General features: G+C 38.6%; 4 protein-coding genes and 1 long non-coding RNA gene across 5 annotated transcripts; all 5 read left to right on the plus strand.

The window, feature by feature from the left end:
• Positions 1 to 3701: 3701 nt before the first annotated feature.
• LOC110903363 lies at positions 3702 to 4502 on the plus strand. The gene is made up of 4 exons (XR_002571870.2): positions 3702 to 3790; positions 3938 to 4015; positions 4187 to 4264; positions 4423 to 4502. It is a non-coding gene; the product is annotated as an uncharacterized LOC110903363 (long non-coding RNA).
• Positions 4503 to 12877: 8375 nt separating this feature from the next.
• On the plus strand, positions 12878 to 13176 carry LOC110880539 (putative tRNA (cytidine(32)/guanosine(34)-2'-O)-methyltransferase). The gene is made up of 2 exons (XM_022129049.2): positions 12878 to 12939; positions 13015 to 13176. The coding sequence occupies exons 1-2, from the start codon at positions 12913 to 12915 to the stop codon at positions 13132 to 13134; spliced, it is 147 nt and encodes a 48-aa protein (XP_021984741.1). The 5' UTR covers positions 12878 to 12912; the 3' UTR covers positions 13135 to 13176.
• Positions 13177 to 13196: 20 nt separating this feature from the next.
• LOC110880540 (glyceraldehyde-3-phosphate dehydrogenase GAPCP1, chloroplastic) lies at positions 13197 to 48215 on the plus strand. Its single transcript, XM_022129050.2, has 7 exons — positions 13197 to 13295; positions 47054 to 47111; positions 47217 to 47317; positions 47507 to 47649; positions 47738 to 47821; positions 47904 to 47993; positions 48093 to 48215. The coding sequence occupies exons 1-7, from the start codon at positions 13197 to 13199 to the stop codon at positions 48145 to 48147; spliced, it is 630 nt and encodes a 209-aa protein (XP_021984742.1). The 3' UTR covers positions 48148 to 48215.
• Positions 48216 to 49718: 1503 nt separating this feature from the next.
• LOC110887059 lies at positions 49719 to 51031 on the plus strand. Its single transcript, XM_022134965.1, has 3 exons — positions 49719 to 50205; positions 50318 to 50552; positions 50662 to 51031. Exons 1-3 carry the CDS (start codon positions 49719 to 49721, stop codon positions 51029 to 51031), a joined length of 1092 nt encoding a protein of 363 aa, XP_021990657.1.
• A 1588-nt stretch (positions 51032 to 52619) lies between these two features.
• LOC110880541 (dehydration-responsive element-binding protein 1D) lies at positions 52620 to 53123 on the plus strand. The gene has a single exon (XM_022129051.1). It carries the CDS (start codon positions 52638 to 52640, stop codon positions 53121 to 53123), a length of 486 nt encoding a protein of 161 aa, XP_021984743.1. The 5' UTR covers positions 52620 to 52637.
• Positions 53124 to 72089: the final 18966 nt, after the last annotated feature.

Raw genomic sequence — 72089 nt, forward strand, 5'->3', positions numbered from 1 at the left:
CATGGAGGTTTAGGGAATTACCACCCTATCAATCACATGATACGAGAAAGTGTACGTGAATTCATATTGGTGTGCTAACGTGCAATCACATGCAATATCGTATGTAGGTGTTCACTAGTTATGTAGTACAATGAGTATAAGAGAGACGAACCTTGCAATCTGGACCTGAGTGTCATGGTCGTATTCTCGTTTTCAGAACTGTCCGGTTATAGTCTGGTTTTACAAAAACAGTTTCCCTTTTTAAAACCAAGTTCACTATAACCAATGGCTCTGATACCAATCTGTCACACCCCCAAAATCCACATGCGGAGTACCACCGCTTGGAGGCGTGACTGACCAAGATCTTAACCATCAATCACATTGAACTCATAAATATAGGTGAATAATACTTTCATTTATAAACAACACGTGTTACAATATCACAATATTTCACAATTTACAGCGGAAGCTTATTTAACTCAATGAGTGTTTATAAAACCACATGTAAGTTCTTAGTTCTTGTGTTGCGTTTCCATGAGTCTCGACCCATGACCACTCCAACTTCCCAGATAGCAAGTTCCTTGGATATGCACCTATAAGCCTGCAAGGCATGTAATAGAGAGTCAACAACTAGTTGAGCGAGTTCACAGTTAATAGTTCAGTAATAGTGTAGTGTGAGTAGTAGTATGTTCGTTCGTCATATCATATATCATATTTTTCCATCGCGGCCTCCCAGGCAGGTATGCGAAGATGTTAGGGGATGTTCCTCCCAAGTATTCTAGACTAGGTTTATTAGTATCACGGCCTACCAGGCAGGTGTGCGAAGATTAGTAAATTCCAGTTCGCGGCCTTCCTAAGGCAGGTGTGCGAAGACAGTCATAATATCGCGGCCAACCCTTGGCAGGTGTGCGAAGATCGTTCAATAAGTGTTACTAGTCTAGCAGTAGGTTCTATCATCTAAGTATGTACAGTAAATCATTAAATCCCCATTCCCACCCTGGGAACCCCATGCCTTGGCTTGTGTGAACTCACTTTAGATTTGCTCGGTAGATTACATCACATTACCCGTTCCACATTTGTCAACCAAACCCTACCGTAGTTACCAAAGACGGTCAGTTTACAGGCACACAAATCACATATTTCCGTGTTCACATTACACATGTAGCACACATACATATCATATGAGTTATATCAGTCGTTCAAGAAATCCAATAGTATCTTATGCCATACAAAAACATAATCACCACATTGCACACCATACACCTCATCTAAAATCGCATACCATAAGTTTAGTACGTTCACAGGTTCTTAGCACGAGTTCACATTCAATAATATACAAACTAACATGCTAGTACAGACACACGCATCACGTAATAGTTCGAAGGTCAAATACACAAATGTGCAGCCCAGACCTTCGGGCCCAATACTATTAACGGCCCAAGGTCTTGTGCGATCCATCATGACTGGCCCAGCAGACCTCACCGGCCCAACTGAATTGTGCGATCTGATCTCACTTGTGCGACCACGTCCGACTTGTGCGATTCATGAAGCCCTTTTAGACTTGTGCGACTCATGTGTGTTGTGGGTTGTGCGATCCAGCCATGCAGGCCCAATATGAGTCACCCCAATGGTTCACCCCAGTTTAGTGTTGTGCAACAAAAGTGGGCTTGTGTAACTTACTTAACTTTGTGCGATAATAAGCACCACATGTGTAAGTGTGTGACTTATTCTAGAACATGGATTCAAGTTTTGGTAATTATGCCAATCAGTTACAAAAGTCAAACAACTTTCCACGTATCCATGAAACCTCAAATCACCATTAAGTCATTAACATAGTTGCAAGCAATCATTCACCCGGATTCAAAGCATCACCGTCAACATTAAAACAAATCTGACATTTATCATAATCATGTGACTTTATTACTGTAACAATCATTCAAATCAAATCGATCCCAAATTTGCCATATACGAAACTGTTTCCTTAGATGATCATCCCCATCGAATTATTAACAAACCTTTAGCACAAGATCAACATTCAATTGGATCAACAACACAATCCTCCTATGTTCAAATCTATTACTAAACTCGGTTCACTAATTCATAGTTTCAGCAATTCTATCCAATTCTGTTATATACAAGAACCTTAACATTAAACAATCCTCAGACGAACGAGGAGGAGAGCTTCGGATGAAAACTTCTGCCGTCGAACTGTGGGGGAGATGGAGGCGTCGTCGTCCGGTGGTAGAAGAGATTAGGGTTTGCAAGATGATGAGAGAAACTGATTGTGTGCAAATTCCACGTGCATGCCCGTACAAAAGGCTAAGTGGGACTCGGTTTGGGCTTCGAGAATAGTTTGGGCCGAATAGAATATGTGGGCCGAGTTTTACAATACATCGAGACTAGATCATGCATTCCAAACTATTTTCTAAATGATCCTCTCATTTTAATAAAGCATTCACTCGATTAAGCATACTAAGGCGTAACAATATAAGTGTAACAATACAAGTCTGAGATCATGGAAACGGATAGCACTAGTCTCGAAAGTTCGAGTTGTCACATTATATATCCATATATAACACACATTCACTTAAAACAATATCAAACATTTCATTAATATCCAACGTTCATATAATCACGTAATGTTCAAACAAGTACATAAAAGCATAGCAAGGAGGTTCTAAAACACGAGTTGTCACATTATTCCCAACTTGAAAGAAATTTCGTCCCGAAATTTGGTACGCACTCACTGAGGAAGCTAGATAAGTTATGTCGTTCACTGGTTTTCCTGGGGTGTCACACGAACTGAGTGAACAAATCCTGGTCATTGATCTACACACGTGTATGGCCAGGATCTAATCATCAAATCGTAAAATACACTAGTGTATTTCAACATCAAATCCTGGCCATTGATCTACACACGTGTATGGCCAGGATTAGTTCACTCAGTTCGCAAGCTACACTAGTGTTCACTCTTGAACCTAATCCTATATAAGAATACGACAAATACTATTGTAACATAGACGTTTTACAAACTCGTAACATAATCCGATATATCTAAATAATATGGCAAACGTTATTTAAACAATTACTAAAACTTATTAAACGGTTGTTCGGTACGTCTCGTATAACGTTATACGGCCCGTATACAAACGTTAATAACCCGAAAACCTCAGAAAATCTCACCATAAAACACCTCAGACCGTATAACATTATATTGCTCGTATACAAATGTATACGACTTGTATAATATTATATGACCTGTATACAGGTAAACTCTATACAGCCCGTATAAGCGTAAAATGTGAAAATAAGAAAATAGGTATGTGATAATAAAATAACCCTTTAATCTTTAATAATGCTTTCATACTTGTTAGAAAGAGTAATAAATAAATTATTATTATTATTATTAATAATAAAGCAAACCATTGGGGGACACATGTCACCCTATGGTTGATGCCAAATAAGCAGCCACATCATCATGCACTTGGCATAGCTCATAGGGGAGGATTGAATCTGGCTTCTCACATACACTATTCTATACTCTCTCTCATTCTCTCCAAACCGTTCAAAGTATTATTCGAAACCCTAATTTGCGATTCCTGCTCCTTACCCTTTCAATCGATCCTATGCACAAACCCTAATCTTGATATCTATTTTTCTAGCCGTTTCACTCCGAATCTCAACGAAGACATCAATCATTCATCATCGCAAACACTAATCACATCAAAATCTTCAAGCATGAGCATATTCTGGTGTAAGTTATTGATTATTGGTATGAAACATCTCATCAATTTCATCATTCGTCCACCAGGTGGTTGTTAAATTATCCCCTTTTGAATTTCACTCATATCCTTTTATTCATCATTTCTGAAGTGTTGATTTGTTGAGTTTTGCCCTTTCGTTGATCATCTAAATTATCTATCTTGACATTTGGTTTTTTTTATTTCCATTATTTCAGTTTTCGGCGTTTGTTCATCGTTCAATGGACTTTTGTGTTGCAAGGGTTGATTTGTGGTTTATGTCAGACTGATTTGAAGTTTGATTTGTTTTCTTGGCAGGTTGTGTTACATATTTTGGATTTGGATTAATTTTACTATTTTTTGATTATTTTAGAGTTGTTGGTTGTAGGAGTCTTAGGAATTAGGATTTTGTTTCGGTACCTATTTTCAAATCGACTGAATATGCCTATGAAATGCTCAAAATTTAGGTTGTTTGGCATCAAAGTTGAAGATGGATGGCTAAGCTTTTAAGCAATTGTGTGGCGGCGGTATGGAGTTGGTATAAGGTATGATTTCTCAAGGTTGTTCCCCTTTGTTGGTAGCCTATGTTGTTAATCTATATCAAAGTATATTTGTATAAAGTATGTTTCAATTCTCATGTTGAATAGTTTTTTAGGGTTTTTTTCTTCTATTTGTGAAAAAATAAATTATAACACGATTGCAGGGCTCACTAGGTCGAACAGAGGTTGTGATTCGGCATTTGCCAGCTGCCACACAGAATTTCTTAGGTGGCGCTCATGGAGAAGATCGATGATGTGTGTTGGTGTGTATATAATTTAGATATATAATTAAGCCCTTTTTACACCTTTAGCCAAGTTTTAAATTTATAAAACACGATATTCACTAACACTAAACACACATATGGGCAAGTGCACCCATCGTGGACGTAGTATAGTGTTGGTAAGATACCGAGGTCGTCCAAGGACACAAGAGCTTTTAGTACCGGTTTATCCTCAACGTCTAATCAAATAAAAAAGTTAGAAAAATGTTTTTAAACTAAGAAAATAAAAACTAACTAAATGCTGAAAAATAAAAGTAAAATAAAAACAGATAGACAAGATGAATCACTTGGATCCGACTCGTGTATTAGTATAACCTTTGATTATTTTCGCACTTTTGCACTTGTTTAAGAGATTATCTTAGTTATTGTAGTAGGCCCCTCTTTTGAAGGCGACGTTACCCTCAACCCAGTAGTTTGAGTCAGCAAGGATACAATCCTAAAGGGTTGGATTATTGGAAGATAATGAATTAAGTTACTAATGCAAATTGTGGTAGGCCCCGCTTTTGGCGGTGACGTTACCCTCGGCTAAGTAGTCTGAGTCAGCAGGGATACAGTCCTAAATAGCCGGGTTATAGTATTAATAGTAGTTAACTTATGAGGGGGTCAAAGAGTTTGGATCCCCTCCATCCAATACCTATGGGCATTGAAGGAGATCCTACTAAATTTGACCCAGGTCCCTTGCAGGACCTCTAAACGCTGAACAAGGGCAAGACCCTTACCAAACCGTTCCCTTAACCCCCGATCAGGTAGCCAACATACCTCCATATAGACCGTGGAGATATGAATGGTGAAAATCTTTTATTTTATATAGACAGTAAAATAATGCCAAGACACCACGGACAAACGATAAGGAAAGATCACCTTCAACATAAGCAACTAATTATTAAAGTCATTAATACAAAACCAAATAAAAAGTGCAAAAGATTAAAAATAAAAAGTGTTATACTAAACACTTGTCTTCACCAAGTGATGTAAGAGGCTTAGGCAAACATGGCCTAGATTGTCAAGAACTCTTACTATCAATCTTGGATCCCGAGACGACTCACACACTCTACGATGGACAATGGATGATGGTGGTGGATGATGGTGTTATGGTGGTGGTGGGTGGTGGATGAAGTGTGAGAGAGGTGGTGTGCCAAGGGATGAGTTGGAATGAAACCAAGCACTCCTATTTATAGGCTGAATAGAAGGCTGGGCACGGCCCCGTGTCCGCTGGACACGCCCCCGTGCCCGTCTGACACTCTCTCTCTTCATTAATTGTAATTCGCAATTACAATTAATGCGCCTGCTGTACTTTCGCCATGCCCCCGTGCTCACTGGACACGGCCCCGTGGTGGGCAATAGAAGCTTCTACAGGTTTGTCTTTTCTGCTGCTTCTTGGGCACGGCCCCGTGCTGGCTGAGCACGGGGCGTGTTCAGGCTTCTGTTTTCTCTTCTTTGCTTGGGAGGATGCCGTTGAGGGTTCGGGCAGTCTACTTTTATTCCTTTTCTTGTATTTATGTTAGAATTAGCTGTCTTTTTGCTTCTTTTGTGAATTTGAGCTCATTTCATCCTGAAAATACAAAAGGAAGACAAAAACACTCTTTTTCCAACATTAGTACTTAAAAAGGGTTAGTTTTATGCCTTATTTGATGTAATTTATATGTTGCATTTTACACACATCAAATACCCCCACACTTGAACTTTTGCTTGTCCTCAAGCAAAACTCTTTAAATGTGGCTTACACTCCCAAATGGAATGGGTAGAAGAGAAGGTTTTTGGCTTGTCATAGAGTGTCGGGAATCCAAGATCTTTTTGGGTTTTATTTTTATTTATTTACAATCCTATTCGTTATGATTTATTTAGAACGTTTCATAGGACAAATTACTTATTTGGGCATAACTTGCCTTTTTAAAATTTCATTTATATACAAGTTCACATACCTCACGGGAGAAATCACTCAACACTCGGCCGAAGGTGTATATTTTTGTGAATCACTCGAGAGCGGCATGGAACTTATGCCTTCCATAGGCTTACCAAGCAATCAATCCTCCTCCTTTTTAACTTTATACCTTTGTAAATATCAAGAGGACTTTTTGGGTGAAGGGTTAGGCTTGGGCTAAAGGTGGGTGGTTGGGTTAGTGGTTAGTAAAAGGGCGAAAAGCGTAAAAAGCGTCGGTTTTCGTAACACACTTTGTTTTTAGTGACTTTTTATTTTGAAGTATTTCTCCAAACAAGCTTTTGTTGTATAGCTTTGTTTGTTTTTAACTTCATCATCATTTTTTTCCCAGTCACATAAAAGAACGAGCTTGCGAAAAACCGAGCTTGTTACTAAAATAAAGGGTGAAAAATAAAAAGGTTTTTGGTGGGTAAAAAGGGTTTAGGGTAAAGAAACGAAAGGTTTAGGCTCAAAGGGGTTAACTAGGGGGATTTTGGGTAGGTGGTAAAAAAATGAAAAATAAAGGTGTAGAAAAAAAATGGTTAGTCCTAATGCCTCCATCATTTACTTACTTGGGTTTAAGTTGGTAAGGACCGGGAATGAATCGTCGTGGCAAGTTCTAGAGTTGTAAGAACGAAGCGGTTATTCACACAAGAAACGAAAAGTGAGCATTTAGTCTAAAGATGTAAATTTGTATGCTCAATAAAGGCTCAAAACTCACTTTTGTGGGAATGGGTTTTAATGTGATCAAGTATATATAATCAAATTTTGACTAGACTTGTTATGCCGTTTCATAATTTTCTTATGTTGGTTCTTGTTATCACGACGCTCTCGGTTGTAAATTTTATAAAAATATAACCTTATTAATCTTGGGATTCCTAACTTAAACTTCAGACAAGTAAAAAGAGAAAAAGAAAAAAAAATTTGAAAAAATTTGGGGTGTTTAGCGGTTCCAATAGAGTTTTGTGTAAGGCTTGTTGTTAGGACTTGCAAAATTTCAAAGTGTTAGCTTCCCCCCCCCCCCACACACTTAAATTACACATTGTCCTCAATGTGTCCCAAAAATAAATTTTTAGGTTGTGTAATGTGGTGTTAAAAAGCAAAGATTTATGTTACTGGCAGTCTGGACACGGCCCCGTGGGGACCGGACACGGCCCCGTGTTCAGGTGCCAGTAAAAGAAATTAAAGAAATGAGACAGAAGCCTGGACACGGGGCGTGTCTGGTGAACACGGCCCGTGTCCACTTACCTGAACTGGGCGTTTTCCTGCAGGTGGCTCAGCACGGGGCCGTGTTGGTTGAGCACGACCCGTGTTGAGCCTTCTGTAATGGGGATTTGTGTCGGGTTGCTTCGTTCTTTGTGCATGGGAGCATTTTTATCGTTCCCTTTTTCATCCATTACCACCACGAGTGTGTTTTATTTATTATAAACCTATCAAACCTTAGAAACCATCATTTCATTGCAAACATAGAGAGACATTTCATAAAAACTAAAGATGAAAATACATAGATATTAAACCATGGAGTTCTTGCCCTATGTCTTATTTTAATTAGCAAAATTTCCAAGAAGCTATTAATCTTGGTTAGATAAGGCTTTTCGAAACTCCTCCTTCCGGGTGTGGCCCTCCTCACATGTCGGCGAGCCACTCCTCCACCTCCCTTGGAAGGAGAAAGGAGGGCTCATTTGCATTAGTTTGAGGAGTTTTGATTTCCGCTGGAATCTCTTGTGGGTGTTCCATGGGAGGTTCTGCTGGAAAGTCTTCCCACCCGGTAGGGTTGTTAACCCCGAGTGCTAAGTTCCAATCCTGTTGTGGAAGGACTGGTTCCATCGGGGGTGCTACAAGAATATTTAACCTCTGGTGCAAGAGGTTAATTTCTTGGAAGCTGCTTTCGAGCCCCACCGTAAGATCGTTAATACGGTCAATTAGGACCTCCTCTACTGACGTCATTTCATCGAGAGCCTCCCTTAATGCTATCACATAGTGCACAAGTGTAGCTTCAACGGAGGGCCTCCTTCCTCTTCGACTGTTTGATGAATGAACGGATGATGTTTCGCTGTTTTCACTCGACATTCTACGAAAAAATAAACCGAAAATAGTTTATTTGATGAAACAGTATCTGGACACGGCCTCGTGCTCATTGAGCACGGCCCCGTGTTCATCTTTCTGCAGAATTTTGAAGCAAGGAATCTTGAAGTTTTAAGTTATTTTCTGAATTTATGTAGGCTTTTTGGGTATTAATAACTTTAAACAATGTTACATAACATGTTTTTACCAAGATTCCTTGAACAAAACTCATTGCTTCCTACCACAAAGGTTGAAGAATTCAAACTTTTAATGGTAGTTCTTGGAGAAAGATGAAAAAGAAGGAAATGGCTAGAAGAGGAAAGGACAAGATGGGTTGTTGGAACCTTCTTTTAGACTTACCTAGGATAGTTTGAGAGAAGATTCCTTCAAATCTTTGTCCCAAGTTGGTCCAAATGTGCAGAATTCTTGGCTGCATTTATAGAAAACGACAGCATCCTGGACACGGCCCCGTGCCCGTTGGACACGGCCCCGTGTGCAGGTGAAATTCTGACACAGTTTGTCCGTATTCTGACGTACTGATCAGAAGGGAATCTTTTGGTGAACACGGGGGCGTGTTGGCTGGACACGGCCCCGTGTCGAGGGCTCGTTTTATGAAGTTGTCTAGTTTTTAAGGAGTTTACCTGTATCGAGTGGCTCTTGATTAGTTGGAACAACCCCAAAGTGCCTAAGATACCTTAATTGTCCTATACCAAGGCGAGAACGCAAGAGGTTGTCGGTGAGGGTGATTCCTATTTTCATTCTAGGTGGACAAGTCCAACCCTTTCCCGGGCTCTCGTTAAAGAAGGTGTATGCCGAATCGCTCAGGTCTATGTATGCATCGAGAAGTCAATGGAGAGTCCTTCACGGCACAATCGGCACAGGGACGACTATCGTCCAAGTCTTTTCTAGGTATGAAGGTATTTTCGGGAGCAACGAGGTTGTCGGAATGCGGTTCCAACATTTCCTCATGGTCATCGTCTTGGGGCGGATCAATAAAATCCTTCCTAAGTTCTTTTGACCAATTTAGAATTAGTTCTTCTAGTTGAAATAACTCGTCAAGGAGCATTTCCCCTAGAATATCTGGCTGGGCGCATTCGAGGGAGAGATAGTGCTTATTTTTACTTTCGCCCCTCTTAAGGTTATAAGGAATTGGTGGGTCTATATAGTGGGGCCTATAATTTAGAAAATAACATTTTAATTCTTCATGTTCGCCTCCACATAATTGACACCACATACCATAAGAGTGCCGAAAGTAAAAAGAATTACTATCACTCATGTTTGTGTCAGAAATTACCAACCGCCGGGATCTCACAGTTCTGTTTTCAGTAAGAGAATCTTGGGCACGGGGGCGTGTTGAGTGAGCACGGCCCCGTGTTTAGCTTACTGTCTGACTTAAAACAGGATTGCCAGTTCCAATGATTGAGCACGGGGGCGTGTTCAGCGGGCACGGCCCGTGCTGAGCTCTGCAGAAGGTGAAAAACTAAGAAAATCCTAAAAAAATTAAAAAGAAAAATAAAAATATGATTCGGCCGATGATTCCTAACTTTCTTAAAATCCTTGTGTCCCCGGCAGCGGCGCCAAAAACTTGATGTGTGTTGGTGTGTATATAATTTAGATATATAATTAAGCCCTTTTTACACCTTTAGCCAAGTTTTAAATTTATAAAACACGATATTCACTAACACTAAACACACATATGGGCAAGTGCGCCCATCGTGGACGTAGTATAGTGTTGGTAAGATACCGAGGTCGTCCAAGGACACAAGAGCTTTTAGTACCGGTTTATCCTCAACGTCTAATCAAATCAAAAAGTTAGAAAAATGTTTTTAAACTAAGAAAATAAAAACTAACTAAATGCTGAAAAATAAAAGTAAAATAAAAACAGATAGACAAGATGAATCACTTGGATCCGACTCGTGTATTAGTATAACCTTTGATTATTTTCGCACTTTTGCACTTGTTTAAGAGATTATCTTAGTTATTGTAGTAGGCCCCTCTTTTGAAGGCGACGTTACCCTCAACCCAGTAGTTTGAGTCAGCAAGTATACAATCCTAAAGGGTTGGATTATTGGAAGATAATGAATTAAGTTACTAATGCAAATTGTGGTAGGCCCCGCTTTTGGCGGTGACGTTACCCTCGGCTAAGTAGTCTGAGTCAGCAGGGATACAGTCCTAAATAGCCGGGTTATAGTATTAATAGTAGTTAACTTATGAGGGGGTCAAAGAGTTTGGATCCCCTCCATCCAATACCTATGGGCATTGAAGGAGATCCTACTAAATTTGACCCAGGTCCCTTGCAGGACCTCTAAACGCTGAACAAGGGCAAGACCCTTACCAAACCGTTCCCTTAACCCCCGATCAGGTAGCCAACATACCTCCATATAGACCGTGGAGATATGAATGGTGAAAATCTTTTATTTTATATAGACAGTAAAATAATGCCAAGACACCACGGACAAACGATAAAGAAAGATCACCTTCAACATAAGCAACTAATTATTAAAGTCATTAATACAAAACCAAATAAAAAGTGCAAAAGATTAAAAATAAAAAGTATTATACTAAACACTTGTCTTCACCAAGTGATGTAAGAGGCTTAGGCAAACATGGCCTTGATTGTCAAGAACTCTTACTATCAATCTTGGATCCCGAGACGACTCACACACTCTACGATGGACAATGGATGATGGTGGTGGATGATGGTGTTATGGTGGTGGTGGGTGGTGGATGAAGTGTGAGAGAGGTGGTGTGCTAAGGGATGAGTTGGAATGAAACCAAGCACTCTTATTTATAGGCTGAATAGAAGGCTGGGCACGGCCCCGTGTCCGCTGGACACGCCCCCGTGCCCGTCTGACACTCTCTCTCTTCATTAATTGTAATTCGCAATTACAATTAATGCGCCTGCTGTACTTTCGCCATGCCCCCGTGCTCACTGGACACGGCCCCGTGGTGGGCAATAGAAGCTTCTACAGGTTTGTCTTTTCTGCTGCTTCTTGGGCACGGCCCCGTGCTGGCTGAGCACGGGGCGTGTTCAGGCTTCTGTTTTCTCTTCTTTGCTTGGGAGGATGCCGTTGAGGGTTCGGGCAGTCTACTTTTATTCCTTTTCTTGTATTTATGTTAGAATTAGCTGTCTTTTTGCTTCTTTTGTGAATTTGAGCTCATTTCATCCTGGAAATACAAAAGGAAGACAAAAACACTCTTTTTCCAACATTAGTACTTAAAAAGGGTTAGTTTTATGCCTTATTTGATGTAATTTATATGTTGCATTTTACACACATCAATCGACAAGAGTAGGTTAGTGTTTTACGTGCATCAAATCCGGTGTGTCTTATACTGGTTCTGAATTTACAGAGCCCAAACATGGCTTCATGGATAATGGCAACTCAAAAAACCAAAACCATAAAACTTCAGCTGCATGTACACATTCATTAAAGAAGGATGGATTTCAAATATGGAGTTTGGGTCGATTCTTTGACGGTGGTCAGGCATCGTGACGACAAGCGAGCGGGCGAGAGGTTGGTGCGGTAATTATCGTTCTTGCCATAATTTTGTGACATGTTCTATTAGTTAATTCTTATGATATCAGCTATTTTTAATGGTTCAGGTGTCTGTCGCATATTTTCTTACATCATAATTGACTATCTTTGGATACAATGTGTTGTAACAGGTTATAATGGGCACGCAAGATAGAAGGTGTTGGTGTGTTTGCAGTTGAGCTGTTTTTAACAAAAGATATTGTCATCTCTATCTCCATCTTCTAAACCTAAAAAACAGTCAACGACAGATCTTCTTTGATTCGCAGGGAAGGGAAGGCAAGGTTTAATCAGCAGGTAAGCTTCGATTAGCCACCATTTCTTCTCTATTACATTTGAATTGTTGCTATTATGGTCGTCGAAAATGTGATCTCGAGCGAACATGACCGCGAATTATGTGACTATGCCCGTTGATCTCTGAATTTCTGAATGGAAAAATGCTTATAAATTGAGAAATATATAGTCATAGTTGGGAAGAAACAAGAAACCTGTTTCTTCTTTTTCAAAATAACCATTTTTTAAATCATCACCCGAATCCATTCTGACCCGAACCCTTTTTTAAGATCGGCTCATGCTGACCTGAACCTGTCCAAACCTGGCATGCCAGCCCATTTTGCAAGGTCATTCTTAAGTAAGTTTTTGACTTAAGGGTAAATTTGTTTGTAAATTATTAATGTTGCAGTATATGCTTCAAGTTCTTTTGAGTTTTCTCTTTTGTTATGTGTCATATTCAAATGAAAAAAAAGTGACATGACTGCAAATTTTGTTTAGAGGTTAAGAGTTGTTTTAAGTGTTTATCTTCTATCTTTGTGTGGAGGTTCGTTGTGTATTCTAGAGGATAGATAAGCAAGTGCAAAAATGGGAAAAGCATCGAGAGATAAAAGGGTATCATACTATCATTTTTGTTTTCATATCTTTTTATTTGTGATTGATCTCCTTTATAGTTTAATGTGCACATAGGATATCTATTACCGCAAAGCAAAAGAAGAAGGCTGGCGTGCACGAAGTGCCTTCAAGCTCCTTCAAATTGATGAGGAGTTCAACATCTTTCAAGGTACATTTCATATCAACTCACTCTGAGTTATTATCATTATTGAAATGATTTTTTTACCATGATGCAATGCAATTCTCATTTGGCACCTATGTTTGTTGTAGGAGTTAACGAGACCACCTACAAGCCAAACATGGATGTTGTATCCAACTCAACCTGCACCACTAATTGCTTGGCTCCTTTGGCCAAGGTACAACTTTATTTTAGTTTTCTGCAATTGTGATTTGTAGGAACGTTGTACGACCTAAACGAGTCGATCAGAAGAGTTTTAATCCGAATCAAAGGCGGAAGTCAGTGATACGGACTTGATTACAGCTTGATTCACTTTAAAATGTCTCTTGTATTGATATGATAGTATTACAACACCTGGAGACAATCCGGCAGAGCTTCGCTACCGAATTCTGAATCGTTACATATGAAAGACCAAGAGCTCCTATATATAGGCATGCCAGTCCACATGAACTGACCGTCCCACTTCACATGGACTGGCTTTGCCACTTCACATGAACTGGCTTTGCCACTTCACATGGACTGGCTTTGCCACTTCATGTGAACTGGACCAAAATCCCTATAACCCTATTTTCTTGACTACTGAGCTCTGGTTTATCCTTTCTAATTACAATATAACTGTAGGACCGGTTTTGACGCCGTTCGATTGCGTAACGAACGTTTCACGTGCGGAATCCGTGAACGTGCGTGACCGAACACACAATAACGTACTACTAACGTGATTCCATTGAGAAATATGACAATTCCGGTACAAGATTCACGTTTACAACCACTTTCTCTCTCTAGACTTTCTCTCTCTAAACTTGGATCTCCAAAAGTACAAATGTGGAGGAAAGTCTTCTAAAACCCTTACTAACTTCTAATCTTATGTCATCAACATCCTATTTATAGGCCTTGGAATTAATGAGACTTCTCATTAATTACCAAAACGCCACCTTGCTATTTCTAACTAATTGTGACATTATGCGCTTGATTTCTTCCGGCTTTTCACTACGACTCGAATTGACGAAGGCGATAGACAATAAATGCATCAACAAACTCCCCCTTGTTTATTGCCGCAGTCAATTCGTAGTGAAACTCGTAGCGACTTGTCTTTCTTTAAATAAGACTCGAACGAGGATGTAGTCGACAGACAACTGCACCAACAGACTCCCCCTTGAATGTTGACGGAATCTTCAGTGAGAGTCTTCAAACATGACACTCTTCAATCTCGATCGGTCTTCTTTAGGATCTCTTCCTGGAATCATGTACCCGGATCCTTCTCTCTCTTTTGAGTCTTCTTGCTTGAACAGAATCCCGTTGGATCTGTCATCAGCTTCCATTGCTCTCTTTCTTCAGAATCTTCAGGCTCCCCCTTTCGTCAAGCTTCCGTGCTTTTGGGATCGATGCCTGGCTTTCCGTATCAACAAACTCAGAAACCTACATATCTCAACCTCTCTTATTACAAATCAATAAAGTTGTGATTCAACTTAATGAATCAACTAAACATTTGAGACTCTTTTACATTTAAAAATTGATCAACTTTGAAACATTCCAAAATCTGATTCAAATTAATGAATCATCTTAAACATTTCAAACCATTTAACCAACCTGTCTGTTCATCATGTTTAGCCATTGAGATTTTGAATATCAGCTTTTCACCATCAGTTGTCGAAAATCTTTTTGGATTTTTCATACTATGAAACATAAATGCAAAGACAGAAATTAAATGTAGAAAAGAAATATGTACAAACATATTTTTGTGAGTTTGTGCAAGAGGATCATATCAGTTTTTGAGACACATCACAAGTACCGTTAAGCTTTTAATCGTTTTAAGTTTTAAACAATTTACCTAGATTGTCAGTATATTGATCCACTTTAAATTTTCACACAAATTTCAATTGATTCGAGATACGATATTAATGTTTTAGAAACTTGAACTTAAATGTGTATCACTCCACTTGAATATACTCCCGTATCCAGATCCCAATGTTCAGTCTTACAGGTGTGTATACCACAGATGATATCTGTTAAGGGGTTATGTGCGAGGGCCGTGAGAGCTCAGGTCGATACTTCCGTATACGCAGAGAGATGACGGCTTCGACTTTCGGTGGGTCCCCTTTAGAGGATCTTTTGTTACAACAGCAGTGACTATCAATTTTATTGTTTTATCAACTTGCTGAGGGTTGTGCTTATATTTCAAAGCATTTTGCAGAAAGTATTATTCGGGGACTAGGTCAGTATTTCCATACAGCAGAAGTCCCGGAATAATACCCCAGATATCACTGAGTATAAAGACCTAGTATCTCAGAAAGAGGGATCTTTCAAACAAGATTCCGGGGGTTACCCATATATCCAAGAATAGTTACCCACGAATTAAGCAAGTTTGAATTTAGGTTTATATCTCATTTCAATTTACTAAGTGTGCAAAAATCTACCGACACATCCGTAGTAAGATTGTTTATCACTTTTAAACATTACATATCTTTAGCGTGTTGTGATAGACCACTGATGTACTACCATTTCCTCTATTTCGCAACAAATCTCGTTTTTAAATTTTTCAATGTTTTTGACATTTTCAAATTTTCTAATTTTTTTAAAATTTTTCTCCCCCTAAAATCAAAATATGTTTCAATTTTGATTTTCTGGGTAAATTTGAAAACAAACTGTACAAAACTTGACAACTTGATGAGAATTACTTCAATTCTCCATCCACCTGACGTAAACAATCAGAACTCCCCCTCACAACAAACTGTTTTCCCATTATGATTTCAAAACACTTAAGTTTGTTTTAATCAAAATGGTTTTTCCGGAAAAATTAGTTTGTTTACCAATCATTTGTAGGTTCGGGGTCACTTCATCACATTGTTTTCTTCATACACATGACAGATTTTACAGTTTCAGTTTTAGATCTCAAATATCACTTGTAGAAAATCAAGCACAATTTAATGTCCCTGATTTACCACATGTAAGGCGAAAATCACCAGAGTGAAATTTCTCAAGAAATGTGCCGATTCATGTTCCACGCTTACCAACCTGGGAACTCCGGCAAGTCAGGTTTTTCATTTGAACAGTTTCACCCAAGCCTGACTGTCCTTGGGTGATTTTGAATTCTTGTTCATCAATGGTGGAAAGTTTGCATCATCCATTGATAAGCCTGAATTCTCAGTTTTTACCTCAATAACTGGCTCTTCGGGTTTTGACGCACCAGAATCATTGCCTGAATGTGGCTTGTCTGACTTTGACGAGCCAGATTCATCGCCGACATGTGGCTCCTTTGCTTCCGAAGAAACAAATTCATCGCCACAGAATGTTACCTTCTTCTTTTCCTTTTTCGTCCTCAGATTTGTATCTGATGAATTCATCTTGCTTGACTTTGCAATCGAGGAAGTTGATTCATCAGCACTCTTATTCGATCTGTCGGGTGAACCCGAGGACAAAATCTTCTCCAGATATTCTCTGGCCTTCTTCCTCTTCTTTCGCAGTTTGTCTTTTTGCCCCTGAGAAAGCTTCACTTTCTTTTCTTGAACTTTAGGTTCTTGGACCTTCTGTTCTTTAACTTTCTGGTCTGAAACTCTCAGTTCCTTTGGCTTGACAGTGACTGATTTCTTTGCCAATTTCTGAGAATTAACCCTCAATCTTTCATTTGATTTCCTTGGGCAATTCTTGGCAATGTGTCCTTTGATTTGACAATTATAGCATCTTCTTGTCTCAAATCTCTGTCTCTGGCAGTTAACAGCAATGTGTCCTTGATAGCCGCATCGGTAACACATTCTGTTATCATACCAATTACCATCTTCATACCAAACGCTCAGATCAAAGCACTGTTTGGCTTGGTGATACTCTTTCCTCTTCTTGATTGTTGGATTTGTCTTTTGAGCACTGTGGTCAAACCTGCACCACTTATTACCAACAATTTTTGAGTTTTCGGTTTTCAATTTTTGTGATTTTTGATTGCGATTGGAAGATTGATCTGATGAGCTTTTATTTTTGTTTTGAACATTTTTTGAATTTTTAACAATTTGTTTTTGTTCAACAATCTTCTTAACAGGTTTTTGCTTTGAGCATTCACCTATTTCAGTAGATTGCAAAACAGTATTTTTGAAATTTTCTTTTAATTGTAAAAACAATTTTTGTTTTTCAATTTTTTCATTTTCATCATCAGATTTCTCATCGCAATCTTCAACTTTGACATTGTCAAAGTTTGTGACATCGTCACTTATTGGAATTGAATTGATCGGTTTTGGGCATGAAATATTCACATACGCTGAAGAAGTCACAAAACCTTTCTATTTATTTTCAAGCTCGTTGATTTTCTTTCGAGCTTGCTCTCCTTCTTTTTCAAGTTGAATAATCTTCTGAAGATGAGAATTTATCATTTTTTGCTTTTCGATGTTATTTTTACTAAACACATTCCTCCCATCTTCAAGAATCTTTATTTGACTTTGAAAATCTTTTTCGAATTTTACTTTTTCATTTTCTAAAATTTTTATTTGATTTTTCAAAACATTTTCTGAATTTTTAAGATTTTTGTTTTCTAATGTCAAACTCTCTAAATCCCTCAAGAGTTTGGCATTTTCTGATTTTAGATTTTCACAATTTGAGCACTTCTCGATCATCTTTTCAGCTTCGGCTTTCTTCTCCACCTTGATTGCTGAAATTTCTTTAACCTGCTCCTCTTCCTCTCGAACATTTTCCTCAGATTTGAATTCTACTTTATCAGTTGCTGCTTTATTCTTTCGGAGTTCAAGTTCTCGTTCTTCAATCTTCTCGATAAACAAGCCCAAAGTCAAGTTTAAATGTATCTTTTTCAAATCTAACAAATACGTTCTCCACATATCACCCGGTAAAGCATTTCCCAATTTGTCAACCCATTCCTCATTGGTCTTGGTTATCTTCAATCGCTCCATCTCCCAATACAACTCGATATATCTTTTGATCAATTCTTCAGTTGATTCCCATTGATACCTGTAAAATTATTGAACTTGTTCAGTGCGATATAAATTTCAGAATCCATTTTCGGTATTAAAAGATTCACAATGACGAATTTTCAATCAATAGTGAAATTCAGACAAACAAACGACTATCCGATTGAATATCAAAGACTAAGTGACAGTGGATCGAGTGGAAATTCGGTCGAGCGAGTGTGCGAACTGATGATGATTTTCAAACGACTTGGGTCAAAATTTGTTTTTATCTTTATACAGTCGCACACACAGCACGTCTCTTTTTATCCCAGTGAACCTTGACACAACTATCACTAATATTCTTGACACTTTTATCCGTCGCTAATAACAGTTCCTTCTTTGTTAACCAAAACAACAAATAACACTCAACTCTATTCCAGTTCAGAATTAAACACCTGTTAACCGAAATCAGTCCGACGCACTGAATTTTAACTGAAATCGACCAATACAAACTGAAATTCTTAATCGACACTCCAAAAGACACTGAAACGCGTTCAAAGTGAACAAACTTTGATCCGAAAACAGCAAGTTCAGTACAGTTTCAGATCTGATACCAATTGTAGGATCAGTTTGACCTCTAGAATGAGTCAATTTGAGCAATACACACTAATTGAGTGGCGGAAACACTCAATTAGAGCAGAATCAGTAAGAAAGAGTAGAAAATAGATGAAGATACGTTGCAGATACTTTAACTACTTGCTTCTCATTCACTTTGACTTGAAATTTCGGCAGAGTAACAGTACACTTTCAGATCTGACCATTTGAACTGAGAAGCACACAAGCCTATATATAGGCATTCCTGACCGTTTGAAATAACACACACATTTCAAACGGCCGGCTTACAGACCCTTCCGTTTGAAACTCAAACGGACTAGTTTCAAACGGACAGCCAATAAACAAACTTAAACTTTACATATTTGATCCCTAGACAATACAAACTTGACATATTAAGACCCTAGACTTAAGACATAGGCTTTAGACATACTGCACCGACAAACTCCCCCTTGGATAGAGCCGCAGTCTTCAGTCTTGGTCTTTAGGTCTTTGAACAACTCTGTATTTCTCTTCCTTTGGTTTTGGCTTTCTACTTAGCGCAACTCTGATCTTTTCATTCTTTTTCTTCCACGCCTTTTCTTCTTCAAGCTGTTGCTTCATAAACTTTCCTCTATTCTCTTCCATCCTTTGTTTTTTACGTTCACGATCACGCTCCGCTTTCTTCTTCATCTTCTCGTCTAAAGACCACCACGAAGATTTCCACTTGCTTTCTGAGTTAATACCTTTCTGAAAGCACAATGAAACTACACGTTGGAATTGTAGCGCTTGATCTTTATCTTCTGCTTTATAACGAATCTTGTGAATGAACAAGCATTCGATGTCTTTTGCCGAGCAGTTCACCAACCACATAGGATCATAAACATGAATATTTCTAAGTTCATCACCAGCTCTGTAGGTTATGATCGCCTCAGTTGTGATACAGCTGTAAACCCAATCAATAAAGCCTTTGTAGAAATCTTGCTCCATTTCTGGCATAGGAATTGTCGTCATGGTTCTTGGAGGCTTTACATTCAGAATGGTTTCAGTAACACCAGTCACTGGATCAACTCTTTGAACACGTCTAGGCCGATGAGGCTTCCACTTCCGAAAACCTTTAAGAGTCTCGTACTTAATATATCCCCACATCGCCTTATCATTCTGCCTAACTTGATAATCCAAGGTTCTCACTTGAGATAATTCATCGACGTCCCACCATGGTAATGACATAATGTCATATAGACGTTTGAAGTATTGGACGCCATATTCTCTACGAATAGCGTAAGCATTCACTTGAGGCAGATATCCCCAACTTATAATATCACCAAGAGAAATAGTTCTATCACGTTGGAAAAACTTCAAAGGCCTCTTGAACTTTCTCTCATGACTGTCTTTAAACCACTTTGAACGATCTTCTTTTTCAGCATTTGATTGACTTTCTTTTTCAGCATCTTTCTTCATGTTTTCAAATACATTTTCATTCACAGCTTCAGTCACCTTTTGTCGCAACTCTTCTCTGTTTTCTGCTGCGAAGAACTCCATTAAAGTTGGAAGTTTTGATGTATCTTCAGGTACATCTTCATTATCAGAACAATCTTCTACTTCAACTCTATCATATTGATCAGCATCTTCAACATAATCATACTTATAATCTTTCTGTTTATTTACGTCAAATGATTCCAAATCTTCTTCAAGATCAAAAGGAATCTCAGGATTTACATCTTTCAACATCTCCCTATACACATCTAAACGCAAGAACAAAGGTTCAGAATGTTCTACTATCTGAGTCTTATCCGACTCCCCCTTTCCAGAAGCTTCACCACTTTCTTCATTCACAGTGTCGTTCATCAAATCTTCAACGACTTTTTCATTTGAAGCTTCGGAGACTCTAACACATGAACCTCCTGCAGCGTCATCATCGTCATCACCTTTAGAACTGTGACTGCTTGCAGAATATACAAACTCATCCTCATCATCATCTTCATCATCCTCTTCATCTTCGCCACCAATTAATCCAGGCGTTGGAGTTTCTTCTTCGAATAAGCCAGGAACTGCAGATATAGGCTCAGGATTATCGATCACCATCGAAAGTACAAGAGACATTTCAGGCATTGCTGAACTTCCTTCAACCCCTTTACCCTTATCTTTCATCTGCCTTTCTAATTCTGCTTGACGTTCTGCACGAAGGTCTTCTAGCTTCAACTCTTCAAACTTTTGATCAACTGACATTCCAAGCAAACTTTTGACCACTCTATTCAGCATATATAATTCATGGTCACTTACTGCTTTAGCTGCTGCAAGCTCTTTGTTTTTAAGCTTGAAATATTCGTTCTGACAATCACGACGATTCTTCTCTTCTTCAAGCTCAGACACGCGAACTTTTAGAATATCAATTTCAGTTTGATCTGTTTCAACCTTCTTTTCTAACCCTTGTACACGATTCACAAGCAGTTTTTCTCTATCAGCTGCCTTCTTATTCTCAGCTGCCAACCTTTTGTTCTCTGCTATCACATTCTCAATTTTCTTTTCCAATTTCAACACTTGCGAATTATTTGCAAAGTCGAAATCTACGTCTAGTAAATTATCTTGCGGTGTCAGAAGACCTTTACTCGAAGAACCAGGTTGTACTTGGGTGAGTGGAGGTGTGCCGAAGATATCTTGTGAAGTGTAATATGGTTGTTGTGGTGGTGGTGTTGTTTGTGGAGTATGTAATGGTTGATTCGGGGGTGTAGGAAGTCTGGGTGGAGATGATTGTTGTGGAGGTGTAGGTTGTCTTGGTGGGGATTGGTGAATAGGTGATTGTGAAGGTGTAGGTTCACGTGGAGGTGTTGGAGGTGTTGGAGGTTTTAGACTTTGTACTTTAGGTTGCTTCTTCTTCACATTCTTCTGAGGTTTCTTTGAGAGTCTAATCTTTGGCGTTGTTTTCTTTCGACTTGCATCTTTCTTTTTTCTTCTAGGAGTTGATTGTGATTCAGACACATGCTCGGGTGAAGGAATATAAGGTATATCATCATCTTCTTCTAGCCTCTTCCTTTTTCTGAGTATTCTTTCATTTTCAATCTCTTCCTCCATTCTTCTCTGACGTTCAAACTCATCTACAACTTCATCTTCTGAAGAACTGGAAGAACTAGTCATGTCTTTATCCACGTCATCACCTTCAATATCATCAATCACTTTCTCTTTCTGAATGTCAGACGTAACAATCTGCACAACATTCTCAACAAAATCTGTATCAGTTGTAAACAATTCTGCATTAATTTCTATATTTTCAGCATCAGCCACTTCTTGCTCCTTTTCAACATTTGCAGCTGATACATCTTCATCAGGCTCATCAACCAAGGACATTTGAGTTGCTTTCTTTTGTTTCTTTTTCGGTTGTGAAGAAGATTCTTTGCCTGATTTCACAGTAGGAGTAGTTTTCCTTGACTTCTTCTTTTCTTCTTTCAAGAACCATTCACTTCTCTTAGATATGAAACTTTTAAGGATCTTCAGCTCTTCTTCATAACTTTTCTCTTTTCTTTCTTCCTCGTTTCTCCAATGCTCATGATTCTCAGGATCAGGATCCTGATAGTTGCTATCTTTAATTGCTCCAAATAATTCAGCAGATTTAGTCGGCTCTGGATGTTTTGGATGATACTTGGCTAAAGCTCTAGTCGAATCATTATCCATGTGTGATAACACCAAGAGATCATTTACTTCATCTAAACTCATCAACTTTGGCGGCTTCTGCATGGTTCCCAGTTCGTTTTCTAAGTTGACGTTTTGCATGATGCTCGCCGGACTTTGAGTAGCACCAACTCCCGAAAACATGTTGTAAAAATCCTGATTATCCATTTCAAATGAAAACACTCTTTCAAATGAATTGTATATTTTCAAACGGACTGCTAATGTTCAAACGGTGAAACAGTCTCAAACGACAGATTATAGTTCACACAACAGTTTCAAATGGACAGTCACTTTTCAAACGATGGGATCAAGTTCAAACGGTGAGATCAGTTTCAAACGGTGGGATCAGGTTCAGACGGTGGGTTTCAAACGATAGGATCCATTACAAATGATGGGATTCAATTTCAAACGAGGGAATCAACTTTCAAACGATGGGATCAACTTTCAAACGATGGAACCTGATTTTTCAAACGATGGGATACACATTTCAAACGGACACCATATCTTCGTTCAAACGGAAGGTAGTTTTCAGTCAATTTTTCTAACTTTTAGGTTGAATCAAGATCTGATATTCACAAGGATTGATTAGTAGATAGTTTCACACACTCTGTCAAAAATTCCGTCCAATTTAACCGGCCAAATGTTCTGTAGTCCTTTTCTGAGCTGAAAAACCAACTGATTCAAGTGTAATCACTCACAACTGGCTCTGATACCAATTGTAGGACCGGTTTTGACGCCGTTTGATTGCGTAACGAACGTTTCACGTGCGGAATCCTTGAACGTGCGTGACCGAACACACAATAACGTACTACTAACGTGATTCCATTAAGAAATATGACAATTTCGGTACAAGATTCACGTTTACAACCACTTTCTCTCTCTAGACTTTCTCTCTCTAAACTTGGATCTCTAAAAGTACAAATGTGGAGGAAAGTCTTCTAAAACCCTTACTAACTTCTAATCTTATGTCATCAACATCCTATTTATAGGCCTTGGAATTAATGAGACTTCTCATTAATTACCAAAACGCCACCTTGCTATTTCTAACTAATTGTGACATTATGCGCTTGATTTCTTCCGGCTTTTCACTACGACTCGAATTGACGAAGGCGATAGACAATAAATGCATCAACAATAACGCACTTGAATTCTTCAGTATCTACTACGGACTGATATTGACGAAGGCGATAGACATTACTGCACCAACAAACTCCCCCTTGGATATTGCCGTAGTCAATCTCGTAGCATCTTGTCTTTCTTTCTCTCTTTGAGTCTTCTTGCAGGTTTGATATCATCAGCAACCGCATACTCCCTCTTTCTTGAACAGAATCCCCGTGGATCTGTCTTCAGCTTCAGCTTCTCCTTTCTATAAACTCTTTTCTTCATCAGGCTCCCTCTTTCGTCAAGCTTCCGTGCTTTTGGGATCGACACCTTGCTTTCCGTATACAAGCTCTTCTGGAATAGTTACATGGCTCCTTGAATCCACGCTTCCTCTTGCGTTGGGCTCGTCTTCAGACTCCCCCTTAGACTCGGCTGTCGGGATCGTATTCTGGAATCACATCTACAATACTCAAACGTTCATAAGTAACAATGTTTTGAATATTCAAATGTCCAGGAATCGTAATCCTGGCTCTATTCAACTTTCTAAAACACTCCCCCTATCAACAATCTTTATTGATTTGGCAGTATTTAAGAATCCAACATCGAAAACTGACTCTTTTCAACATATTTTAACAATATGAGCATCCAAATCCCTCATAGTTAATCACCCAAGTCCAACTTAGTGACCCTAGAGATATCACAAACTGTTTTTGATTTTTGATTTTAAAAAACTTCAAGTTTCAAATTAATGAACTTGTTTTATTTTCAGAAACACAATCAGCATACTTAGATTTTGAAACTCAGTATCCCAGACATCGGTTGTCGAAAATAAAGCAGAAATCAAAATCTTTTTGTATTTTTCTGAAACATAAAGCAGTAAAGAAAATATTTACTAACATATTTACAGACAATATTTTTGTTTGAGTTTGCGTCAGCGGATCATATCAGTTTATGACAAATCACTAGTACCGTTGAGCTTTAAACACTTTAAGTTCTAAACGATTCACTTAGATTGTCAGTATATTGTAACATCCCAAAAATATGAATTATTAAATTTGCAAATTAGATTGCAAATAAATTAGTAAAATAGACTAACTAGGAATGACACTAACCTAGTTAGTTGATTACTTATGAGTAGTTAAGAGATAAAACAAATAAAAACAAAAGTTGAGGGGCCAAATGTGTTAAAATTGAAACTAATTATATTAAAACAAAAAAAAATAAAAAAACTCAAACACACTGGTGTGTGTTGAGATCGAACCAGACAAGGGGAAAGGGGCGACCAGGCTCTTCAAAACCCTAGTTCACACAAAACTCCTAAATTGAAGGTTCAAAATTAATCCAAAACGAAATCCGAGCTGAGATTAGTGATCCTCTCTGCAAAGGGGTTGTAAGGTATGTAAAATTCGATGTTAATTCTCTGTTTGAAATTCTCATGAAATTGGGAAATCCGAAATTAGATGTTGCGTGTTTGTTATTTGGATAGAATAGGGATGATATGGTGTCTAGGAGTGAAACCTAGACAATAACATGTGAAATCATGTATAAATTCAGGAAATTTCATGAACTCATTGAAGGTGGTTCATGGGTTTTGTGAGAAAATGATGAACACTAGGGTTTTGAGCATTATTCTAGTGTAACATGGTTCATAGGAAGAGACTGCTGAAATCTGAATGTTAAACCCTATATATATGAAAGCTTGATTGATGTAAATTCGGGTTAAATGATAAGTTAGGGACTTGTTATATAATCATGTAAAAAATATGCCCTTAAAGTGTTTGTTGAAATGCCTCAAAGAAGGCTCGAAACTGGAATTTTGAAGTTGAAACGCCTAATTGTGATGTTTTGGCAATTATGCGATATGTGATTAAAAAGAGTTCTAAACGCGATATAAATTGAACTCTATAGGAAAGGATACCGGGACGTCGAGTGGACAAGCCGGTGGTGATTTGCGGTTGAAGGGCGTGCACTAAAGGTATGTAACTTGACTTGTTACATTAACTGAATTGTTATTAAATTCTGCGTAGACGCAATGTAGAATAGATGTTGTGGTGATTTTAGTGACCAAGATCGCTACTTCAATTAATAGAGTTAGAATTGATAAGGAACCGTTTGGTAGTCATCATATTGGAGGTTTTCCACAAGATGAGCCAACGGGTCGGATAATTGTGTAAAACGTAGCATTAGTGTTTTAATTAGATAACAATGGCGATATCAATCACTAAAGCATTGAACCATGGAAATTGGTAAGGAAATGCGAGTTGTACTAAGCCCCGGATGATGGGCATAAGGCGCCATAAACTTATTAGTAAAATGGTAGAAAAATAGGTAAAGTTAGAATGGGTCGAATAAATGATAGTATAGTGACTTTTAGCCGTATGATCGGTGAGTCAAATGTTGGTATGATAGTCGTAATGAGCATGTCCGTAATGAATTTACAGACATATAGGGAAGAAATAGCCTAAAACGACATGTGGATTTGGGCGAAATCAACAAAATAGTCAAATAGCAAAGTTACAGAGTCCACCGTAAGTTAGGGTCCCCACCGTAACTTACGGTGGAAAACAAAAACGTTACGGTGGTTCACTACTGTATTACGGCATATCAGAATCACACAGTGTCTACCGTAACTTACGGTAGACATCGTAAGTTACGGTAGAGCCCAGAAAACTTTGTATTTTATTTTTTTCACATTTCGATGTCGGAACTTGTTTTATGTACTATATTAATGTCAAAACTAATGTTTTTAGTGGTTTTGACCCTAGGTGACGAAGTGGATCATACGGATGGCGGTCAAGCAAGTTTTGAAGAACCGAACACACTTTAGAAGCTTCCGTGATATCTAAATTTAATAGACAATGTTTTGAAATGTAATCAATTAGCTAAACAGCTTATGAATGTTTGAAATAGTTGTTAGTTGACTAATGTTTTGCTACTTATGAACTATATCTGTGGAACTTATGTCATAATTGAACGTCTTTTATGTATAATTGCATGGATTATTATTAAATTCAAGTAATAATTAGACGGGTGTTACATATACTTGTCCACTTAAATTTTCACACAAACTTCAATTGATTCGAGATACGAGATTAGTGTGTTAAGAACTTAAACTTATTCGCGTGCCCCACCTCAGAATATACTTCCGTATCTAGACTCCTATATTCAGTCTTACAGGTGAATGTACACTAATGGTATCTGTAAACGGGTAATGCGAGACCATGAGAGCTCAGGCTAGAACTTCCGTTCGTACAAAGAGATGATGGCTCGACTTTAGGTGTGTCCCGTTTGGGGATCTTTTCTTCAACAGCACATGATGAGCATTTTGCAATGTTTCATCATTTGTTATGTTGAGGGTGAGCTTTAGAATTAAAGCAAGTGCAGAGCATTATACGAGGACTAGGCTATTGCTCCCGCAAAATCAGAAGTCCAGGTATAATACCCCAGATATCATCACCCACAAAGACCTAGTATGTCAGAAATAGAAAGCCCTTCAAACAAGATTTCAGGGGTTACCTATATATCCAAGAGATGTTCCCCACGAAATAAGCAAGTATTTGATATTTAGGTTTATATCTCGAATACAATCTACTAAGCGTGTAAAAATCTACTGGCATATCGTCAGTGAGATCGTTTATCACATTAAAACATTCCATTTCTTTAGCATATTGTGATTGTCTACTGATGTACTATCATTTCCTCTTTTTACACAAACACTCTTTTTGAAATTTTTAATGTTTTTGTCAGTAGGTTTTTATCATGTTTTTGGATTTTTCAAATTTTCTAACATTTTTTTGGATTTTCTGAAAATTCTTTCTCCCCCTAAAATGCAAAATCATTTAAAGAAAATTTGACAAACCGATACTAATAGCTTTGTCCCGCCATCCATTTTCTGCATCTCATGCTCTGTTTTGCAGAAAACATAACGTACCCCCATGATTTACAACACGTTGATTTTTTATAGTTTGAAAACCGTTTTTCAATCTTGTGAAATTAATCATGTTTGTTCCGCCGTGAGGGTTTCGACATATTCACTTAGAACTCCCCCTGGCAACAAACTATTTTCCCATTATGATTTCAAAACACTTAAGTTTGTTTTAATCAAAATGCTTTTTCCGGAAAATTAATTTTGTTTGTCATTTCACAAACATGGGGATTAACTCATCATCTTGTTTTTTTAACCATTTTTTAAAAATTTGACATTTTTCACGAACTTTCCCATTTGTAAGAAAGTTAAAACAAGTACAACTTAATGTCCTTGATTAACCCCTTGTAAGTCGAAATATCACAATTACCAACTTGTGAATTTCTCAAGAAAGATATCGATTCCTACTCCCCAATTACCAACCTGGGAGTTCCGGCAAATCAAGATTTTAGACAAAGACTGGTGACACCCAAGCCTGATTAACCATGGGTGCATCTGAGTTCTTTTCACTCGGTGTGTAAGTTCCCTTCTTGGATTCATAAAATTCTTTAACCCCTTTGGCTTTACCATCAGCCATCTTACCAAAAATGCTTTTCACTTTGTCATTGAAAGCCATTTCGACATCAAATTCTTTCTTTTCAGAATAGAACTGATTTCCAACTTTTTGTGGTTTTTTATCACGATTGGATGATTAAACTGATGATCTTGTATTTTTGTTTTGAAAAGTTTTTGAATTTTTATCATTTTGTTTTTGTTTTACATTCTTCTTAAAAGATTTTTGCTTTGAGCATTCACCTTTTTCAGTAGAGTGTAAAACAGTATCTCAAAAATTTTCTTTTAATTTCAAAAATATTTTCTTTTTCTCTTCTTCATCATCAGGTTTATCATCACAATCTTCAATTATGACTTTGTCATAATTTGTGACGTTGTCACTTATTGGAACTTCATTAATCTGTTTTGGACATATATGATCAAATAACACTGATGAAGTCACAAAACCTTTCAATTTCTTTTCTAGATCATCAATTTTATTTCTAGCAATCTCAACTTCTTTCTCAAGTTGAGTGATTTTCTCAAGATGAGAATTTATTGCTTTTTGATTTTCAATTTTATTTTCTTCTAAAATAGATTTTTCAGTTTGTAAAACTTTTATTTGACTTTGAAAATATGTTTCTTTTTCTTTCAAATTTTTGTTTTCTAATTTTATCCAAAACACATCTTCTTTTTCTAAGATTTTTATTTGATTTTTCAAATCATTTTCTGATTTTAAAAAATTTCTGTTTTCTAATGTCAAACTGTCCATATCTTTTAACAGTTTGACATTTTCAGATGTTAATTTTTCACAATTTGAGCACTTCTCAGGCATCTTTTTAGCTTCAACTTCCTTCTCATCCTTGATAGCTGGAATTTCTTTAACCTGTTTTTTCTCAGTAACGGCTTCTTTCAAAACTTCTTTATTCACAACAACTTTTTCTTCAACTTTCTCTTCTTTTTCTTTCACTTTAGTTTCAACAGCAACTTTCTTCAACTCATCCATCATTCATTCAACGTTCTTCTTCATCCTCTCTTCATATCTTCGTCTAATTTTCACAGTCATGACATCTCTAACAAGTTTCTTCAGATTTTTCTCATAATTTTTATCTTTTTCACGTTTTGAATAAAACTCGCCAGATAAAGGAATTACTGCAAGAACATCTTCATAATCTATTTCCCTCTGATAGACAACTGGTTCACCATCTCTATTGACATAACACTCTCGCTCCTTATCCCATCTTTTACAGCTGACAGCATCATCATACTCTTCTTGCATTTCATCAATTCTGTATCCAACTATATTTCTTTCTCTCATTGTTTTCTCCTTCAAAATCTCTTCTCTGGTTTTCTCTTTGATTTCAGCCATGATGTTTTCTCCTCGAATCTCAGCACCTTTTAATCACCTGAATCAAACAAACAAACAAACACAATCAGTTTAAACAATATCAAACAACTTGAATCGGACGGGTACTCGGACTGGTGAATATTCTGTGCGAACTAAATTTGATGCGAACTGAGTTCACTTCGTGTGAACTTGTAATGACTTTGTGTGAACTGAGATGAATCAACTCCTGCGAACTGATTGATCCTCAAACAAAACAATCTGATTTGATGTGAACTGGGTTTAATCAACTCATGTGAACTGAAGTAATATCAAACCAAGCGAACTGATCAAATGAACTCGTTCAAACGACCTGAGTTCAATTCAGACAAACTGGTAACCTGGTCACTTCGTATGACCTTTCAAAACAAACTAGTAGTTCACTTCGTATGAACTAGTAAGTCCACTAGTCCACTTCGTATGGACTAGATAAAGTTCACTTCATATGGACTGGTAATTGACCTTTTCGTATGGACTGGTAATTGACCACTTCGTATAGACTGGTAATTGACCACTTCGTATGGACTGAGTGATTCACTCCATGCGAACTGGATATCCACTCAAACGAACTTCTGTTGGTGCATTCATCTGTTGTCTTCGTCTTATATCGAGTCTCGGTTTATTATATTTGAACATGAAAGTTTGAAAGGGTTTAGTTTGAAAGGGTTTAGTTTGAAAGGGTTTAGTTTGAAGGGGGTTTAGTTTGAAATGCATCCTGTCCGTTTGAAACACTTTCAAACTAAAGGGTCACTTTCAAACTAAAGGGTCCCTCCTATAAATAGGTTTCAAACTTTCACCATTTGTAACTTTCCGGCTAAAGCAACGAAGTGCTGCCGAAGTGTTGTCAGGTTGTAAAACGTTCTCAAATCAATAATACAACAGTTTATAGTGTGAATCTAGCTGAATTGAGCTCTATGCGTCTGTTTCCGCCGTTCGTTTAGAGATAAACTCTTCTGATCGAGTCGTTCGGGTCTGAAATCGATCCTACAAGTGGTATCAGAGCTAAGGAGGAAGAGTTCTATATAATTCAGCTGCATTTTCTGTTTCTACATCTTTCTTTTTTGAAAATTACAAGTTTTCACGGTTGAAATCGGCTGAAACTCTCACAATATGTGCATAATGGTGTGTTAACAAAGCCTTGAGAATTTCAGTTCAAAAATCGAAGTAAAAGTGGGAAAATGGCATGAAATATGGGTTCCGTTTGAACGTAGCAGTGCCTGACCGTTTGAAAACTGCCACCTTATCGTTTGAATCTTGTCCTATCGTTTGAAAATACCTATCCAGTTTGAATGATCGTTTGAAAGTGATACTTTCCGTTTGAAAATACATGTGACCGTTTGAAACTTGCCGATCCCGTTTGAAAGAAACTATTCCGTTTAAGGCTATCGTTTGAAAAAGATGCCCGTTTGAAAGTGTTTTTGAAAACCGTGAACCGTTTGGAAAGTACATAGAATTGTGAGAATTATTAAACGAGCATGTGATTTTATCATTTCCATAGCTCATTATCCTATACCATCGGTCCAATCAAGCAATAGTGTTTGACTATATCAATAAATTTTCGGCCCAATCAAAAGAATTCATGACATTGGCCCAATCAAAGGGATTCATTACATCGGCCAAATGATCATGTGTCAATATGTTGACCATCAATGGATATTGTTGTCAGTCCAACATTTTTTTGAAGGTCCAATAAGAATTAAGGGGTGTCAAAGTTTGTCGGTTAGTGGATTAATAGAACTAATCAATGTGTCGGTTTGCATGTGAAGTTGTGGCCCAATTTTTTCAAATTGTCAGATCCACTATGATGTTGGTTAAATGAGAATTAAGGTGTAATCAAAAGTTTCAGCACTTTATATATAAATAAAAAATCACGTGAATTTGTTTGTTAATTGACGTGTATAGTAAATAAGTTGAATTTTAAATCAAATTTTCGAGAAACAAGGATCAGTTCATGTGTTGGAATTAATGTTGTTGGCAGTTATATAATTCACGAGATCAAAATTAACCGGTTCATTACCAAATTCGCACAGTTTGGAGTTCAAAAGTCTCAAAGGCTCAGGTCATTTGAAAGTCCGTCAGTTTGCAAGTAAAAGAGTCAAGTCATCCATATTTGATCCGATTCTTAGCTGTTCGCACAGTGTGTCAACTTTCAGTCCGCACGAAAATTCACCAGTATTATTGTACGAGGTGATTCAAAGTGATTTTGTTTGAAACCTGTTACTGAAACATGGATAGTGATGATGATACTGAGTATTGGGCAAGAAAATTCAAAGCTGATATGAAGTTGCTTGCTGAAAGTGATAGTGATGATGATACTGAGTATTGGGCAAGAAAATTCAAAGCCGATATGAAGTTGCTGGCAGAAAGTGACAGTGAGGATGAGAAGGTAAAGAAGAAAAAGATCAAAACACCAGTGAGCAGTGATGATGAAGATGTTCCAGTGATGAGAAGACAAAAGGTGAAAGAAGTTCCTAAATTTAAGGTTGAGGAAGAAGTTGATGCGAAAAAGATTCCAGTAAAGTGTGAAAACTGTGAAGCTATAAAGAAGCAGAATAGCACACTGATTTACAACTTGAACAGTTTGAAGGAATCTTACGATGTGCTGAACAAAGCGATGAACCAATACAACCAAACGAGTGAAGAACAAGCAACTGCAATGAAGACACTTCAGGGAGCATTCATGATCAAATAGAAAGTTGTGAATAACTACATAGAGAAGTGTGCTGCTTTGGAACAAAAGCTTGAATTGCAAAGGATTGAAACTGAAAAAGTTAACCGTTTATTAAAGAGTTACTCATGTACTTCATATGTTATTGACAGGATTTATCCAACAGTTGAGAGTATGAAGGCATGGGAAGATGAAGAGGTAACTGAAGAGAAGGAAACTAAAAAAATTGCTGATGAAAAGATTTCTGAAAAGAAGAAGAATGACAAGAAGAAAGACACTGAAAAGACGCCTTCTGGTAAGAAACAAGATGTCAGTTACAACAAGTGTCCACCCCCGCTGGAAAATGGATATTTGCCAAGATATCCAAACGATGAAAGAGTCAAAAAGGCAACAAATTTACAGTGGGAGTCGGAGTCGTCAGTCAATCTACCAGATAGTATTGATGTTGTCACACCCCCAAAATCCCACCTGCGGAGTACTACCGCTTGGAGGCGTGACTGACCAGGATCCAGCCACCAATCATACTGAACAAGCATATAAGCAGTTATAAAAGTTTAACCAAAACGATTGGTGTTTCAAAACAAACAAGTTAAGTTGCAAGCGGAAGCATAAGTTTAAAGTTATAACATAAGTTCAAAAGTTTCAAGTTTATCATAGCACGTAGCAATCCGTGTCCCACAACGACCCTCCTCCATGCAAGCTCCAGCTGAGTACCTATGGTCCTGCAAAGCATGTAGTAACGAGTCAACAACTAGCTGAGTGAGTTCACGGTTGGGTGTCCGTTTTAGTTGTTTCGAAAACAGTTTACTTTATCTGGCATCCTGCCGTGGGGGTTACCCCATAGTTTAAAAAAGTGACATGTTCATTCCCAGTTACTCCGGCACTCCGGCCGTGGGGGCTACCCCATGTTAGTTATCAGGCATTTCGGCCGTGGGGGCTACCCCTTGCGTACACTAGACTCGTTACCATATCGACTGCTGACTGTAGTCATGTTTATGTGCCCTGAAAACATCAATGTCTATCATCATTGACGTGCCCCAGATCCATTAGTTCACGCCCGTCCTCTGCGGCACGGTGTGAGGCTTGTCAGACCTAAATAGCGCTATCTAACTAATGACCCGCTCGCCATTGGCCCGGCGATTAGTCGATACAAAATAAGGAGGGACTTCGTGATAGAGTTTTAGTCTAGTACGTTTAACCGTCCATCCGGACGAGGAATCACATTCCTGAACCACTGACGTCCTACCCAAAGAGGACGAGGAATCCACGTTCCTTAACCCCGTTCCCAACCCAGGGAATCCCATGCTTTGTAAAGGGTGTGAACTCACCTTGGTTTGCTCGGCAGTTAATCACAGAAAGATCAATCAAGTCGCAAGTAGTCAATAACGTCCTAACACGGATATCACTTATAATCAGATTCGAACCAAGTAGTGCACGTACAAGTAGCAGTTACGGCATACAGTTTCTATCATGGCAGTTTAACAACAGTGCACAGTATCACATTTGGCCCACAAGTTCTACCTAAGCCCAGTACACGTATTAATCAGTTAACACAGAAGTCCACAAGGCCGGCCCATTAACTAAGGCCCATAAGTGTGGTCTCGAGTCGCAACCGGACTCGCAAGCATGGTCTCGAGTCATGCTGTTTGATCATAAATGGTTGCGAGTCGCAACCGGTGTCGCAACCGTGGTCTCGGTTAATCATGCTGAGGTCTCGAGTCGCAACGGGACTCGTAACCTGTGGTCTCGGCTTGTCCTGTTATGGTTGCGAGTCGCAACCGCGTGGTCTCGAGTTGTCACGCTGTGGTTGCGAGTCGCAACGGCGTGATTGCGAGTCGGTAGCTGTCGTTTTCACGTTCACGTGTTGATGCAGATGTAGTCAGCTTAATGGTACAATGTAATCAGGCCCAAATCAGGAAACAACCAATAAGATTTCACTAACAAGTTTTCCTAATCAGGCTATTAGTAAAAATGGATCAAAATCACAAGGGTTTTCATGTCTTCAACTATCATTCAAAGTGTTCTTCAAATATTCAAACATATATTCAAGTTCTTCATAACATAAACAACACTTATTCAACCAAAACTATGAGCAACTATCAAGATACAATTTACTAGCATGCATCCTACATGACAAACATATTCATTAGCCGATTTGTTTAGTATAAACACCCAAACTTTTCGGATCCAAATCCAAGTGCAACCGATAACATCATTCACCTTTTTAAACATACAATGAACCGGTTTTCAACATCCAACATTTATGCATAGTTCAACTTATAACAAGAAACATTCATGAGCCGATTTCTTTTCAAAACATCATGCATAACTCAACAACTAACATATTGTCATAATCATTAATTCAAGCACCAAAACTCAACATGATTCACTAAGCATTTAACAATAATCATTAAGAACACTAACCGGTTAATGGGTTTCGAGGGTGTGTGTAAAGCTTCCAACCGGGTGTGTGTGTGAGCCGATCCAAGTCCAAATCCAAGAATGAGGAGTGTGTTTGTGTTCTAGAGTTTAAGTGGGAGAGAAGATAGAAGAGTGTGTGTGTAATGTTTCAACAAATGACAAGGGTTAACTAAGGGTGGTTTATATAGGCTAGTTCCAAGTGTTGCACCCTTAATGGGTTCGAGTGGGGGTTTACGGCCCAAATGGCCCAACCGGCCAAAGGCCCAAACCGGCCTAATGGTTACGGTTCACTCGAGACCACATGGTCTCGAGTCGGGTCCTTGTTGTTTCGTGTTGGGTTCTCGGCTCGCATATAACACATACATAGATACATACAAATGCACACATAACAAAGCACATAAAAGTTCACGTTTATCATTAAGTTCAATCGGTTAACTAGTCACATAACGTACAAGCAAGCTACATCAGGACACAACGAAAGGTTCTAGATTTCGAGTTATCACATCATCCCCAAGTTGAAAGAAATTTCGTCCCGAAATTTGATGGCACTCACTGAGGAAGCTAGTCAAGTTGTAAGGTTTTCCCGGTTATCCTGGGGTGTCACATCCACCCCCCGTTGATCTGGAATTTCGTCCCGAAATTCCGTAGCTTCAGCCTCAATAGCGTTTGTACTGTTCTCAAACAGTTGGGGATACTTTTGTTTCATCCGATCTTCGCGCTCCCAGGTAAACTCTGGGCCGCGACGTGAGTTCCAACGAACTCGAACAAGAGGTATTCTAGTGCTCTTGAGGACCTTAACATCCCGGTCCGTGATTTCGACAGGTTCTTCGACGAATTTCAACTGTTCGTCGATCGTGAGTTCCTTCAGAGGAACTACGTGCGTCTCATCTGACAGACACTTCTTCAGATTTGACACATGGAAAACGTTGTGAACTGCACCGAGTTCTGCTGGTAATTTCAGTCTGTAGGCCACTTTGCCTAATTTCTCAATGATTTCGAAAGGTCCAACGTATCGTGGGTTAAGTTTGCCTCGTTTACCAAAACGAACCACACCCTTCCAGGGTGAAACTTTGAGTAATACCCGCTCCCCAACCTGGAGCTCAAGTGGTTTCCTGCCCTTATCGGCGTAGGCCTTCTGACGGTCACGAGCGGCCGCCATGCGTTGTCGTATTTGAGCAATCCGCTCAGTGGTGTCTACCACATGTTCTGGACCAGTGATTTGACTATCCCCCACCTCTGCCCAACAGAGGGGTGACCGGCATTTACGTCCGTACAATGCCTCAAACGGAGCAGCTTTAATGCTGGTGTGGTAGCTGTTATTGTATGAAAATTCCACAAGTGGCAGATGCCTTTCCCAGCTGTTGCCAAAGTCGATTACACAGGCGCGAAGCATGTCTTCTAGGGTCTGCATAGTTCGCTCGGACTGCCCGTCCGTCTGCGGGTGATACGCTGTGCTCATATCAAGATGTGAGCCAAAAGACTTGTGCATTGCCTGCCACAGTTCCGAAGTAAAACGTGCATCTCGATCAGAGATGATAGAAGTGGGCACCCCGTGCCTCGAAACAACTTCCTTGAGGTATATTTCCGCTAAAGTGGAGAACTTATCCGTCTCCTTGATTGCCAAAAAGTGTGCGGATTTTGTGAGTCGATCCACGATCACCCAGATAGTATCGTTTCCGCGCTGTGATCTAGGCAGGCCAGTAACGAAATCCATGGAAATTTGCTCCCATTTCCATTGTGGTATCTCTGGTTGCTGAAGTAGGCTTGAGGGTTTCTGATATTCCGTCTTGACTCGCGCACAAGTCAAACACTTGCTGACGTAAGTTGCTATGTGGGCCTTCATGCTAGGCCACCAATACGTAGTTTTAATATCGTGGTACATCTTATCCGAACCAGGGTGTACCGAGTAGCGAGATTTGTGCGCTTCATCCATCACAAGTTCTCGTAAGTCGCCATAGAGTGGGACCCAAATGCGTCCTGTTACGTAATAAGCACCGTCTTCCTTCTGTTCTAAGCGTTGCCTTGACCCGCGTAGGGCTTCAGCTCTAACGTTTTCTGGTTTCAGTGCTTCTATCTGAGCAGCTCGTATCTGCGAAGGCAGACTAGAATGTATCGTAAGTTGTAAAGCTCTTATGCGCTTAGGCGCAGTGTCCTTTCGACTGAGGGCGTCTGCCACAACATTGGCCTTGCCCGGGTGATACCTGATGGAGCACTCGTAGTCATTCAGCAGCTCGACCCATCGTCGCTGCCGCATATTCAGTTCCTTCTGCTTGAATATGTGTTCTAGACTCCTGTGGTCGGTGTAGATGGCGCACTTGGTTCCGTACAGGTAATGCCGCCATAGTTTAAGTGTGAAAACAACAGCTCCCAGCTCAAAATCATGTGTAGTGTAGTTCTTCTCGTGAACTTTGAGTTGTCGTGAGGCGTAGGCTATGACTTTATCTCGTTGCATCAATACACAACCAAGACCCTGAATTGACGCGTCACAGTAAACCACAAAATCATCTGTGCCCTCTGGCAGTGAAAGGATAGGTGCACTACAAAATCTATCCTTTAGATGCTGAAAAGCTAACTCTTGTGCATTTCCCCAATGATAGACGACGCCTTTCTGTGTTAACAAGGTGAGTGGTTGCGCGATCTTAGAAAAATCCTTGATGAACCTCCTGTAGTAACCTGCTAATCCCAAGAATTGGCGAATTTCCTTTGGTGTGCGAGGCGCAGGCCAGTTCTTAATAGAGTCCACTTTGGATGGATCAACGTGAATCCCATCCTTGTTCACCACATGCCCTAGGAAATGGACCTCTCGAAGCCAGAAGTCGCATTTCGAAAATTTCGCGTAAAGCTGTTCCTTCCGAAGGAGTTCCAAAATAAGTCGTAGATGTTGTTCGTGCTCTTCTTTGCTCTTAGAATAGATCAGGATGTCGTCGATAAAGACTATAACAAACTTGTCCAGGTACGGCTTGCACACTCGATTCATCAAATCCATAAAGACTGCCGGTGCGTTGGTCAGCCCAAATGGCATGACCAAAAACTCATAGTGCCCATATCGAGTCCTAAAGGCCGTCTTAGAGACATCCTCTTCCCGAACTCTCAGCTGGTGATATCCCGATCTCAGATCGATCTTTGAATAGTAGCTTGACCCCTGCAACTGGTCGAACAAGTCGTCAATACGCGGTAGAGGGTAACGGTTCTTCACCGTCACTTTGTTGAGTTCGCGATAATCGATACACATTCTGAAGGTACCATCCTTCTTTTTCACAAATAGTACTGGAGCTCCCCAAGGCGATGAGCTAGGACGAATAAAACCTTTATCCAGGAGTTCTTGTAGTTGCGTGGAGAGTTCTTCCAACTCTGATGGCGCTAAACGATAAGGTGCACGGGCTACAGGCGCGGCTCCAGGAGCTAGTTCAATCTGAAACTCGACTTGGCGATGGGGCGGAAGACCAGGTAATTCCTCAGGGAATACCTCAGGATAGTCGCGTACAACGGGAAAATCTTCTAGCTTCTTCTCCTTTTCTGTGGTATCAGTAACTAGAGCCAAAATCGCAGTGTGGCCCTTTCGTAAGCATTTCTGGGCCTTAAGAAGAGAGATGATGTTCTCAACAGCACTTCTCTTGTCGCCACGAATCATGAGAGGTTCACTACCAAAACCAGGAATACGAACGATCTTCTCGTTACAAAGAATCACTGCTCGGTGTTGGGATAACCAATCCATCCCAATGACAACGTCGAAACTACCCAAAACAATAGGAATAAGATCGATAGCGAAGGTCTGGTTAGCGAGAATAAGCTGGCAACCCTTGACTACGTGTGAGGCTTCCAAATTCTTACCATTCGCTAGCTCTACAGTGTGCTTGTCGCTCAGGGGTGTAGGAATACGCTTAAGCATCTTACTAACTTCTAGTGACACATAGCTAGTATCGGCACCCGAATCAAATAAGACTGTAACATAAAAGTCGTCGAGAAGGAACTTACCCGTCACCACGTTGGGATCATTCCTTGCTTCACCTTGACCAATCACGAACACTCGTCCCCTGGCACCATTGTTGTTGTTCCCATTGTTACCATTCCCCTGATTGTTGTTGTTGTTGTTCTGATTCAGTTGGGGACAGTCTTTCTTGAAGTGGCCTTCAGCTCCACACTGAAAGCACCCTTTGTTGTTACCCTGCTGCTGTCGCTGGTTCTGCTGAGGTTGCTGACGATTCTGATTGACGGGATATGCGCTCCTGCAATCCTTTGCAACATGACCAGGCTTGTTGCACCGATGACAATTGCCCCTGGTGCATGGCCCACTGTGGTGTAGGTTGCAACGATTGCATTTGGGGTGATTCCCCTTGTACCCACCATGACTTTGACCACCGGACGATTGCTGACTGGGGCTCTTGTGATCGTCCGTCTTTCTCTGCTGAGACTGAGATTGCACAGAAGTTGAACCCCTGCTTGAAGTTCCATCCCATTTCCGTTTATCCCCACTAGAAGTACCAGAAGTAGTTGCAGCACCTATACGCTTCGGTAACTTGTTCTGCTCCACCGCTTGGTCAGTGAGACGGTGAGCCAACTGAACAACCTGCTGGATAGTAGTCAAGTTCGCTGAAGTCACATGACTTTGGATCTCTGGCACCAAGCCCTTGAGATAGAGTTCAATTCGCTTATACGGAGGATCCACCATAGTAGGACACAACAAGGCTAGCTCATGCGATCTCTTAGTGTATGCCTCAATCTCTGACCCCGACATCTTGAGATTGTAGAACTCATCTTCCAGCTTGTGAATGTCGTCACGACTGCAGTATTCCTCCCTGATCATTTCCTTGAAAGTTTCCCATGGGGTGGCGTTGGCAGCAACCAACCCTAACATCTGCACTTGAGCATTCCACCACGTGAGGGCCAAACCCTCGAGAGTACCAGTAGCATACTTCACCCTGCGCGCTTCAGGGCATTCACACATTTCGAACACAGACTCCAGTTTCTCAAACCAGTGTAGGAGACCTACTGCTCCTTCAGTGCCGCTAAAAGTAGTGGGTCGACAGTCCATAAAGGTCTTAAAAGTGCACACCGGTGCCTGAGCATACTGACCTAAGGTAGGTGAAAGAAAGACAGAGTTTAACACAAAGGTTGGTTCACGAGAGTAGGATCCAAATGATCCTAAAACAATTTCGGACTGCAGGATATACCTCCTGCGTGTGCAGCTGCGAGTGCTGCGGCAACTCGTTCGTTAATCAAAGCCGTCAACTGGGCTTGTGTCATGTTAACGCGTCCAGACATGATTCTTCATAATAAGAGTAATACGTGTGAGAGAGGTTCGTAAAAGTACGATAGTAGGACAGAGTAAGCACGCACGTGTTCAAACAACAGTAGTTATACTAATCAAGCATACCATGAGCAATGTACAACGTAACTTAACAAGTACGCAATATACGCACATCATATTACCTAGAATGTCGAGCCTTGCATGCGGAGTGAAGTGTCGTTGTGGACCGTTGAGCACTATACCGGTTATAGTCTGGTTTTAACAAAAACGTTTCTCCTTTATTAAAACCAAGTTCACTATAACCAATGGCTCTGATACCAATCTGTCACACCCCCAAAATCCCACCTGCGGAGTACTACCGCTTGGAGGCGTGACTGACCAGGATCCAGCCACCAATCATACTGAACAAGCATATAAGCAGTTATAAAAGTTTAACCAAAACGATTGGTGTTTCAAAACAAACAAGTTAAGTTGCAAGCGGAAGCATAAGTTTAAAGTTATAACATAAGTTCAAAAGTTTCAAGTTTATCATAGCACGTAGCAATCCGTGTCCCACAACGACCCTCCTCCATGCAAGCTCCAGCTGAGTACCTATGGTCCTGCAAAGCATGTAGTAACGAGTCAACAACTAGCTGAGTGAGTTCACGGTTGGGTGTCCGTTTTAGTTGTTTCGAAAACAGTTTACTTTATCTGGCATCCTGCCGTGGGGGTTACCCCATAGTTTAAAAAAGTGACATGTTCATTCCCAGTTACTCCGGCACTCCGGCCGTGGGGGCTACCCCATGTTAGTTATCAGGCATTTCGGCCGTGGGGGCTACCCCTTGCGTACACTAGACTCGTTACCATATCGACTGCTGACTGTAGTCATGTTTATGTGCCCTGAAAACATCAATGTCTATCATCATTGACGTGCCCCAGATCCATTAGTTCACGCCCGTCCTCTGCGGCACGGTGTGAGGCTTGTCAGACCTAAATAGCGCTATCTAACTAATGACCCGCTCGCCATTGGCCCGGCGATTAGTCGATACAAAATATGGAGGGACTTCGTGATAGAGTTTTAGTCTAGTACGTTTAACCGTCCATCCGGACGAGGAATCACATTCCTGAACCACTGACGTCCTACCCAAAGAGGACGAGGAATCCACGTTCCTTAACCCCGTTCCCAACCCAGGGAATCCCATGCTTTGTAAAGGGTGTGAACTCACCTTGGTTTGCTCGGCAGTTAATCACAGAAAGATCAATCAAGTCGCAAGTAGTCAATAACGTCCTAACACGGATATCACTTATAATCAGATTCGAACCAAGTAGTGCACGTACAAGTAGCAGTTACGGCATACAGTTTCTATCATGGCAGTTTAACAACAGTGCACAGTATCACATTTGGCCCACAAGTTCTACCTAAGCCCAGTACACGTATTAATCAGTTAACACAGAAGTCCACAAGGCCGGCCCATTAACTAAGGCCCATAAGTGTGGTCTCGAGTCGCAACCGGACTCGCAAGCATGGTCTCGAGTCATGCTGTTTGATCATAAATGGTTGCGAGTCGCAACCGGTGTCGCAACCGTGGTCTCGGTTAATCATGCTGAGGTCTCGAGTCGCAACGGGACTCGTAACCTGTGGTCTCGGCTTGTCCTGTTATGGTTGCGAGTCGCAACCGCGTGGTCTCGAGTTATCACGCTGTGGTTGCGAGTCGCAACGGCGTGATTGCGAGTCGGTAGCTGTCGTTTTCACGTTCACGTGTTGATGCAGATGTAGTCAGCTTAATGGTACAATGTAATCAGGCCCAAATCAGGAAACAACCAATAAGATTTCACTAACAAGTTTTCCTAATCAGGCTATTAGTAAAAATGGATCAAAATCACAAGGGTTTTCATGTCTTCAACTATCATTCAAAGTGTTCTTCAAATATTCAAACATATATTCAAGTTCTTCATAACATAAACAACACTTATTCAACCAAAACTATGAGCAACTATCAAGATACAATTTACTAGCATGCATCCTACATGACAAACATATTCATTAGCCGATTTGTTTAGTATAAACACCCAAACTTTTCGGATCCAAATCCAAGTGCAACCGATAACATCATTCACCTTTTTAAACATACAATGAACCGGTTTTCAACATCCAACATTTATGCATAGTTCAACTTATAACAAGAAACATTCATGAGCCGATTTCTTTTCAAAACATCATGCATAACTCAACAACTAACATATTGTCATAATCATTAATTCAAGCACCAAAACTCAACATGATTCACTAAGCATTTAACAATAATCATTAAGAACACTAACCGGTTAATGGGTTTCGAGGGTGTGTGTAAAGCTTCCAACCGGGTGTGTGTGTGAGCCGATCCAAGTCCAAATCCAAGAATGAGGAGTGTGTTTGTGTTCTAGAGTTTAAGTGGGAGAGAAGATAGAAGAGTGTGTGTGTAATATTTCAACAAATGACAAGGGTTAACTAAGGGTGGTTTATATAGGCTAGTTCCAAGTGTTGCACCCTTAATGGGTTCGAGTGGGGGTTTACGGCCCAAATGGCCCAACCGGCCAAAGGCCCAAACCGGCCTAATGGTTACGGTTCACTCGAGACCACATGGTCTCGAGTCGGGTCCTTGTTGTTTCGTGTTGGGTTCTCGGCTCGCATATAACACATACATAGATACATACAAATGCACACATAACAAAGCACATAAAAGTTCACGTTTATCATTAAGTTCAATCGGTTAACTAGTCACATAACGTACAAGCAAGCTACATCAGGACACAACGAAAGGTTCTAGATTTCGAGTTGTCACATCATCCCCAAGTTGAAAGAAATTTCGTCCCGAAATTTGATGGCACTCACTGAGGAAGCTAGTCAAGTTGTAAGGTTTTCCCGGTTATCCTGGGGTGTCACAGATGTTGTGTTTACATCATCTGACACTGATCAACAGTCTCAATTGATGAAGAAAGTCGTGGATCATGTGTTAGAAAACGATGAGATAGAGGAGTCAAAGTCGGAGTCCGCGTTAGAGTCAAAATCTGACTCAAGCACTCCGGGTCAAACAGAAAAACAGGGAAAAATAGTCTATAACAAAGAATTCCTGTTATCAAAATCTAATTTGGATGATGGGTTGTTTAAAGTTGCCTACACTTTGAATGATTCTGACAAATTATATTCTGATGAGGAATTTCCAATAAGAGGTGTCAAAACTGAATTGATAAACAAGGTTTTCAAACTCACAGAAATTAATATTTCTGAAATAAAAGACATATGTCTTAATGAAAAACCTAAAAAATACACCTCAAGAGTACAACAAAAATTAAACAAGAAAAAGGGTTACGGTTCTGGTTCTGGTTTCCAAAAGAAATCAAACCATAATGGTAATTTCAAAAAGAAAGGTTTAGGCTTTATTCCTACAGAAAAACAGAAAAATGAAAAATATGTTCGTGACTTTAAATCCAAAATGTCATTTGTTTCAGGTACGTCAACTAATGAAGAAGAAAAGACAAGTTTCTGGAGGGAATCAAATAGTGAGTTCCTTGCAAAGAAGCAAGATGAACAGAAGAGAGATACAAGAACCTGTTTCCGATGCAACACTGTTGGACATATTGCAAAAGATTGTTCTAATGCAATACAATCAAAACAGGGAGTATTTTGTAAACTCAGAGAGAAAGTGCTTGCGTTCGAATCACCAATTGATATAACAAAATTGTTTCAAGATTCTATATTTGAAATTGGTGAGAGTTCGAACAAGTTTTACTAGAAGAGAGCTAAATCTGATAACCAGAAATGGGTTGCTAAGAAAGTTGGTAAAAGCTCTAGCGATGAGTCTGATAGGTCGAAATCAGAGGAGCTAACTTCTGGCGATGAAGCTGATTCCACAAAGTCAGTTGAGCCACAAGTTGTTTCAAAATGTGAAGCTGAAGAAAAAAAATGAAAAATCAGTTCCGATTGTGAATGATGAGGAGTTTCCATCACTCCTGTCTAAAAACTATAAAAAGAAAATTGGTAAAGTTGAAATTTCTAATCAATTTTATAATGATAAACAGGAATTTGATGCTGAGAAGGCCTTTAACCCCAAGGTAAAACATATTTTTGGCAAGATGATTGATCGAAAAGTCAAAGGGGTTAAAGAATTTTATGAGAAGAAAACAAAGAAAGAAAAGGTTGAACCATCCCTGGTTTGTGACTGGGATGGTACATATTATGAACAGTAAGTCTCAGGACTTGCCGGAGCTCCCAGGTTGGTAAGCGTGGAGCATGAATCGGCATCTTTCTTGAATTTTATTCGGTAACGTCAATCATTCAAAACGGTAAAAGGTTTGTTTTTGTTTGCTTGCTAGTGGTATGTGTTGGTCATAATTACAAGTGGTTAGGAGTGTTGATTGTGATTTGATTGCATATGGTAAATCAAGGACATTAATTTGTACTTGTATTTTCCTACATCTGGTTGGAAGACAAGATGATGAACCACATCCCCGAACACTTGTTATTGATAAATCTACAAGTGATAAAATCAATCAAACTTATTTTCCGGAAAAACCATTTTGATTAAAACAAACTTAAGTGTTTTGAAATCTAAATGGGAAAATAGTTTGTTGATAGGGGGAGTTCTGATTGTTTATGCCAAGCGAATGGCGAATTGATGTGATTTAATATCGGTTGTCATGTTTCTGTATAGTTTGTTTTCATATTTTCGTTAATGTGTTTGCATTTTAAGGGGAGTAGAAAATTTCAGAAAATCCAAAAACATTAGAAAATTTGAAAAAGCCAAAAACATGATAAAATCAAAAATGAGTTTTGTTGTGAAAAAGAGGAAATGATAGTACATTAGTGGACTATCACAACATGCTAAAGAATTGGAAAGTTTAAAAGTGATAAACAATCTTACTGCGGATGTGTCAGTAGGTTTTTGCACATTTAGTAAATTGAAACGAGATATAAACCTAATTCAAACTTGCTTGATTCGTGGGTAACTATTCTTGAATATATGGGTAACCCCCGAAATCTTGTTTGAAAGGTCCCGTATTCTGAGATACTAGGTCTTTATACTCAGTGATATCTGGGGTATTATCCCGGGACTTCTGCTGTATGGAAGTACTGACCTAGTCCCCGGATAATGCTTTTCGCAAAATGCTTGAAACATAGCATCGCCCTCAGCAAGCTGATGAAACAATAAAATTGATAGTCGCTGCTGTTGTAATCAAAAGATCCTCTAAAGGGGACCCACCTAAAGTCGAAGCCGTCATCTCTCTGCGTATACGGAAGTATCGACCTGAGCTCTCACGGCCCTCGCACATAACCCCTTTACAGATATCATCTGTGGTATACTCACCTGTAAGACTGAATATTGGGATCTGGATACAGGAGTATATTCGAGTGGAGTGATACACAATTAAGTTTAAGTTTCTAAAACACTAATATCGTATCTCGAATCGATTGAAATTTGTGTGAAAATTTAAAGTGGACCAATATACTGACAATCTAGGAAAATTGTTTAGAACTGAGTATGTTTAAAGCTTAATGGTGTTAGTGATTTGTCACAAAACTGATATGATTCTCTTACACAAACTCACAAAAATATTGTTTGCAACTATTTTGTTTTCTTTGCATTTCATTTCTATAGATTCAAAAATCCAAAAAGATTTTTAGTGTGTTTTAGCATAAATTTTTGAAAAATTCAATAAGATTTTCGACAACTGGTGTTGAAGAGCTAATTTTCAAAATTCCGAGTGCTAAACATGATGAACAAATGGTTTGGGAGAGTGTGTTGTTTTGAAAAATTAAAATATATCTTCAAGTGGTTTATCAAAGATTAACATTGTAAAATCATTCTTTGATTGTATTATTCTTGCAAGAGGTTCATTAGCTGGTGAGATTGTTTTTACAAGTTATCATCAGAAAATTTATTTTTGGGTAGAGAATATGCAGGTTATATGAAGATAGAGTGCCAGGTTCCGATACCTGAAGATTGTGTGATTTCAACAAGCCAGGCTGCGATCCCAGCATATCGAAAGGGGGAGTCTGAAGACATCCAAGTAGAGATTGTTCGTGGGGAGTTTGTTGATGATGACGAAAAGAGAAGAAAAGATTTGAGGATTCTTATAACGTCAAATACTTCAAAGAGTTCGAGAGGACTAATAAAGATTGAAGATGCGAAGACTCGACACTGAAGACTCCGTCAACATCTGAGGGGGAGTCTGTTGGTGCATTCATCTGTTGTCTTCGTCTTATATCGAGTCTCGGTTTATTATATTTGAACATGAAAGTTTGAAAGGGTTTAGTTTGAAAGGGTTTAGTTTGAAAGGGTTTAGTTTGAAGGGGGTTTAGTTTGAAATGCATCCTGTCCGTTTGAAACACTTTCAAACTAAAGGGTCACTTTCAAACTAAAGGGTCCCTCCTATAAATAGGTTTCAAACTTTCACCATTTGTAACTTTCCGGCTAGAGCAACGAAGTGCTGCCGAAGTGTTGTCAGGTTGTAAAACGTTCTCAAATCAATAATACAACAGTTTATAGTGTGAATCTAGCTGAATTGAGCTCTACGCGTCTGTTTCCGCGGTTCGTTTAGAGATAAACTCTTCTGATCGACTCGTTCGGGTCTGAAATCGATCCTACAACTTCAAACGAACTAGGGCCACTTCATACGAACTGGGAAGTTCACTCCATGCGAACTGGATATATGACGAACTTTCGGGATGAATTTTGCCAAATTGATCAAGCTTTAAGCCGATTTTAGATCTGATTCTTTCAAGGGTTTGTTAAAACTGTATTTCGCGTATAATATGTGAATTTCAAGCCATTTTAACCGTGAAATCTTAGTTAATTTTAAAAATTGTGAAGAAGAATGAGTAGAAGTCAGAAAATTTGGTGAAAACAAGCTGAAATCGGTATGAACTCTTCCTCCTGAGCTCTGATACCACTTGTAGGAACGTTATACGACCTAAACGAGTCGATCAGAAGAGTTTTAATCCGATTCAAAGGCGGAATTCAGTGATACGGACTTGATTACAGCTTGATTCACTTTAAAATGTCTCTTGTATTGATATGATAGTATTACAGCACCTGGAGACAATCCGGCAGAGCTTCGCTACCGAATTCTGAATCGTTACATATGAAAGACCAAGAGCTTCTATATATAGGCATGCCAGTCCACATGAACTGACTTTCCCACTTCACATGGACTGGCTTTGCCACTTCACATGAACTGGCTTTGCCATTTCACATGGACTGGCTTTGCCACTTCACATGAAGTGGAGCATTTGCCAGTCCACATGAACTGGACATTGCCACTTCATGTGAACTGGACCAAAATCCCTATAACCCTATTTTCTTGACTACTGAGCTCTGGTTTATCATTTCTAATTACAATATAACACACTTGAATTCTTCAGTATCTGCTACGGACTGGTATTGACGAAGGCGATAGACATTACTGCACCAACATGATTCATGGGCCTCGTGGTTTAAACAGAACAGCATTTACATATTAAAATAGTCTTGCTGATGTTGAAATGCTTCACTTGTACAGGTGGTTCATGAGGAGTTTGGTATTGTTGAAGGTCTGATGACAACTGTGCATGCAACCATATGTCTGTTTATGTTTGTGCATGTACATGTTTAAAAAATATAAACCCTCTTCCTTCCTTTCATTTACAAAAAATCATGATTATATTATTTTGTCCATAACTGTTCAGCTACACAAAAAACCGTTGATGGGCCTTCAATGAAGGACTGGCGTGGAGGTCGTGGTGCTGCACAAAATATCATCCCCAGTTCAATTGGTGCTGCCAAGGTATACAACTATACAAGGGTCTTCAACTAACACACATTTTTAAATTATCTGATCGGTTAAAAGTGAAAACTTTTTAATTTCTTACTTTGCATATGCTTAATTTCTGAAATTTGCAATTATTTGGGGTTGTTCGAAGATGAAAAGAGATTGTGAAGACATAAGTTTTATTGTTTTATGTAAAAATTACAGGCTGTTGGGAAGGTGTTACCAGTACTAAATGGAAAATTGACGGGTATGGCCCTTAGAGTCCCGACAGCTAATGTTTCTGTTGTGGATTTAACTTGTCGACTTGAGAAGAGTGTTTCTTATGAAGACGTTAAAGCTGCAATAAAGTATGCCATCTAATATTACACTATTAAGTCTATTGTAGTTATCGCATACTTAGCAAGTTGCCTCATAAACGGTCTCTTTATATTGAAGGTATGCTTCTGAGGGTCCCATGCAAGGAATCCTTGGGTACACTGATGAAGACGTTGTCTCCAATGATTTTGTTGGCGATTCCAAGTCATTTTAGTGTTCATTTTGGCTTTTGACCTTTTTATATTTGAGTAGACTGATGAAGATGTTGACTTTGACCATTTTGCAGGTCAAGTATCTTTGATGTAAAGGCCAGCATAGGGCTAAGTGCATCATTTGTGAAGCTGGTGTCCTGGTACGACAATGAGTGGGGTTACAGGTAACAAAGCATGTCTTGCTCTTTGTCATTCGGGCCCGTCTGGCTGCTGGTTGTGGGATTGTGGGTTACTTAACGAGTGTTTAAAATTGATTTGTGCAGCAATCGGGTGTTGGATCTGATTGAGCATATGGCATTGGTCGCAGCCTCCAACTGAGAGCATAATGTTTCGAGTTCTTTTTTCTTGAAATGATAGTGTAGAATTGAACCAATGGTTCGATATTTGACCGGACTGGATGGTAGCTCTATTGTCATGGGTTTGACACAAACATGGGAAATAAAAAAGTACTTGGTTGGCATTTGCTATCTTATAAATCATTTTAACATGTTTTGCATTCGTTATTGAACTCAAAAACCTTACAATTGTTTCCTCACCATAGATGCTCATAAGATATTCTTGCCACAAAAACCTTACACACTCAATTTGTTTGTTTTTTGAAACTGATTGAGTGGTTAATTAGTGCTTAAAATTAACATACATTACACACCTATATTGTTCTTCAAGAATCTTGAACACTTGGGTAATTGTTGGGAAATTTCTTATCTTTATCATACTCTGCATAAATAGAATATCCTTCTAGGACCTTCTTTTGAAATAAATAGTGTTATTCATGTAAGTAAAGTTTAGACATGGTGTAGAATGACATGCTGGGAAAGGATAGCATGACACTAAGGAGCTTAAGTTGAAATGGTTAAGGCAACAAATTGGTTTGGTTAGTTAAGAGTCAGCACCCTTTGTTACAAGAATTCAAGAAAACATAGTTTTGGCTTTATCTGGTGCATCAATGTTTGAGATTGAAGGAAAATGGTTGATTAATAAGTTCATTTGAAATAAGAAAGGTTGTAACATAAGTTTATATTTATTTGCATGTTTATATGTACTTTTATTTTATTATTCCAATGTATGCGTTTGTACAAAATATTATATTTCAAAGTAATAATATGGTTTTGGATGAAGCCGCACATCGCGCGGGCATTAACCTAGTACATATATATTCTAATTCTAAAAAGAGAAGGATGCCATATTTTGAATATGTGACATCAATCAGAATAAAAAGGAAGCATATTATATCAATTTCTTTGAGATAATTGATATTGAAAGTAGGGACGCACGAGCAAGTCAGGCACGAATATATCATCATATTGGACGAATTTTATAGGTTGGATTTGCAAGAGGTTTTGGGCTTCGCAGGCCCATCACGGCACATGATACATTCACGTGAAGTTATTAGAGGTGAGAGGATACATATATAAAAAAGAGATCTGTACGCAAAAAAAGGGGAGACTGACGAATTCAGATCAGCCGCACATTAGACGCACGAAGTCAGCCGGGACGAATTTTTTAGAGAATATTGACAAGGGTTCAAGGCTAGAGAATTATTGGGATTGAAAGAGGGAAGCTTGGAAGTCGAATGGTGTAACCAGGCTGCGTCCATTAAGTATTTGTTTAAAGACATTAACAAAGGACCAAATAGGGCAGAATTTGGTTTTGTACCAAATGCCGATGAAGGTCAGCTTGAAGATGGAAAAGATGAAACCAAAGAGTATTACGATTGTAGATATCTCTCGGCATGCGAAGCTTCATGGCGCATATTTGCATTTGATGTTCATTACCGCTATCCATTCGTAATCAGGCTACCATTTCATCTACCTGATAAACAAAATGTTATATACGGCCCTGGCGACAAACTTGATAGTGTTCTACAAAAACCATATGTTTCTTCTACGATGTTTTTGGGGTGGATGGAAAAGAACGAAAAAGATCCGTTGGCGCGCACCCTTACTTACGTTGAGTTCCCAACTAAATTTGTTTGGAAGAAGGACGAAAGGATATGGGATAAACGCATAATAGGCAAAACCATTGGTCGTATTCATTGTGTGAATCCTTCTATGGGCGAGACATACTTTTTAAGAATTCTTCTTAATAAGGTAGTAGGTCCTAAGTATTTTGAAGACATTCGTACTGTGAATGGACAAGTCTTCCCAACATTTAGAGATGCGTGCTACGCTAGAGGCCTTTTAGACGACGACAAGGAGTATATAGAAGCTATCAAAGAGGCGTACTACACAGGTTCAGGTTACTATCTTCGTAATCTGTTTGCGACAATGTTGGCGTATAATACATTATCAAAGCCTGAACATGTTTGGGAAAATACATGGGAGTACCTTGCGGATGGTATTTTATACAATCGGCAAAAGCTTTTGAGGATCGAAGGTACGCAAATTGTTTTTTAATATTTTGATAGTTATGTCTTATAGATAAGTGTTTATTAATTTCATTTTTTATTTACAAGAATTTTAATAATTTATTTACATAAATTTAATAGGTTTGTCTCTTCCAGAAGAACAAATAAGGAACCCAACATTGCTGGAAATTGAGCGTTACTTATTACGTAGCAACTCAAGTTTAAGTCGGTTTCCGTCTATGCCTCAACCCGATAGTGAATCAATATATTCAGCAGACAACCGTTTAATTGCTGACGAGCTTAGGTACGATGTAAGCGCTACTGCCATTGAATTTGATAATAATTTAAGCAGCCTAACCGATGAGCAACGTTTAGTGTTTGATGAGATAAGCAGTTAATAGTAATGCGGGTGGTTTGTTCTTCGTCTATGGCTACGGAGGTACTGGTAAGACATTTCTTTGGAAGACATTATATGCATCCATTAGATGTAAAGGCGATATTGTACTAAATGTTGCATCAAGTGGAATCGCATCTCTTTTGTTACCTGGTGGACGTACTGCACCTTCAAGGTTTCATATACCTTTAAATTTAACAGAAACCTCGATGTGTTTTATTAAACCTGATGATGACGTTGCTGATTTATTGAAGAAAACGAAATTGATCATTTGGGATGAAGCACCGATGAATCATAAACATGCGTTTGAAGCACTTGACCGAACAATGAAAGATATCTTCAAATGTGAGATGACATTTGGTGGAAAAGTTATGGTGTTCGGTGGTGACTTTAGACAAATACTTCCGGTTGTACCAAATGGCAGTAGGCGATATATCGTAGATATATCGTTAATGCTTTAATCACGTCGTCGTATATTTGGAGTACTTGCAAGGTCCTTACGTTAACCGAAAACATGAGGTTAACTGTAGGAGCCAACGTATCTGATATAGAGGAGATTAAAGCTTTTGCGGATTGGTTGCTTGACTTGGGCGAGGGAAAGATTGGTGACAGTGATGATTGTGAAGTGGTTATAGATATTCCTGAAGATTTGTTAATCAAGTGCTCTGAGGATCCTATGTCAGATCTGATCGACTTTGTATATCCTTTGCTTCTTCAACTGTACAAAGATAAAGATTATTTTGCTGAAAGAGCTATATTGGCACCAACAAATGAGGTTGTTTAAGAAATTAATTAATGAAAAATTGCTTGCTTCATTTCCTGGCGATGAAGTGGAGTATCTGAGTTCTGATACTATTTGTCAAACTGATCAAGGAAAGATGAGGCAAATGCGAGACTATATTCTCCCGATGTTCTAAATGGTTTAAAAATTTCTGGTCTGCCTAATCATCGATTAATCCCTAAAGTTGGTGTACCTGTAATGTTGCTTCGTAATATCGATCAACAAAATGGTTTATGCAACAGTACGAGACTACGGATTACTAAACTTTATAAACATGTTATAGAGGCGGAGATTATATCTGGAGGAAACATAGGGACCAGAACGTTTATTCCACGAATCAGTTTGACACCGTCGGATAAAAGAATTCCTATCAAGTTTCAAAGACGACAATTCCCTATAAATGTATGTTTTGCAATGACTATAAATAAAAGTCAAGGACAATCTCTATCAATGGTTGGATTGTATTTGAAATATCCAGTTTTCTCACATGGTCAGCTTTATGTTGCATTATCAAGAGTTAAAAGCAGAGGCGGTGTGAAGTTGCTTATACTAGACAAAGATGGGAATGTAACGAGTAAAACAACAAATGTAGTCTACAAGGAAGTTTTTTCCGGCATTTGAATAGTTTTTTGTTCTTTTCTTCCAATGTATGCGTTTGTACAAAATATTATATGTCAAAGTAAATAATATAGTTTTGGGTGAAGCCGCGCATCGCACGGGCATTAACCTAATGTGATAATAAAATAACCCTTTAATCTTTAATAATGCTTTCATACTTGTTAGAAAGAGTAATAAATAAATTATTATTATTATTATTATTATTATTATTATTATTATTATTATTATTATTATTATTATTATTATTATTATTAATATAAAATACAATACATCCACCACGGTCCCTACACGAGTCAAACGGGATAAAACCAAACGACAACCGCCATGGTAACCCCTCCTTCCTCCTTCTACTTACCTTCCTCTACCACCGCCCACCACCATCCTTATTCCTTAATCCACCCTCCCAGCCTGGACCCTACAACCCTACAACCCCACCACCCATACTTACCGCAGTTCACACATGCATACAAATAACTATATATATATATATATATATATATATATATATATATATATATATATATATATATATATATATATATACATATACACACATCATCTTTTCAATATCACTCACTAAACCAAAACAATTCGCTCAAGTACAACAAAAACTGCTTGTAGCTATGGACACTTCAGCTTCTGATTGTAGCAGCAGCACCGGGGAACTAATGCTCGCTTCGCAAAATCCCAAGAAGAGAGCCGGAAGGAAGAAGTTCAAGGAGACTCGACACCCGGTTTACCGGGGTGTGAGAAGAAGAAACTCCGGAAAATGGGTGTGTGAGGTGAGAGAACCAAATAAGAAATCGAGAGTATGGCTGGGGACGTATCCCACAGCCGAAATGGCGGCCCGGGCACACGATGTGGCAGTTTTGGCCATGAGGGGGCGCTCGGCTTGTTTAAATTTTGCTGACTCGGTTTGGCGGCTTCCGGTACCGGAGTCTAGCAATGTAAAGGATATACAGAAGGCAGCGGCGGAGGGGGCAGAGATGTTCGTGGTGCCGGAAGTTGTGTTTTACGCCGATGAGGAGGAGATGTTTGAATTGCCTGAATTTATTGCCAGCATGGCGGAGGGTCTGATGGTACCACCACCTCAGATGGTGGGGTATGCTAACTTTGTGGATAATTCTGTTGACTTGTCTCTATGGAATTTTTAGGGTTTTCAGTTTTTTACTTTTTAGGAGAGATTTATCTTTTTATTTCTCTCAGGGTGATGGCTTAAACCTTTTTGTACACAAGAAAATGAAGTACATATACCATTTATTAAGGTTCAAATAAAGGCATTATTTTATTTATAAGAGTTTTTTTTATAAATGTTGAATGTTATATTCTAATTTCACACAGATTATTCTAAATTACTTCTTGTCTAGGTTTATTTTTGAATGGCGAATGGTTACGGTATCGATATGATATCTGAAAGTATATCAACAAAACATACCAGTATAGTACCGAACCAAAAGCAATGTTTTAAAAAACCGATTTTTAAATCATACCGGGATGGCCTTAAAAATGGTTCAACCGATAGAACCTGGTTGCACCGGGTAGTTTAACCGGATGAACTAGTTAACTCTATAATTTAATAGAGATACATACGTACATGAATTATATTGACATAACTTATCAGATTTATTTTTTTTCACTAACATAACAAATTATAATATAACTATTATCATGTCCTCTTTCTTTTTCAAGTTTCAAAATACAATCTTTCACATAACATTGTTTTACCCGTATAGACATACATACATACATACATACATACATACATACATACATACATACATACGTACGTACATACATACATACATACATACATACATACATACATACATACATACATACATACATACATACACATACATACATACATACATACATACATACATACATACATACATACATACATACATACATACATACATACATACATACATACATACATACATACATACATACATACATACATACATACATACATACATACATACATACATACATACATACATACATACATACATACATACATACATACATACATACATACATACATACATACATACATACATACATACATACATACATACATACATACATACATACATACATACATACATACATACATACATACATACATACATACATGCATGCATGCATACATGCATGCATGCATACATACATACATACATACATACATACATACATACATACATACATACATACATACATACATACATACATACATACATACATACATACATACATACATACATACATACATACATACATACATACATACATACATACATACATACATACATACATACATACATACATACATACATACATACATACATACATACATACATATACATACATACATACATACATACATACATACATACATACATACATACATACATACATACATACATACATACATATATATGGAGAGAGAGAGAGAGAGAGAGATACTTCGAATTGCTTTAAGTCTTTCACTTTTTGACCCACTTGTGGATCTATTTACTCTCAGATTATTTTACTGAAATAAGTAAAACTACCGATGAAGATGGAACTGGAAGTGATGACGGGGGTAGCCCAAGACCAAATAAAATTACTTAAATACATAAACGCTTAAAATGTAAAATGGTTCAAAGGTTAAAAACCTGGGGAGTTGATATAAAGCAACACGGGAACAGTAAAAGGTCACGTCTATGGATTGCTTCACAAACTCACCAGCCGCAAAAACAACGCAGGTCCACAGAGCACACTCTTTTATCCGCGGGTCAAAAGGCTTCAACCCCCGAAAGGGTAAGTCCCCCACTGCAAGCATGGTCACTAGTCAAATGCATTCCTCTTTGAGTGATGTCTTCTCCTATATATTACACACTTCATTTACTAAGCAGGACATTCCTGGCCAGCCCTGATTCCTGAAATATCTAGTCATTCACTTCGAGTACTTGATTCATGCGAGTTACTTTCACATTCAACACACACATTCCTTTTGCTCATTCATCCGAATCTGAACACACTTCAGAGGAGTATCTTCAGCAAACAATAAAAACAATCTAGTGAACCTCTCTCCACGTCTTGCAAACATGGGGGGACCCCACGACCTGCGTTAGGCAAAGTTGAACCCTTCAACCCTTTTGCCTAACCAGCCCAGCTACTATCCTTGGTCTATTATTTGTTGCATCAACAAGTTGGCGCCCACCGTGGGGCTAGGCCACTATTTTTCTTCAAAAGACCTAGTAGTGTAGCTCCATTCTCTTGAAATTACCATGTCAGAAAGTGGATCCCGTGGAGAAGTGAATCAAGTCCCTAACGCTTCTACCCCAGGTACTAGTCAAACTCATGTGGCTATACCAACTTCCTTCTCGACACCAGGAGGCACTCCTGAGTTTATGACTTTCAGCACACCTACTCCATCCAAATCAGGGGTCCGTTCCCCTAATATTGGTGTCTCTAGCACCCCATCACATGTCGAGCTTACCCCGGAGGGGGTCGCCAACAATTTCCTCGAGTTGAGGTCTCTCCTCAACCAATATGTGAGTAGGGAAAGAGACAAGGGAGTGAGGATTCGTTTAGACTATGATGAGCCTGAGCCGACATTATCTCCTAGACCTCCTATCCCTCCTTTTGCATCTAGGGATGAGGCTGGTCCCAGTAATCCTCCAAACCCTAACCCATATTTGTCCGCAAGACCGAATCCTACAGCATACCCTCTCTTCTCATCTCAACCAGCTACAAGTGGTGCTCCACTGGGCCATGAGCTGACCCTTGACCAGCTCCTACAGTCCCCAGTGACGAGTATTCCACCCTCAACAACAACTTCATGGGAACAGGCCTTGTCAGTACTCCCCTTGGCACGAAGTGCCGTTATGAGCACTCCCTTGGGAGTTAACTGCTCAGTTGCACCCGGAAGCCTTCAAGGCTTCAACTTTATGCCCCATATGATGACCCAGATGATGGCCAGTTTCCCGTGGCAGCACTTCATTAATCAAGTGCTGGCCACCCAAGGGAACAGCAACAACGTGGGTGCAAGGGTTGAAGAAGATTTGGCCAAGCCTTACAAGCCAAGCAACCTCTCATGCTTTTCACAGCAAATAGCCGATTATGATTTTCAAACAAAGATTAAGATGCCATCCCACATCAAAACATATGATAGGACTGAAGAATCTGAAGACCACCTTCAGATCTTTACTGGTGCCGCAAGGATCGAGAAATGGTCAAATGCTGAATGTTGTTTAATGTTCATGCAAACCCTTGTCGGATCAGCCAGAATCTGGTTCAATGACTTACCTGCCCGAAGCGTTCGAAGCTTCGATGACCTCGGCAAAGGGTTCCTGGCCAATTTCTCCCAACAGAGGCGGTATGTTAAAGATGCTACAGTGATCTTTCAGATCAAACAAGATGATGAAAGCCTTCGAGAGTTCATAGAAAGATACAAGAAGGAAGGTCTAACTTATGTGGGGGCAGACGAAAAGATGAGGGTGGTTGGTTTTATGAACGCCATTACATCCAAATATCTCACAAGAGATTTCAATATATCCCTACCCAAGACCTTGGAAGAAGCTCTCGAAAGGGCTGAAGCCCACATTAGGGGAGAGGAGGCAGTAGACATCAAGGAACAAAGGAAAAGAGGATCCAGCTGGCGAGGCAACAACCTACCTAGAAAAGGGGAAACTTCAACTCCTATGATAGACGCCAAAAGGGTTCAGACCATCGAAGGTCTGAAGGCCGGAACCCTTCCAGCAGGGAGAAAGGCATAAGTTTCACACCCCTCACCAAGACTCCTCAAGAAATCCTAGCAACAGAAGAAGTCAAGCAAAACTTTCAGCCTCCTAGGCCTCTCCTCAAAAGCAGAAAGAACGAGAACTCTACATAATACTGTGAATTCCATGAAAAAAAGGGTCACCACACCGATGATTGCTTCCAGCTTAAGAAAAGGATTGAAGAAGCTGTTAAGTCCGGGGAGCTTGCTCACTTGGTGAAAGGAGTAAGGGACAAAATGGCTGAAGGAAAGGGCAAGGAAGTCAATATGGTGGATTTTGATGGAAGGGTTCCACACAAGAGGCAACAGTTGGAAGCTTGGGAGCTTTAGTGTGTTTGCTTTCCCCCAACAGAGAAAGACCTTCTTTCAAACCCTTTTATGGTAGAAGCAACTGTGGGAACATTACAAACAAGCAGAGCATACATAGACACTGGTGCTGCCACTGAAATCATGTTCGAAAAGTTCTTTAACCGTTTGAGCAATGAAGAACGTTCAAGGCTCCAACCCTCTGGACCTCCATAAAAGGTATTGCCGATATACCCCTAAGCCTTTAGGGGAACTGACACTTAATGTTCGTTTCAGCGAAGGTCAGAAGGAAAGAATCCAACCACTCACCTTTGTGGTTATCAACATACCTTCAAATTATGATGTGATCATTGGAAGGCCGGGGCAGTGTGCATTCTATATGGCCGTGTATGTCTGCCATGGCACTGTCAAATTTCCCACCGAGAGGGGAATAGCAACCCTTCAACCTTCTCAAGAGGCCTACCTGGTTGAAGGTGAAAGTTCCAAAAGTGAAGAAGAAAAGCAAGGGCTAATCATAAATCCTAAGTACCCTGAACAAAGGATAAGGGTCAACCCAAGCCTTTCACAAGAAACCCTCTCGTATCTTGAAAAGTTGCTAACACATTACAGTGATGTCTTCGCTTGGTGTCCGGAAGATATGACAGGGATCCCTCGAAGTATTGCTGAACATGAGTTGAGAATACCACCTGATGTCAAGCCTATTGTCCAAAAGAAACGAAGTCTAGCCCCTGAAAGAAGCTTGGCTGCATGTCAAGAGGTTAAAAAGCTTGTGTCAGCTGGCATTCTCCGAGAAGTCAAGTATCAATCCTGGGTTGCAAACCCGGTCATGGTTCGAAAGCCAGACAATTCTTGGAGAATGTGTATAGACTTCAAGGATCTCAATAAGGCTTGTCCCAAAGATTGCTACCCGTTACCAGAAATTGATCTCAAGGTTAACTCCCTCTCTGGTTACCCTTTCAAGTGTTTTCTTGATGCTTACAAGGGTTACCACCAAATCCTCATGAAGGAAGAAGATGAAGAAAAGACCGTGTTCCACACCGACAAAGGGATCTTTTGTTATCAAAAGATGCCTTTTGGTCTCAAAAATGCTGGAGCAACCTACCAACGTCTTGTTGACAAGGCCTTTGCAACTTAAATTGGCAGAAACATGGAGGCATATGTCAACGACTTTGTGATCAAATGCAAGACGGAATATCAAATGCTCGATGACATCCAAGAAACCTTCAAGAACCTAAGGAAGGTCAACATGAAACTCAACCCTGAGAAATGCTCATTTGGGTTTGAGGATGGAAAGTTCCTGGGGCATATTGTGGGAAAACAAAGCATTAAAGCTAATCCAAACAAGGTAAAGGCTGTTCTGGAAACCAAACCACCAAGAAGCAAGAAGGAGGTTGAAAGCTTAAACGAGAAGCTTGCTGCCTTGAAGCGTTTTACCTCAAAATTGGCCGAAAGGTCTCTACCCTTTTTCAAAACGCTCAAAGGTTGCTCCGATAAAAAGGACTTCAAATGGACTGAGGAGGCAGAGGAAGCCTTCAACCAGATGAAACAACACCTAGCTTCCCTACCTGACATTGCAGCCCTAGAAACAGGAGAATTAATCTCAGTATACCTTTCAGTCGCTGAAGAAGCAATAAGTGCGGTGCTCACCATTGAACGAGACAAGGTTCAGGTACCCGTTTATTTCTTTAGCAAAACTCTAAAATTGGCTGAAATCAAATACCCTCCCCTGGAAAAACTTGCCCTAGCCCTAGTTCAAACAGCTAGAAGGCTTCGAAGGTATTTCCAAGCACACCCTATACAAGTGGTCACCGACCAACCTATCAAGAGTGTGCTTGAAAAACCAGAAAACTCGAGATGATTAACCAAATGGGCAGTGGAACTAGGTGAACATTAATAACATCACCTATGTCCCAAGAAAAGCCACCAAAGCACAAGTCTTGGCTGATTTCATTGTAGAAGTCCCAAAGCAAACACTCACTGAGGTGAACACAGCTACCATTGAACCCTCAGACCTTGAAGCCTGGAAGCTTTTTACCGATGGGGCTTCAAGTGTCGAAGGGTCAAGAGCTGGGCTCATTTTGATTAACCCAGAAGGGTTGGAATTCATGTATGCTCTCCGTTTTGATTTTCAGACCACCAACAACGAGGCTGAATACGAGGCACTGATCGTCGGCTTAAGACTGACTAAAGAAATGAAGGTCCAAAAGCTTGAAGTGTTCACAGATTCGTTGCTGGTCTCAAGCCAAGTGAATGATAGCTACGTAGCAAAGGAGCCCAACATGAAAAGATACAAAGAAAAATCCAAAGAGCTGATGAATACCTTCCAAACATGTAGTATCAAGCAAATTCCCAGGTCTCAAAACAAGAAGGCAGATGCCTTAAGAAAGCTCGCATCTCTCACTTTTGCTCACCTTACAAAGAAGGTATTGGTAGAAGCGTTAAAGGCTCCATCAATCGATGAGTTGGAAGTTCAAGATGTAATCACCGAAGAAGATCCAAATTGGATGACTCCAATCAAGAAGTTCCTTAAAAACAGTGAATTGCCCAGTGATCAAACAGAGGCTGAAAGGGTTAAGATCAAGGCAAGGCAGTATGTACTACAAGGTGAAACCCTCTGCAAAAAGGGTTACCTCGCACCCTTGCTAAGATGTGTTGGTCCTGAGCAAAGTCAGTATTTGGTCAAAGAGGTTCATGAAGGAATATGCGGAGCTCATTTTGGAGCTAGATCGGTGGTTGCTAAACTCATGAACCTTGGGTATTTTTGGCCCTCAATGCACCGAGATACCACTGAGCAGCTAAGAAAGTGTGATGCCTGTCAGATTCATGCACCCGTCTCGAAAAGTCCCAAACATGATCTTGTCCCAATAACCTCAGCATGGCCATTCTATAAAAGGGGCATGGACATTGTCAGTCCATTCCCCCCAAGCAAAGGTGGAGTAAAATTTTTGTTGGTGGCCATAGATTATTTTACCAAGTGGCCTGAGATTAAACCACTTGACAAAATCACAGGCAAGCAAATCATTGACTTTGTTTGGGAAAACATTATTTGCCGTTATGGATTGCCGGGAGTGCTTGTCACCGACAATGGAAAGCAATTTCCTGAGAAGCCTTTCAGCGTTTGGTGCAAAGAATTCAGAATCAATCAGGTTTTCAGCTCAGTGGCCTACCCACAGTCAAACGGTCAGGTTGAGAGGATGAATCGAAGCATAGTGGAAGGTATCAAAACAAGATTGGGAAGGTATGAAAGCAACTGGCTTGAAGAATTGCCAAGTGTTTTATGGGCCATTTGAACAACCGAAAAAAACAAGCCACAAAAGAACACCCTATAGCTTGGTATTTGGGTCCAAGGCTGTGATTCCAGCTGAAATAGGAGTTGTAACACAACGAATCGTCAACATAGATCCCGAAACAAACCAAAAAGAGACTATGTTGAACTTGCAACTCCGAGAGGAAGCACGAGACCAAGCCGCAATTCAAGAAGCCAAATACAAGCAACGAATGGAAGCCTACTACAACAAGAGAGTCAAGAACGAACACTTCAAGTAAGGAGACCTGGTGCTTAGAAACAATGAAGCTAGCAAAAAAGAAAACCAAGGAAATCTTGGCCTAAAATGGGAAGGCCCGTATACCATCCTTGAAACATGTAACAACTATTATTAAAATCCATAATTAGAATGATAATTAGTCAATAAGGAAACCCTAATTGAAACACCCAAGTAAATCTGCACTAACCCTAAAATTTTCATAACAATCGGAATCAGGATCAGGGCCCCTAAAACTCAGGGGGGTTAAACCCCAGTAGATATTTATCTTTCAAATTTGCTGTAAAAGTGAAAATAATTCATTCAAAATTACTCAGCAAAGCTACGGGACACGAAACAACCTAGTCTAGAAACTAGACCCGTCGCGCCACGCGACGGGTGCACCTATCTCTTTCGCGTGGCGCGAGGGAGGCCAAAATCCAGGTATAAATAGGGGGCAGTGGCACTTGAATTCTGCTGAAGATTCGACGTTAAAATTCGAATTATACACTGAGTTACAATAGAAATCGTCCACACACACACACTAACATCAATTCGCTGCCGCAGAACAGGGTAATTACTCGATCGCTATTACGATTCAGTTTCCAGGATCAATATATCCAAAGAATGTCTAAGTGCCGCCCACATTGGGCTATGCTTTGTCGTTGTCGATAATTCGATAATGAGTTGAAGCATTGTACTTTGTCGTTGTCGATAATTCGATAATGAGTTGAAGTACTATACTTTGTCGTTTGTCATTTTGATAAATGAGTTGAAGTATTGCACTTGGTCATTCATTGCGAGTATTTGATCTCGGGAAATTATCGTAACTGCTGTATTGATCACTAACTCTGTTTTGTGTGAATTATTGTGAAATTAGGTTAACAGGGATAAAATCATATTTCTGTCAGTACTAAATCTGCAATGTGAGTCATTCTCTTTTTATCAATTGTTTTACAATACTCCAAACCAATTTTTCAAAGTTATAATTACAGTGATTAAGTTTATGTAATCACCAAATTACAACCGGTATGTGGGGTATTGTGCACAGTATTATTATTGTTTTAATCACATTAGGTGGGCGAGCCTAAAAGAAAGTGATATACGTCACTCATTGGGCCAGCCAATGGTGATATGACCACAGTCACAGAGCTGGTCTGTGACAAATACCTATTCTTGAAATGTTGGTTGATAATAAACATATGTAAAAACTCTTAATACTGTAAATTATAACAAATGTGTCATTTTCAGTAAAATGAATGATTCACTCAGTATTTCCCCGCTGACAAAATCTTTTTCAAACATGTTTCAGGTGATCTGCTGTAAATCAGGAAAAGTGCTGAGGAGCATTTCAAGCTTAAAATAGTGGCTCAATATAAAATGAATAAAGATGTTTTAAAATAAGAATTTATCACTAAACTTATGTATTGTAAATTATCGGGGTTTTATCCCGAATTGTGAAATAAAAATAATCGGGAAAAAAAAATTTAGCTTTACAACGATCCTGATGTTCAAAATTTTCCGCTGCAAAACTCAATTAAACAAATATCACGGGGTTTCTGTCCCGCGGCTCCGGAAACGGGTCAAACCGGGTCGGGGGCCGTGACAAAACACATAAGGGTGGATCTTACAAGCTAGCAGACTCAGAGGGTAAAAGGCTTCCAAGGCACTGGAATGGAAAAACCTTGAAAAGGTTCCATGTCTAAATGGGAAAGATTGGTTTGTATTTCACAAAGTTGCATTTCAAGAGTTGAACCATGAACACATTTTGTAAAAATATCTTTTAAATGAACGAAGTTGTTTTATCAAATTTGTCTTTCTATCCTAAGATCAGGTTGAGAACCTAGCAAGAAACTCCATGGCAAGGGCCATGTAAGGGGTTGAGCTCCCAGGCCACATCGCTCAATAGGTTCAAGGGTTGAATGAACCTATATAAGGGGTGAGTTCCTAAATCAATACAACTCCATGAGACTTATTATAAAAAAAAACAAAATGGTCTCATAGACAGGTTTGAACAGCCTACACCAAACGTTCCTTAAGCCTTAAAAAAATAACCAACAAACAGGCTTACGAAATCAAATAAAAGAAAATGATGAAAAGGATAGGTGCTATGTCTTCTTGTTAAAAATACCAAGGCTAAGTGACTGCAGCACTGAACCCTTTAAGGTATAAAAAACATAAAGACAACACAAACTCAACAAAGACAAAACTACAAGAAAAAAGAAATAACTTAAGGAACAATGCAACAACTTGAACAAAAAGTTATAAAAACCCAAAGATATAAACCAAGCAAAGTCACAAATCCAAGAAGCCTTGAAGGCTTCAAGCTACATACGTGACAACTCAAAACCTTAAAGGCTTCAACCTACATACGGGATCGCCAAAAAGCTCAAAGGCTTAATGCCAAACAAGCTGCCTTAACAAAATAGGCAGAAGTATAAAAACACAACACAAAGAAAATAGTTAAACATAGTATCATAGAAAAGAAAGCCTTGAAAGACTTTCAACCATCCAAACACAAGTTAAAACAAGTCCTAGTGACTTGTAAGTTCAGCAATTGTTCAAATGGCCATACAGGCCTAAAACACAACCACACAACAGGAACCTTAAGGATTCCTGCAAACCTAATATTGTTTAAAGTTAACATTACAAACCACAAATTGTTTTAAAAAAGCGCTAAGAAAGCTACGAATATCATGCATCAGTAGAAGGCTTAGAAGCACCAGAGCTGTTACCTTTGGCCTTCTTAGTCTTCTTGATCTTCTTAGCCTTCGAGCCCTCACCACCAACAGCTGAACCCTCCAAGCTGGCATCTTTAGGAGCATCAAGTTCTCCAGAAAAGGTATCTTCGCTATCTCCTAAATAGGAACGTTTCCTTGAAAGAGAGCTAAGCACTTCGACACATACCTTCTCATTAAGATCATCTGGCTTTAGTTCCTACAAGACGGAGAGGGGATTACCATAGCAAGAAGCAACCTGGCTCACATACGGGTATGTTAGCCTCTCCATTTGCTCAACGGAACCCTTGAAGATATCGGAAGCTCCAGGACGGTACAAAGGAGATTTCTTCAAAGGATGACCAAACTCATGAAGCTTATAACCTGCAAGGAGACCTTGATGTTTACCCAGATTGAGCAGTTTAGTGTAAACTTCACCAAGAGCATAATTAAACTCTTTAGAGTGAAGAAGATAAGTAACAACTTGATGAAAACCCTGCTCAATAAGCCACTGGTTATCCCCAGTGGCTTAGGCAACCAAAGCCTTTAAGCCATCTTTTTCCTCATCAAAGGCCTTTTGTTGAACAACTAAGGCCTCCCTGTCAGAGGTTTTATCAAGGCTACTGCAATCAAGGAACAATCTCCGGTTTTGTTCCTCGAACCTATAATCAGAACCCCTAATAACCGCATCCTCTCCAGGAGATTGTTCCTTGAAAGCAGTAATAACCGCCAGGAGTAGCAGCAACATCATCAAAGGCAACGTCGGAGGTATCATCACTTTTGATAAAGTCAAGCGCAGACATAACTGCAAAACAAACATAACAACACATGAGCAAACAAAGAAATAGGAACAAAAGAACACGAGAAGAATAAATGCATACCCTTCCCATCTCTAATGAGCACCGGATCCCGATTGGCCTTTTCCCACACTTTACTAAGACCCAACAACACCAACAAATGCTCGGGAAAGGGACGAAGCCGTGAAGGACACTCCCTAAGAGTTTCTAAAAAACGAGTATTTATATCAGAAGCAGAAGGTTCAGGTTCGTTCAAAACGGCATCCGGGTGTCTCCAAACAAGTTTAAAAGGAACAATCTCCTCTGACACCCAGAAAAACCGGTCCTTCTAGACCCCAAGTGTAGAAACCATGGACGAAATCAAGCAGGTATCAACTTGAGTGGTCTCGAAGGTAAACCAATCACCATTCTTAGCAAGCCGGAAAAAACGGCGGAATGACAACAGAGTCGGATCATACCCGGAAGCCCGACACAAAATTTCAAAATGTAAAACCCTGGCCATTCAAAGGGGGTGAACTTGACCAAAAGATATGCGATAATATTCCAAGATATTCAAAACAAAGTTTGAAAACAGATGACGAAGATTTGAAAACTCAAAATGTCGACAATACAAAGCAATTGAACCAGGGGGACATCGATCGATAGAGTTATTGCAAGCCGGTGCAACCGGTTTAAACTTCGTCCCTATTCCCCACTCCATACAAAACAAATCGACTTCCTCTTGAGTCATTCGAGAAAACGATTTTGCCAAATCCTTACGAGCACCCATGATATGAGAAATTAAACAGAAAATAAGCAAAGGGAAACTAACCTGTTTTGAAAAAGGGGAAACTTGAGAAAAAAAGGGAGCAAGTGATGTTCTTCTGATTAAAATATATGAATTAATGAGATAGAAAGAAATATAATTAGGCAATGGAATTAAACCCGCCGCCTGACTGACAAACTGCCACAAGTCATGTCAACTGTCTTGTCAAAATTCAAAATTCAAAAACCTCAACCGTTTCCAACCCTTCAAGCTTTGAACCCTTGAAGCCTTTAGGCAGTAAAATACATGTATAAAAGTCAGAAGTCTTTGAGCACATTTCCCAAAAACCCTGAATTGGGGGGCTGATGACGGGGGTAGCCCAAGACCAAATAAAATTACTTAAATACATAAACGCTTAAAAGGTAAAATGGTTCAAAGGTTAAAAACCTGGGGAGTTGAGATAAAGCAACACGGGAACAGTAAAAGTGTCACACCCCCAAGATCCACACGCGGAGTACTACCGCTTAGGGGCGTGACTGACCAGGATCAAGCCACCAATCATATATGTAACATTCCTATTTTTATATATAATAATTATAGGTTTGGTTAAAATTATTAACCAAAGTAACTAGTAACTAGTAACTAGTAAACTAGTTTATTTTTAATATAAATATTCAACCCAAATAGTTTTAAACACTATTTTATATAGTTGGTTGAAATATTATATTAATTAATTGGCTTGTATATGGGTGACCTTTCTAATAAAAATAAAAGTATATAATAACTTATATTGTTAAACGGGTAGATTACGGGTAAGTTAATTGTTAAAAATATGGAATACCTAGACAGGTCTAGGAACCATTTAAATAATTAAATTATAAAAATACATTGTATTCTGAACCTACTCTATTTTTAATAAAACTTAGACCCAAATGTAGAGAAAAATATACTCGTTCTAAAGACATATTTATTATTTTCTAGAACGTCATATTTTAGAAGTTATAAACGCCAAATAAGGGGAGCAGCTGAATTAATTATAAAAATAAAATAATAACATAATCTACTTACATTTGAAATTGTTATTGTGTATACGTGTTCAGAAACAAATAAAATATTAGTTATACGTATATGCATGAAAATTAGTTATGTGTACATAGACATTAATTAAAAGTGTACGTGGCTCTTTTTGTGCAAAAGAATGTAATGTCACCAAGTTCCAAATTCACTATAAAAGGAAGTTGTAAAGACACTTCCAACCTGCTCATGTCTATCGCCCTCCCTCTCTTCATGTATTCTTTTTAGAGTGTTTTCACCTCCTAATAATAATAATAATAATAAAGCCTTGCCTCGTTTTAAGTATTGTAACTCCCGATCGCCGCTACCCTTTCCGATTGATCTGAGTCCCATAACGCATGTCAAGGCTCTGTCCGACTAAGTTCGTTTGGATTCTATCTCGGGACTTCGGGACAAGGTTGAATTAGGGGTACTATACTTAACACGAGTGCATTATATTTTTAAATAGCTTAAAAGTTATACCCAAAATTTATACCAGGAGTCCTTCTAGTTAAACCCTAAAGTTACACAGTGGGTCCATTCCTTTTTCTCACCATTTTATTCTCTTTTTGTGAATTATCCCAATACTATTATTATTTATTATTTCTATTTTGTAAACAACTTTTATCAAAAGTCATGCCTATTATTTTATTTACCCAATAGGAAACCATAGTTGAGACACCCAAGTAATCCTGCACAACTCCTAAAATTTTCGTAGCAATCAGAATCAGGATTAGGGCCCCTAAAACTCAGAGGGGGCAATTCCCATTCGATATTATCTTCAAAAATCTGTTGTCAAAATTGAATTTAGTCGTACAGTCGACTCAGCAAGCCTACCCCTAAACGTGTCCACCCTAGGCTAGAAAATAGACCCGTCGCGCCACGCGACGGGTGCACATGTTCTTGACGCGACACGCGAGAGGGACAATTTTCCAGCTATAAATAGTAGGCTGTGGGACTTGAATTTCTGCGTTGGAACGACGTTAGAATTCAATTCGTACGCCGAGTTATAGTCTGTTTACTACCAAACACACACATAAGCTCGAATGCTGCTACGATACAGGGTATTAACTCGATCGCTATTACGATTCATTTTCCGACCGATCAATATATCCAATGGATGTTTAAGTGCCGCCCACATTAGGGTTATACTTTGTCGTTCGTCGTTAAATCGATGGATGTTTAAGTATCGCACTTTGTCGTTCGTTGTGAGAATTTGATCTCGTGAGTTATCGTAATTGTTGTATTAAGTTACCTACCTAGTTCGTATGCACTAGGTTACAAGGCTAAATCAATAGGCTAAGCTCTGCCTGTATAAATCTGCAATATATCAAGGCTTATCTGTAGACTAAACTTTGGTCGTATGAATCTGCATGATTATAATGTGAGTCATTCCTCTTTTATAAACTCTTTTCTCACAATTTGTGAGTCATTCTTCTTTTTATTAACTGTTTTACAATACTCCAAATCATTTTTCAGAGTTATAATTACAGTGATTAAGTTTATGTAATCACCAAATTACAGCCGGTATGTGGGGTATTGTGCACAATATTATTATTATTATTGTTTCCTTCACATTAGGTGTGCGAGCCTAAAGTGATATACGTCACTCATTGGGACAGCCAATGGTGATATGACCACAGTCACAGAGCTGGTCTGTGACAAATACCTATTCTTGAAAGTTGGTTGATAATAAACATATGTAAAAACCCTTAATACTGTGAATTATAACAAATGTGTCGTTTTCAGTAAAATAAATGAACTCACTCAGTATTTCCCGCTGACAAAACCTTTTTAAAACGTGTTTCAGGTAATTACAGTAGATTGGAGTAAGGATTGGATCCGGCACTAAAAGACTTCAAGAAGTGGCTTATTTTATTAATTAAATCAACTTAAGAAATATTGGTTTTTTGGGTTTATCCCATATTAAAAGCTACCTTTGTAAAACATGCAATTTATTCCATCTATTTAAATAAAAATCCGGTGTTTCTAAAACTCTGATAATTTTCCTAACTCACGGTCCTGATGAAATTTCCGCTGCAATGTTTTTCAAAATAATCACCGGTACCACTGAACTGCTCACGGCACCGATTCCGGCCAGGATGGGGTCGGGGGTCGTGACAGAAGGTGGTATCAGAGCTAAGCCACCGCTTTAAGCCTGTAAGTGTTGTGATAATAATACTTAAGCTTAAATAAAAGAGTTAGGAGATTACTATTAAATGGTAGCACAGCTGATAACAGTTAGACTTGAACATAAGAAAAGATGCCTTAGTATAAGCTAAGCCACTGGTTTACGCAATTAGGTGTTATAATACTACCTAAGTGAAACGGAGAATTAGAAACTTAATATTATCTGATAACACTCTTAATAATATTTAGACTTGAACTTAAGAATTTTGCTTTAATATAAGCTTCAAGATAAAATTACTTATATAAGTCTAATGTGATGGATACTGGTATGTCATAAGAATGACGGTTAGCAAGCAATAGCACTTAATTGCTATTTATTCTTGCTTATTGATATTATTTGATCTAGAATAAGATATGTTATGGGAATACAAATTTCCTTGATTCTGGATAAAAGTCCTAATAAAAGAGACACTTTTAAAATCTTGAAAAGATACTATTTATGGGAAATAGAAAATGTTCTCCGGCAAAACTGGGTATAAAGTAGCAGACTCTCCAGCTTGTCCGGATATACTGAGGTTACCTCTCCGGCGCGAACCGGGTAAGATGGGGTATATAAAATGTCAAACAAGTGACAATATTTCCCTAAATAAGTATCATGGCCTGATATCAGACTTGTTTTTTTTTAAAATAAGAATCTGTTAAATACATTAACCTTATAAAGGGTATGTATATTACAGCATGTGAAATATATGATTATATAGATATGTATATCTATAAGAAATTCTAAAAGCCATAACAATTGATAATTAAGAATAAAACACAAGCATATGTATATAGATTTCTTTATCAGGAATCTTTTGCATATATCTTTAATTTCGATGTCAAACATTCTTTCGTTTGATCATCTACCTCGTAACTCGTGTAACAAAATAATACTGGAAACCCATTAAGTTGGGACACCATCAAAAATATATAAGAATTATCAATGTGTTACCATAAACTATTAACACCAGTAAGAAGCAGGTAAAGTTGTGCTAATGCACAAGAAAACACATGAAACCTAAATTATACGTCCACAGATGTCGAAGTTTATCACACACGACTTCCAAGGCAAGATCTTTGAAAAATATAAAGTAGGCACGATGATACCAACACTAATTCCATCAGTAAAAGAACTCCTAATCAAAAATCGGCACTTTGCCACATGATCTTACAAACGATCAAAATATCGCTAAGGTACGTTGGAACAATATTTCACAACCATCGGTGCACAGTCTAATTATAGTCATAATTATTGACACTACAAAAGAAGTCATCTACCTTTGCAAATCCCCTATTTCATTTCATTTCATTCGACATTCCTTGGTAAAATCACTTAACAAAGGTTATCACACGAGATTTCAGATAAAGTTCTTATATTCCCTTCGTTGCAAATTCTGACCTCTATGAATAAACTTTTGCTACTTCCCCTAATGATCATCATACAATGGAATTTCTTTCATAATGGCGAATATTGATCTATATTATTTTTTTTTTTGGTAAATCTACACAGTACACATGCACTGTTTGTTGTACATGTGGTTCCTTAGAGTTATACAGACCATAGGAAGGCTTCATTCCAAATTATTATTTTATCCAACCTCAAATATCATTTCGCTATACTTGATCTTTGCATTGTAAACCGCGTTTTGCAAAATGATTACTCTTTGATATTTGATCGATAAATTTCTTGAAAAGCTCGATTTCCTTTTTAATGGTATACATGGTTTTGTTGTAACCATGTCAAAACTTTCTTGAACCCATTTTGTTTAAACCAAGTTCAATCGTTTGAACTTGCTCACATTTCGTATTCAATTCAAAGTCCCATATGATATTTTAAGCCATCATATTCAAATTCGAAATAATCCCAACAAGCACTTCGATTCTCTTGAACCATAACATGCTTTCTTGGCCTTCGACTTCACTGAATTATTTCTTTGATCTCGATCACTTTGTGATGACATTTTCACAAAATTAAAAATTGCGCTAATCTAGGATTTAATTATTTATTTATTTATATTGAATCCGCTTTATTGATTTATTTTATAAAAGCAATCTTAACACAATTATGTGCAAAGATAATGATCCACCATTTCATAATTTCTTAGTCCATCCAACCTAAATCGAGCCTTTCGTGATATTTCTTACCTTAATTGATTATATATAGAAACTTCCACTATAGTATTCCTATATTTAAAAATTTTGTTAAAACCATTAAGGTAAAGAATGTATATTTTTACGTATAAAATTTTGTTTGAAGTATACTCTCATTTAAGTTTATGCATTTATTATTGACAATTAATATTAGTTTTAGTAATATTATTGGTATTATTATTTTCTAGATACTAGAGTTATTATCAAGGGCATGTATTGAATAGCCTAGCCTTAGTTAGGCATAGACTGACCACCTATGCTTAAACAAGGCAGCGCTAACCAATATCCGCCATGATAATGACTAATTAATTAAGTCATCATACTTATGTAGTAAATCTTAATTATATATATAAATATTTTTCTTTGTACTAAAAAGAGAAGACATATTTTTATAAAACAAATACCAGAATTAGAAGGACGAATAAAATTATATCACTTATTTTTTTGGTAATTATGTACTATAATACTCTGATAAGAAAATAACCATATAAGAATAATATAGTAGTCAGCGACTACATTGGGTCAGAAGAACATTGTAATACATAAAGAATAGTCACCACAACATTTGTAACTACATTTTACAACGCTATATGGTTTCAAAATAAAAAAAAAAAAAGAGTAATCACCTAGAATTGACCCAGTGTTATATAAAATATTTTACAAATACTTTTACCCCTTTTATTCATAACTTTCATTTAAACGTTATAAATAATAGTGATTCTTTTACAAAATCATAATACTAAAATATTTTGTAAATGTAATAACTTCACTATAGTATTTTGTAATCTATATTACATAATAAATATAAGTTATTTTACATAGTATAGTAAAACACTAAAATAATATTTTGAAGTAGTAACCATTTATATATAGTAAAAATGTGAAACAAATAATATATATCACATAGTATTTATATTTGATATGTAAGATACGATTCAGACAAGAACACAAATAATATATATTTGCTTTACAAATATACTATAATGGTTAGTCATGCCAAAACAACTTGGAACTCTAAAATACACTAACCTTATCATCTTCTGGTGTATCTTTGCAAATTCACTCATCTTAGCACATTGATTTTTCATGCTCCAAATATTTGACAAATCACTTTTCATGCTTTTATTTCATTTTGAACCTGTCGATTCTAAGTTTCCTCGGTTGCCAATCCAAGTAAGCTTTCTTCTAACAAAGAATTTTATTAATTCTAAAAGTCCTTCACATTCATTTTAAGTATCTATTAGCTTGAACCTAGTCACTTTGGAATTTATTTCATTTCATCTCATTCGTTTGTTATCGATTTTTCGAGCTAATTTATTTGAACCATTGAATCCTCCTTATTATACAACTCGTATTCACAAAAATTGATATTTTAATTCTGTGTTATCTACCTTAATATTGTTTTTATTGACTAAAATATGACATAAGTCTAAAAGGAACATCGTAACCCAAATCTCGAGGACGAGATTTAAAACAAGGTGGGGAGGATGTAACATTCCTATTTTTATATATAATAATTATAGGTTTGGTTAAAATTATTAACCAAAGTAACTAGTAACTAGTAAACTAGTTTATTTTTAATATAAATATTCAACCCAAATAGTTTTAAACATTATTTTATATAGTTGGTTGAAATATTATATTAATTAATTGGCTTGTATATGGGTGACCTTTCTAATAAAAATAAAAGTATATAATAACTTATATTATTAAACGGGTAGATTACGGGTAAGTTAATTGTTAAAAATATGGAATACCTAGACAGGTCTAGGAACCATTTAAATAATTAAATTATAAAAATACATTGTATTTTGAACCTACTCTATTTTTAATAAAACTTAGACCCAAATGTAGACAAAAATATACTCGTTCTAAAGACATATTTATTAT

This window comes from Helianthus annuus, chromosome 4, assembly GCF_002127325.2.
Source record: "Helianthus annuus cultivar XRQ/B chromosome 4, HanXRQr2.0-SUNRISE, whole genome shotgun sequence".
NCBI classification, from domain to species: Eukaryota; Viridiplantae; Streptophyta; class Magnoliopsida; order Asterales; family Asteraceae; genus Helianthus; species Helianthus annuus.

Bases quoted from the DNA above. Each gene is read 5' to 3' on its own strand.
- LOC110880539 (XM_022129049.2), top strand. From the start codon at position 12,913: ATGGGAAAAGCATCGAGAGATAAAAGG. The intron at 12,940-13,014 runs GTATCATACTAT...ATGTGCACATAG, and splicing joins AAGCATCGAGAGATAAAAGG to GATATCTATTACCGCAAAGC.
- LOC110880540 (XM_022129050.2), top strand. From the start codon at position 13,197: ATGTTTGTTGTAGGAGTTAACGAGACCACCTACAAGCCAAACATGGAT. The intron at 47,112-47,216 runs TATGTCTGTTTA...TCCATAACTGTT, and splicing joins GACAACTGTGCATGCAACCA to CAGCTACACAAAAAACCGTT. The intron at 47,994-48,092 runs GTAACAAAGCAT...TGATTTGTGCAG, and splicing joins GACAATGAGTGGGGTTACAG to CAATCGGGTGTTGGATCTGA.
- LOC110887059 (XM_022134965.1), top strand. From the start codon at position 49,719: ATGTTTTTGGGGTGGATGGAAAAGAACGAAAAAGATCCGTTGGCGCGC. The intron at 50,206-50,317 runs GTACGCAAATTG...TAAATTTAATAG, and splicing joins AAAGCTTTTGAGGATCGAAG to GTTTGTCTCTTCCAGAAGAA. The intron at 50,553-50,661 runs GTTTGATGAGAT...TGCATCCATTAG, and splicing joins ACCGATGAGCAACGTTTAGT to ATGTAAAGGCGATATTGTAC.
- LOC110880541 (XM_022129051.1), top strand. From the start codon at position 52,638: ATGCTCGCTTCGCAAAATCCCAAGAAGAGAGCCGGAAGGAAGAAGTTC.